General features: G+C 38.2%; 1 protein-coding gene across 1 annotated transcript; it reads left to right on the top strand.

Annotated features, from left to right (window-relative positions):
- The first annotated feature begins 4,249 nt into the window (after positions 1-4,249).
- galnt12 (UDP-N-acetyl-alpha-D-galactosamine:polypeptide N-acetylgalactosaminyltransferase 12) lies at positions 4,250-45,776 on the top strand. Its single transcript, XM_079830009.1, has 10 exons — positions 4,250-4,860; positions 6,673-6,842; positions 12,103-12,292; positions 12,545-12,730; positions 13,516-13,633; positions 29,379-29,555; positions 31,628-31,759; positions 32,148-32,261; positions 39,320-39,475; positions 43,226-45,776. The coding sequence occupies exons 1-10, from the start codon at positions 4,502-4,504 to the stop codon at positions 43,361-43,363; spliced, it is 1,740 nt and encodes a 579-aa protein (XP_079686135.1). The 5' UTR covers positions 4,250-4,501; the 3' UTR covers positions 43,364-45,776.
- Positions 45,777-52,290: the final 6,514 nt, after the last annotated feature.

Below are 52,290 nucleotides of genomic sequence, written 5' to 3'. Positions count from 1 at the left end.
AATCAATAATTAAACACATTCATTTGGGTAAACATATTTTGCTTGCTGCATGGATCATCTTACATGTTTATTGTAAAATATTGCTTGTACGAAGTGAATGGATGTTGAAATTCATGTTAGGGGGAGGAAAATCTTACAACCCAAATCAGAAAAAGTTGGGACAGTATGGAAAACGCAAAAAAAAAGAAAAAAGAAGGGATTTCTAAATTTAATTTGACTTGTATTTCATTGCAGACAATATGAACACAAAATATTTCATGTTTTGTCTGGTCAACTTCATGTCATTTGTAAATATGCATCCTTTCCTGTCATTCAGACCTGCAACACATTTCAAAAAAAGTTGGGACAGTAAAGCATTTACCACTTTGTAATGTTGCCATTCCTTTTCACAACACTTAAAAGACGTTTAGGGACTGAAGACACCAAGTGATGAAGTGTTTCAGGAGTAATTTTGTCCTATTCTTCCTGCAAACAAGTCTTAAGGTGGGCAACAGTACGGGGTCTTCGTTGTCGCATTTTGCGCTTCAAAATGCGCCACACATTCTCTATTGGAGACAGGTCGGGACTGCAGGCAGGCCAGTCAAGTACCCGTACCCTCTTCCTCCGCAGCCAGGACTTTGTAATGTGTGCAAAATGTGGTTTTGCATTGTCTTGTTGAAATATGTATGGACGTCCCTGGAAAAGATGTCTTCTTGAAGGCAGCATATTATGCTCCAAAATCTCTATGTACTTTTCAGCATTAATGGTGCCTTCACAGAAGTGCAAGTTACCTTTGCCAAGGGCACTGACACAACCCCATACCATGACAGACACTGGCTTTTGGACCTGTTGCTGGTAACAGTCTGGATGATCCTTTTCTTCTTTGGTCCGGAGCACACGGCGCCCATTCCTCCCAAAAAATACCTGAAATACTGATTCATCTGACCACAGTACACGTTTCCACTGTGTGATGGTCCATCCCAGATGCCTCCGAGCCCAGAGAAGTCGACGGCGCTTCTGGACACTGTTAAAATAGGGCTTCCTTTTAGCACAGTACAGTTTTAACTGGCATTTGTGGATGTAACTATGTATTGTGGTACTTGACAAAGGTTTGCCAAAGTAGTCCTGAGCCCATGTGGTGATATCGCTTATAGATGAATGACGATTCTTGATGCAGTGCCACCTGAGGGATCAGAGATCACGGTTGTTCAGCTTAGGCTTGCGCCCTTGTCCTTTACGCACTGAAATTCCTCCAGATTCCTTAAATCTTTTAATTATGTTATGCACTGTTGAATGTGAAATATCCAAATCTCTTCCTATCTTTCTTTGAGGAACATTGTTTTTAAACATTTCAATAATTTTCTCACGTATTTGTTGGCAAACTGGCGATCCTCGGCCCATCTTTGCTCCTAAAGGATTAGACCTTTCTTGGATGCTGCTTTTGTACCAAATCATAATTACAATCACCTGTTGACATCACCTGTTTCAAATCACATCATTATTTAACCATTTTACCTCATTACTAGCCCTAAATTGCTCCTGTCCCAACTTTTTTTGAACTGTGTTGCAGGTCTGAATGACAGGAAAGGATGCATATTTACAAATGACATGAAGTTGACCAGACAAAACATGAAATATTTTGTGTTCATATTGTCTGCAATGAAATACAAGTCAAAGTAAATTTAGAAATCACTTCTTCTTTTTTTTTTGCGTTTTCCATACTGTTCCAACTTTTTCTGATTTGGGGTTGTACAATCTAAAAACAATATTTGTTGGGTGTATATTAGAAAGTTAAAGAAAAAAAAAACTGACTAATTAATACCAATTTTTCTTGCAATTGTAATGAATGAATATACAGTAAAGTAGAGTCAATTGAATGGAGTGGATTCTGAAATCCACTGCTGCTTCAATATACATACAGTTGCAAGAAAAAGTATGTGAACTGCTTGCAGTTTTTTTTAACAAAGTAAGAGGGATCATACAAAATGCGTTATTTTTTATTTAGTGCTGTCCTGAATAAGATATTGTACATAAAAAAATGATTACATAGTCCACAAGATATAAAAATAGCTGAATTTATTAAAATGACCCGTTCAAAAGTTTATGAACCATTGATTCTCAATACTGTGTGTCGTTCCCTGGATGATCCACGGCTGTTTTTATGTTTTGTGATGGTTGTTCACGAGTCCCTTGTTTGTCCTGAGCAGTTCAACTGGCCAAATGTTCTTCAGAAAAGTCCTTAAGGTCCTGCAAATTCTTCAGGTTTCCAGCATCTTTTGCATATTTGAACCCTCTCTAGCAATGACTGTAATATCATTTTTATTTTATTTTAGTACTGCCTTTCGGAAGCAAAAGAATATACTTTCATGTTTCCTGGAAGACTAATTTTGTACAATTTACCTTGATCTTCAAATTTACAAAGTCCTCCCCACCTCGCATTTACTTTCATTATTTATTTATTTTTTTTGCTGCTATAGCCTACAGTGACAACCCTTAAATATGCAGAGTAACAGGAAAACTTTAGTTCATGGAAATCTTTTCTACATTTTTTTCAACATCCACAGGTTTACTTGAAACCAGTCTCTTTGGTTTAGCAGAATGTGCCCTCGGGGTAAATATTAATGATAAGCATCTTAATACAGAGCTCCATTTTCATATCTGTATAGGCTCTTATTTATTAGATAAGACTTTCATTTAGTCATTATAGAAAGTTTATACTTTTATCATAATATTAACCCAAATTATGTTCCTGAGACTCAAAAAATGTAACATGCTGAATTTCATGCAAGTAAAAAAAACATATGAACATTTAACTCATTTAATGTCCAGTACAATGAACGCTGGTTCTGACACTAGCGAAATGCAGATGATTATATTATGTTAATTCAATAAAACTTTCAATAAATATGTTAATGCAAAAACATTATAAAAGCAACCATACAAATGGCAGAAACTGTGAGGAAAAAGTATGTCTACAGGAATGCACAAATAAATATTTTCATATGACTGAATCGCATGACAATCATAAGCCATTATTATTTAAATCATAATTTTTTCCATGTATTGAGTAATGATGTGTTTGCACTTTCACAGGCTTGTGTGCATATCTTGGAATAACAGTGTTTATAGAGAGGACGTGCACTAACTGGATTTGGATTAGCGCTCTGTCACAGTGTGTGCCCCCTAAGACTCTCTGTGATTTGACCTGGATTTCTTTCTTTATGCCTCTTCCAGTTCTGCTGGCCTTATCTGACAAACAAGCCTGCTAATGTGATCACGCAAATCCCTCTTGCAGTGCTCAGACCTGTGGGACGTGCCACTATATGGCTGTGGCTCAAAACCAGTAATATTGAGATAAATGTACAATATCTAAAAAATACATTTTCAAAAGTCTTCATTGTATTTCCCCAAAACTACTATTAAAAAGATGTATCCTGTAATTGGTTTTCTGGTCCTAAAATGGGGTCATTGATACCCCTTTGTTTGCCCCCCAAGAAATTGTTCTTTATCAATAAATATGTAATTCCAAACAAAGTATGAAACTCTGTTAAAAAATAATAATACATCAATAATATTATCCCTTCAACGACTTTAGTAAGTTCAAGGAAGGGTTTTCTGTATGCTCTTTCTGTAAAGAGAATCGGAATCAGAAACAACTTTAAAGTCATGAAATCAAAATCAGCCAACTTATTTTCTATTGCAGTAGCTCTATTTATTATAAATGACTTGTTCTCTTGCTCTTGTAAAAATTCCCTAATTTACTAATTCCCTAACTTCCTAATTTAGAGGAATATTAGAAGTTTAATTAATTTATGATGTGATGTGCAGGCAGTGGGATAAATCATTATAATAATAAGTACAGCAATATACAAATTTAAATGGTCAATTTTGATTTCACAGTGACTTTAATAATGACATAAAAAGTCGATATTATGGCATAGGCTACTAAGTCCTAATCGTATGTCATATGAGCAAAATCGAAATGATGATATGAAAAGTCAAAATTATGACAAGTCATGAATAGGCCTATGAGATAAGATGATAAATCAAGATTAAAGTCGAAATTATGATATAAAAAGTCGAAATTATGACTTTCTGGTAAAATTTCAACATTTCATGTAATAATAACTAATTTTTTATGTCATAATTTCAAATTTTAACTTCATAATTGGTCTTTTTATATGATAATTTCAACATTTTATCTCATGTGGCGGAAATGGGCTTCCACAGAACGTAACAATTCCTGTTTTCAACTCCTCCCCCTGCAACCGGCTCTGCTCGCCCATGTCGATTACACACACACACTTCAACAACAGTTGGTTTGCCACAGATAAAATGACCAAATGATCGCCTTGCTTGGATAACCTAGCTTCCCCTTCACTGCAGTGGACTTTAAAATGAAATCTGGCACTTTGAAAACGATATCCTTTAACATGGGCGAACTTTTTCCCAACTTTTCGTGAGATTGAACTTTGGATGACAAACAGTTTGAGGGAACCAGGGCGGACTAGAAGGACACATTATGGCAATATGTGGCAGACGAAATCGGTCCAAGTTCATTCTGTACACTCTCTGTGCTTTTATAGTGGGATATTTAGTGTTTCATAGAAACACGCAAAGTGATGTCGAGCTAACGGTTAGAAGAGAAGTGCCAGTCGAGCAGCGCGAAAATGTGGACGAAGATTTGCTGAAGAAACCTGTTTACGAGAAGCCTCCTTTAGATGTAAATGCTTTGGGAGAGATGGGTAGAGCTGTTAAACTAGACCTGACTGGAGAAGAGAAGCGAGAGGAGGAGGAGAGCATCAAAAAGCATCAGATAAACACTTATGTGAGCGATAAAATATCACTACACCGCAGACTGCCTGAAAGATGGAACCCTCTGTAAGTCTCTATATGCTGTAACGTTTCATGAATGTTTGAAGTTTGTTTGATATTTGTCAGCCTCGATAGACCATTAACTCTTTGGTATAAGTGTATTAAATTGGTTTATTTGAATAGCACCAGAATGTAGAAAAGGATACAACTCAGTTTATTGTTTAAATCCGCATCGATCGATTAAATTAAATAGGGAAGTTGTAAATGCTTTTGTACACAGTCCCTATCTTTGCCCCCAGTGTTTAATATGCGATTACAGATAGAGAACGTCTACAAAGTACCAGAGGAGGAGAAAAACGTTCAATGTGGCTCCGTCACATCTAGAGGTGCAGTTTGCAGTTGGCCTTTACTCTCATATAAATTATGCTACAACAACAACAAAAACATATATATAAAATCCAAAGGGCATGTGTTGTTTTTAGTTGGTTTTACTGAAAAAATGCCATTGAAATGTTAAAATAATAAATAAAATCCACAGCAGTCATCCATTCAGAACAAGGACCCATTTGTGGACCCCTAATTACAAAATGAATTAAAAAAAAATAGTTTGAAGTCAAACATTTAATCAAATCCAAAGGGTGTGCGTTATTATAACCAGCTGGAGTAGTGGTTCTCAACCTTTTTGACTCCAAGGCCAATATTCAAAGGCCCTCATAACTAAGCTGATAGGCTACCTCTTGCACTTCTGTTGTAATAAAACAAATGAACTAAAATATGTCAGTGAGTGTTCGATACATTTTCAGGCAGACATTCTGCAGCCTTGACGCTATCAGTCATTAGTTGGAGACAGACGCCTCAACCACCTGTGATGTGTGGCAGCAGCAGCCCGAGATCTCGGGAGAATGATTAAGCAAGTTTATTAAGGAAGAAGGGTCATATTTATACACAAGATAAAGCTAAGTCTTCCATGATGTCCAGGCCATCCTTAAAGATCACCCCCTACCATATTAAGCATAAGAAATATAATAACAAGATAGGTCAGATGTTCAAATGTATGTGCATGTCGTGAGTTCCCGTTTGCGTGCGAGTGTATTAGGTGTGTTTGGGGCCTAGAATTCTTTTCTTTTTTTGTCTAGGTGTGTCCGTGATGTGCACATAACTAAACAAAAGTTACACAAGGGCAGTCTCTTACACAAGACTAGTCAAAGGTGCAGCCTGAGAAATAAGACAATATTAACAGTCGGTTTAATGTTGTACATATAGCATTTTAATTAAAATATTATGTTAATATAACTCAATTTAAAGAATGAGGCCCCCTAGTGGGCCCCTGGTTGAGAACCACTGACCTAGAGGAACAGTCTGCAATTGGTTTGACCTAAATACGTTATACATGAATGTAAAATATTAAAATAACAAGCCATTTTATTTCCAAACAGTTGTTTTATTTACTCTTTGTGGTCGTGTTTTTAATGTGTTTATTGTTTGCATCATATTTGTTTAATGGAGCCATTTTTTAAAGACCATTAGGCTTGAACAGATGCATCTGTGGTGGTTATTTTATTTATGTATTTTTACTTTTTAATTAATATTTTATTTCTATCTTTTATATACAATACAGTTATATTTTTATACCTGTACCTGTGCAGCACTTTTTGGTTTTATAATATAAAAATACATTTTTGTACCATGTTTTGTGATGTGCTGTTGCTGTACTGTATGTGCTAATCGTATTGCCGATTTTTGTAATTTCCCCTTGGGTATTAAGATCAAATAATCCTGCATAGTTACTGTGAATATGTATTTATTATACTACTGGAATGCAGTGTGACGATGTACAGTAGCAAGCAAGACATTAACTAACAAGTTCTCTCTATTCAGATGTAAAAACCTGAAATATGACTACCTGAGCCTGCCTACGACATCGGTAGTGATAGCCTTCTACAATGAAGCCTGGTCCACACTACTGCGGACAGTGCACAGTGTCCTGGAAACCTCGCCTGACCGTCTGCTGACTGAAGTCATACTGGTGGATGACTACAGTGACCGAGGTATCAGTCTGAATGGAAACTTCTCATGCAATCTTTTAGCATGTTATTGTCATAAGATCATATTCAATAAAAGTTAATCATCAGGAAGTAGAACAACACACAAACAACATCCTAGTAGCAACTGCATAGCAAACTGCGAAAATAACTGCCATAGCTAACACTGCTACCATAACGTTTTGCATGTGCAAACACTACTCACATTTTCTTCAGGATATTGTAATAGTTAGTGAAATCTGTTTGCTAAATTTGAACTGCATCCGCATCCTTGACTGTCACCTCGCGTAGACGCCCATGCACACACAGTCACTTATCTCTCTTTTGACAGTGACATTTCTCAAATTAATAAAAAGAACTACACACAGTATACTACATTAGGCCTATACTACACTACACAGTACTGAACTATCTTTCTGATGAGATCTGCTAGCTTGTTGACACAGAGCGCTGCTGGTCTGACTGGGATGGCTGGACCAATCGCGTGCCGGTCAATCGAAACGGGGCTTCCCATTGACAAATTATCAGCGTTTATGTCACTGTTTGTGTACATTTCTAAGCTTTTTCATTGGTTTTAGACAACATTTAACACCATATTTGGAGATGGTGACGTTTCATGGGATCCCTGGAATGTAGGGATCAAGTGAGAAAAGTGTGAGAAGTGACAAGAGTTGAGAAAAGAAATTTCCTGCGAATTTTTGTCAACTTTAATAGTCATTTAAATACCTTTACTCAATTATCTGGACTACTAACTTTGGGAGATTCTTTTTGAATGCCTGTTCTTTGAAATTACATTATCGGCCCGTATCTTAAAATAGAACGTTGCGACTTCCGACTCATTTCGCCAGAACGGGTCATATTGTGACAGAAGATTAGAGCTAGAGGACCTCAAACTACAATTTGGAACGTATCTTGACAAACAGTCTGAAATGTATATAGGTGCCAGATTATGCAGTGTTTTATAAACCAATAAAATAACCTTAAAATCAATCCTTTGATGAACTGGTAACCAGTGTAATTTCATTAAATCCGGTGTAATATGCTCTCTCCTTTTTAATTTCATTAGTACTCTGGCAGCTGCATTTTGTATCAGTTGTAACTTCGCTATAGAGCCCTTAGGTAAGCCAGTGTATATAGCATTACAATGATCAAGATGAGAGAAGATAAAAGCATGAATGAGTTTTTTAGCATCATCCAGGGTTTAAAAAAAAAACTAATCTTGGCAATATTTCTCAGATGATATAAGCAAGTTTTTGTCACTTGGTTAAATATGTAGGGATGCACCGAATGTTCGGCAACCGAAAATAGCATACACAGTGAGGTTTGAGGTTTTTGATGACGCGATCAAATATAGCAACCAGCACGTGTGGAAGAGGTGCGCACGCTTCTAAATGCAGCACATGTCGAAAGTGTGGAAGCATAAAAAAGGCTTTAAAGTGTCCGAGAAAGATGCAGAAATGGCCGTTTGCAGACACTGTTCTGCTGAATTGTCTAAGCACCCTCAAATGCAAGCAAGAGCACCCTCAGTTGATACTGTAATAATATATTGACAAAAGCTCCAGTGCATATTTGTGTCTGTAGAACGTCAAATGTATCAATTTACAACGTGTTTCTACAGCGGTGACATAGTTGTTGACCTCTTGTATGCAATGGCCAATATGTTTTAAGTGAGTCTGACTCCACTCACTGCTCAAACCGCCATTCAGTGCCGAGTTATACAGGCTTGCAAAACCTCTCATGAACAAACAAACAACATTTGATTATGGTTTGATTATGATACTTGTAGGCATAATAGGCCAAAGATAAGATAAGATGGCCAAATCAATTTTTTTTTTTTTTTTTTAAAGTTATATTGTGCTTTGTTTGTATAATGTCTGCTGGAATGCTAAACATTTTCAGTTTTAAATAAATATTTTTAAATTGTAATTTTGTAAAAAAAAGAAAAAGAAAATAGTGTAATTTATTCTAAAATATTAAAAAAGCTAATTTATGCAATGGTGAACAAATTGGCAAAATAAATTAAGGGAAAAAAAGTAAAACCACTTCGGTATTCAGCTTCAGGCTTCGGCCAAGTGTTTTATTATTATTCAGCATCGGCCAAGAATTTTCATTTCGGTGCATCCTTATTAATATGAGACTTAAAAGTCAGGTCACAGTCCAAAATGACACCTAGGTTCCTTACTTCCTTCTTAGAGTGTAGGGCTAAGCTACCCAATCCAGCTTATATCATCTCCCGCTCATGTTTTGGGCCCACAATGACAATTTCGGTATTTTCTTCGTTCAGTTTAAAAAAAATTGTGTTCATCCACTTTACAACGCTGGTCAGACAGTCAGACAACCTCTCTAATACAACAGTGTCTCTGAACTCAACTGAAATGTATAGCTGTATATCATCAGCATAAAAATGATAGTTAATTTCCTATTTCTGAATTATGCTGCCCAAAGGGACTTCAACTAAAATTGACATAAAAACAAAAACAAAAATTACATTAATAAAACTAAAATAACACTGCAATGGACAAATGTATTTATTTAATATTGACGTTATTATTATTATTGTATGTTTATTTTTATACATTTGCAAATTTTGTGTGTGTGTGTGTGTGTGTGTGTGTGTGTGTGTATATATATTATACATACATACACACAGTGAGGAAAATAGTATTTGAACACCCTGCTATTTTGTAAGTTCTCCCACTTAGAAATCATGGAGGGGTCTGAAATTGAAGGTGCATGTCCACTGTGAGAGACATGATCTAAAAAAAATAAATCCAGAAATCACAATGTATGATTTTTTTAACTATTTATTTGTATGATACAGCTGCAAATAAGTATTTGAACACCTGAGAAAATCAATGTTAATATTTGGTACAGTAGCCTTTGTTTGCAATTACAGAGGTCAAACGTTTCCTGTAGTTTTTCACCAGGTTTGCACACACTGCAGGAGGGATTTTGGCCCACTCCTCCACACTGATCTTCTCTAGATCAGTCAGGTTTGAGAAACACAGAGTTTGAGCTCCCTCCAAAGATTCTCTATTGGGTTTAGGTCTGGAGACTGGCTAGGCCACGCCAGAACCTTGATATGCTTCTTACAGAGCCACTCCTTGGTTATCCTGGCTGTGTGCTTTGGGTCATTGTCATGTTGGAAGACCCAGCCTCGACCCATCTTCAATGCTCTAACTGAGGGAAGGAGGTTGTTCCCCAAAATCTCGCAATACATGGCCCCGGTCATCCTCTCCTTAATACAGTGCAGTCGCCCTGCCCATGTGCAGAAAAACACCCCCAAAGCATGATGCTACCACCCCCATGCTTCACAGTAGGGATGGTGTTCTTGGGATGGTACTCATCATTCTTCTTCCTCCAAACACGTTTAGTGGAATTATGACCAAAAAGTTCTATTTTGGTCTCATCTGACCACATGAATTTCTCCCATGACTCCTTTGGATCATCCAAATGGTCATTGGCAAACTTAAAACGGGCCTGGACATGTGCTGGTTTAAGCAGGGGAACCTTCCGTGCCATGCATGATTTCAAACCATGACGTCTTAGTGTATTACCAACAGTAACCTTGGAAACGGTGGTCCCAGCTCTTTTCAGGTCATTGACCAGCTCCTCCCGTGTAGTTCTGGGCTGATTTCTCACCTTTCTTAGGATCATTGAGACCCCACGAGGTGAGATCTTGCATGGAGCCCCAGTCCGAGGGAGATTGACAGTCATGTTTAGCTTCTTCCATTTTCTAATGATTGCTCCAACAGTGGACCTTTTTTCACCAAGCTGCTTGGCAATTTCCCCGTAGCCCTTTTCAGCCTTGTGGAGGTGTACAATTTTGTCTCTAGTGTCTTTGGACAGCTCTTTGGTCTTGGCCATGTTAGTAGTTGGATTCTTACTGATTGTATGGGGTGGACAGGTGTCTTTATGCAGCTAACGACCTCAAACAGGTGCATCTAATTTAGGATAATAAATGGAGTGGAGGTGGACATTTTAAAGGCAGACTAACAGGTCTTTGAGGGTCAGAATTCTAGCTGATAGACAGGTGTTCAAATACTTATTTGCAGCTGTATCATACAAATAAATAGTTAAAATCATACATTGTGATTTCTGGATTTTTTTTTTTGATTTTGTCTCTCACAGTGGACATGCACCTACGATGACAATTTCAGACCCCTCCATGATTTCTAAGTGGGAGAACTTGCAAAATAGCAGGGAGTTCAAATACTTATTTGGGACGTCCATGCATATTTCAACAAGACAATGCAAAACCACATTCTGCACACATTACAAAGTCCTGGCTGCGGAGGAAGAGGGTACGGGTACTTGACTGGCCTGCCTGCAGTCCCGACCTGTCTCCAATAGAGAATGTGTGGCACATTTTGAAGCGCAAAATGCGACAACGGAGACCCCGTACTGTTGCCCACCTTAAGACTTGTTTGCAGGAAGAATGGGACAAAATTACACCTGAAACACTTCATCACTTTTGTGTCTTCAGTCCCTAAACGTCTTTTAAGTGTTGTGAAAAGGAATGGCAACATTACAAAGTGGTAAATGCTTTACTGTCCCAACTTTTTTTGAAATGTGTTGCAGGTCTGAATGACAGGAAAGGATGCATATTTACAAATGACATGAAGTTGACCAGACAAAACATGAAATATTTTTTGTTCATATTGTCTGCAATGAAATACAAGTCAAAGTAAATTTAGAAAGCACTTCTTTTTTTTTTTTTGCGTTTTCCATACTGTCCCAACTTTTTCTGATTTGGGGTTGTACATACACACACACACACACATAAAATTTGCAAATGTATAAATAAACATACAATAATAATAATTTGATCATTATTAAATAAATGAATAAAAAAATTATTGATGGCTTACTCAACGTATACTGTCTCCTAGGCTAATATTCAGGTTTCATGCATTTAACATTAACAAAGAACAAAACCAATAAAAATATCCTGAAAAAAAACAAAAAAAACGCCGGATGATAAAATAATAGTGTACAGTTTTTTTTCTCTATTTTTTTAAGTTCGCTCTAGTCAAAGAACACAGAGGACACACTTCCCTGATCACCAAAAACTTTTATAGAATTATAAATCAAGGTTTTGCATTCTTATCAATGAAATACCAAAGCAACAACATCATCTCAGCTCCACCCTGTGGTGAAACAGCAAGTTGTTCCTTAATGCAAAGCAATTAGCATATTTCCTAAGTTCTTGTTCCCTTTTGGCCTGCAGCTGTCACTGAGCACTTCTCATGAATTTGACCCACAGATCATTTAAAGGAGCCTCTAGAGAACTACATCGCCACTATCAAAAAGGTGCGTCTGATCCGAGCAAGGAAGAGAGAGGGTTTGGTGCGCGCACGGCTCCTGGGAGCTTCCATTGCCACAGGAGACGTGCTGACCTTCCTCGATTGCCACTGTGAGTGCCATGAAGGCTGGTTGGAGCCTTTACTCCAGAGGTGAGACAGATAAACCCCTCTCTACAAACCCATAACATGCAGTATTTTCAAAATTTGTGTATAAATTTGCTCTTTAGCAATTCTATGCAAATAACTATGTGCATTCGGCACAGTTTATGTTTACATAGCATTTTAATTTGCATAACAAAATTTGCATACTTTTTCAAGTCAAAGCTAAGCAAAATATCACATCACAGTTTGTTTTATGAGAACTAATATTTATCTCCCCTTTTTTATCTCTAAATCCTGTAGAATTAAGGATGAGCCTTCGGCTGTGGTGTGTCCAGTAATTGACGTCATTGACTGGAACACCTTCCAGTATCTGGGCAACCCTGGAGAACCTCAGATCGGGGGATTTGATTGGCGATTGGTGTTCACGTGGCACAGTATCCCAGAACATGAGCAGAAACACAGAAGTTCTGCCACTGATGTTGTCAGGTCTGTGCTTCTTGGTTGCACCTAAGCGGTACAAAATTTGTAATACTAAAGGAAACGATTTTAATTTTTGGTCCTACTCCAATATAAAATACACTGCAACATGCCATTGATATGTCATTAGGATTTGAGCTTTATTATGCATTGACTGATTCATGAGGGTTCAAATACGCTCAGCAGAGCAGTTCATTTTTCAAGTTTTTTGTGATTTTTTTATGGCTATATTTCAGGCACCAGAACTGTTTAGGTCAACAGATGTGACCTTGGACCACAAAACCATCATAAGTCGCACGGGTATATTTGTGGCAATAGCCAACAATACATTGTATGGGTCAAAATGATTGATTTTCTTTTATGCCAAAATCATTAGTATATTAAGTAAAGATCATGTTCCATGAAGATATTTTGTAAATGTCCTACCGTAAATATATCAAAAATTTATCATTAGTAGTAATTTGCATCGCTAAGGACTTCATTTGGACAACTTTAAAGGCGATTTTCTCAATGTCTCGATTTTTTGCACCCCCAGATTATAGATTTTCAAATAGTTGTATCTCGGCCAAATATTGTCCTATCCTAACAAACCATACATCAATTAAAAGCTTATTTATACATTAAAAAATGACCCTTATTATGACTGGTTTTGTGGTCCAGGGTTACATGTTTGAACGTGCTCTCTCTACTAATTAAATATCATACAACATTAAACCCTGCCTTTATGCTTTTCCTGGAAGGTAATGTAATTTTACTAGTAGACAGAAATATTTCTGCATGTTGCTTTGATCCAGGTCTCCTACAATGGCTGGGGGTTTGTTTGCAGTCAGTAAGAAGTACTTCCTTTACCTGGGCACATATGACACAGGAATGGAGGTGTGGGGTGGAGAGAACCTGGAGTTCTCATTCAGAGTAAGTGCATTTTGTTGCTTTTTCTGTAACATTTTCCTCTTGGTTTCCTGAGGGAAGAAAGCCTTTGGGCAGATGGTCACAATCCTAGTTTGAAAACTGTGTGATGAGTCACACAAGGTTAGGAGGTCGGTCAGCGCCTTCATTATGTGTATGCCAGCTAGTATGATGACTAAAGCGACCTTCACTGTTTATGCAGCATTTACTTTCTCATAATTCCTCTGATTACTCAGCTCATCCCCTGAAGGATTCCAACACTGTTACATAGACAGTAATGGTTCATTTGTGTTTTGAGAGCCTTGAATGCCAGGGGCTGCATTTTAACCAGATTCTAGCAGGGAACGTCAATGACAGACCAGACTATCTATTCTCTGGATCAGTAGAACTCTGTTTTTTGGGGTTCAAGAATGTGGATTGGTTTTTGCGGTGTTCATCGCCACGGTAACTTATGCTACATGGGTAACATGCTCCGGAGCAGGTTTTATTTCTGGGTTCGAGATCGCAAACCCAAACTGGTCCAATGCTGTGAGTAAAGTGACATGTATCTGATGCAATAAAGCCACTGCCCCTGTATCTCTCGCTCCAAATTAAAGCAGTTTATAGTGAAAAAGACAAAATTGCTCATCTTTTGCTGCTAATGATTTATTATAGGTCTATTTATATTATATTAATTGTAATTATTTTTAATATAATATATTCATTTAATTCTTATATTCATTGACAAGTAATATTAAACTATGCTTTTGTTAGGGTATTTCAGTTTAGGACCCAAGATCAGTTATTAGGGCCCAAGCCCTGAAAGGGCGCAGAGCCCTATTGTTCTTCCTCTGTTTCTTATTAGGGCCCAAGCCCTGAAAGGGCGCAGAGCCCTATTGTTCTTCCTCAGATTATTCTTTGTTTTTTTTTTTTTTTTTTTTTTTTTTTTTTTTTTCGACTTCTCGGGTACTTTTGGGGCACTTAACATGCTCGAAAACTCTTGAAACTTCGCACAGGCGTCGGAATGCGCGGCCATCAGAGCCGGGCTGAAGCTGGTACCCGGGCGTGGCAGGGGGGCTCGACAGCGCCCCCTTAAGTGGGGTCTGAAAACTTGGTCCATATATCAAACACACTTGCACGTACATGTATGAAACTCGGTACACATATAGACCTCATCGGGCCAAACAACTTTCGTGCTCATAGTTATGCGTCAGCCCAACAGGAAGTGAGCTATAATCGGTTGTTCGGAAAACCCATGCTCTGGAATTTAATATACTCCTCCGAGGCCATTGTTTCGATCATCGCCAAACTCGGTCAGCATGAAGAGAACATATCCAGGATGCTAAATTGCGAGCGGATTTTTGATATCTCAAATGGTGTGGCCGTGGCGAAGCAACGAATTTATGGCGAGAAAAGGGAAACAGGAAGTGTGTTATAACTTGTGCAAACATTGACTGATTTGGATGAAACTTCAGCTGTGTGTTTGTTGTAAGAGGCCGATCACATGGATATGACTTTTGTGAGTCAAAGTTATAGCGCCACCAACTGGCAGCAGGAAGTGTGTCACTTTCAAAAATGCTTTGAATCACCATCTTATTTTCACCCCATTTACTTCAAACTTCATCAGTATAATGTGAAAACATGAGAGATAGAGACGTATGAAATGGATTCCTGAAATTTCAAATACTGTTGCCATGGCAACGTGTCAAAGTTTAATAATCTTTTGGCTGTTCTGAGGCTCTTAGCATGCTTGAAATTGCTTGAAACTGCTTGAAACTCAACACACACATCAGAGATGTCAGTCAGTACACATGGACAAAGCCTCAGAAACGGGCGGGGATGAGGGGCTCTCTAGCGCCACCTTTTGACAAAAGTGAAGGGCTTCGTTTCATCTACAATCACCAAACTCAGTATATATATTGACCTCATCGAGCCGGACAACTTTCTAATTTACAGTCATTAGCTCCGACCAACAGGAAGTCAGATATTTTGGTTTGAAGGTAAATTTTTGGTTAAATCGGGGTCTGAGTTTTTACGTTCTCCTCGTAGGCGTTTTATTCAATCTCCACCAAACTCGGTCAACATGAAACAAAGATACTGAAGATGCTAAAATGTGAACGGATATTGGATATCTCAAACGGTGTTTCCATGGCGAGGGATTAAATAAGGACAAAAAAGGGGAACAGAAATTCTCTGTCTGCTGCTCTCCCCTCAATGAACACAAGATGGCAGCATTGTATTAGTTTTGAAGCAGGATAAAAAAAAAACTTGTTTCTCTCTCTCTCTCTCTCTCTCTCTCTCTCTTGTTTGTGATTTATGAGGACACAAATTTGTATAATGACATGGGTATTACACTGGTATTACAACGTGTATGTGTGTGTGTTTAAAAACATACTAAAACAATGTTTTATTAAAATGTAACCAAATAGCTTTAAAATAATCATACTATTTTTCAGATCAATATATTTATTTTATTTAATATATTTCTTCTGAATATTTATTCTCTGTCTGCCCTCCCCTCACTAAAGGGTGGCAGTGTTGTGTTATTTTTTAAACTCTCTTTCTGTGTGTGTGTGTGTGTGTGTGTGTGTGTGTGTGTGTGTGTGTGTGTGTGTGTGTGTGTGTGTGTGTGTGTGTGTGTGTGTGTGTGTGTGTGTGTGTGTGTGTGTGTGTGTGTGTGTGTGTGTGTAGGCCCGTCGCGACAAGGCAGGCAAACCAAGCAATTGCTTGGGGCCTCGAGCTGGCCTGGGGCCCCAAGACAGCGACAGGTTAAGAATAAAATGAAACGACAAACTGTGTGAGCGCCCCATTGATAGTCAATGCAGTAAAGTGCAATGACACTGCTATCGGGATCCCCCTTAAGGGGCCCCTCTCAGAAGTCGCTGACAGCAGCCAGCCAACCACGCGATCTCTGCTGCGGCAAAATACAAAATCTTCGGATTTTAAGCGGAATTTTATGCTTCAGGAAGCCAGAAAAGAAAATAGAGAAAGGAAGAGGAGGATAAGAAAAAACAAGATAGTGGTATGTGATAAATTACACTGGATAAAATAGCTCTACTTGTCTTGTACAAAAAAAGTGTAAGTTTGCAGCAGGTAGGCTAGCAAAAATATGTTTATGTTAGCTATCGTTACCTGCCTGACGGCAAATGCTGCTTGTAACGAACAGTTAGTGCAACTTTTTTTTCGAAAAGACGGAATGACATGAGATTGCTATAGCTTTGTAATAGGTTTTGATGAAAGTGGCATAGCATGCTCTACTAACTATTATTTATGCTATGCATAAATAACCTGGAATAGTTAATATAGCATGCTATATTAACAATTATTATAAACATTATTTAACCAGAAAGAGGCAGAGGAACATGATTTTTTTCATAGCTTATCTTAATGTGCTAGTGTCGGGATATATACGGTAGTAGACAGTTTATGCAAATATGACATTATTTTTATGAGTTACCAATAGATCTTGAACAATTACTTTATTCTGTGGCAATTTTTACACTGTTACATTTTGAAGTACAGTATCAGGACAACCCACATGTTTGACTGGTACTGTTTACATGTTTTACTGGTACTGCCCACGTTTTACTGGTACTGTTTATTAACTATTTAACAAGGTATTATAGTCATCGGTTGCAACTTTATAATAACCATCCAGATAATGTTTATAGACAGTTTACAAAACAACTAGTAACCCTTAAGTATTCCCAAAGTGTTAGGAATATCTGGTCCGTCTATCTATGTAAAAGTAATGTTTATAGATGTTTAAAAAATGGTTACTTAAAGGTTTAAAAAAAAATTAATGATACAGTGGTGTTTTTTGCAAATGTTTTCAAATTTTATGCACAGTATATGCAACAACAGTATTTGCACTGTAAACCTTTTTATTAATATAAAGTGTAGGTGAACTTAAACTGTATGGCTATGCTGGTATGCTGTGTGTGTGTGTGTGTGTGTGTGTGTGTGTGTGTGTGTGTGTGTGTGTGTGTGTGTGTGTGTGTGTGTGTGTGTGTGTGTGTGTGTGTGTGTGTGTGTGTGTGTGTGTCCTATCTGTGTGGATGCGTCTCATGTCAGCTAATCAAGGGACACTGACACACACACACACACACACACACACACACACACACACTCGACGCATAGATAGACTCGCGTCAGTTTCCTGCTCACATCGAGTTCTCTTTTGCTCTTGAACAAACAATAACACAGAGGATTGTGAGTATTCTCATATTCGAGTCTTAAATTAGTTAAATAACGTCTTAAATGAACTTAAAGAGTTGTGAGGAAATGAGATGCGCGGGACAGCGCGTGAGATCCACGGCTGTTCTTAAAGTGACAGGAGCACTGATGATGCCTGTCATTAATGTTCATCAAAGAACAACGGGAACAGAGAAAATTGTAGCTTTAATGATGATTCATCTATATTTAATTTATTATTTATGCAGTTAAGGAAGGTTTGATAACTATTACATTTCTGTATAACAGGGAAGGCCATGGGTAAATATAACATTTATTATTTTGGTGATTTAGGTAAAATGGTTTAAAAAAAACACAGCAGAACCACAGCGCATCTGATATGACTGGCATAACGCTGGCGAAGTTAGGGACCGTCTGCAAAGTTACATACAACATTGAAACGTGTATAACGTTACCAAACTTCACTAGCATTTAAAGAGAATGACAGTCATAAAACTGACTGTAAAGTGTTCATCTAGGTGTCAGGTATGATGCACACATTTTGATATTTAATAAAATAAACTGTCAAATCATATGGAAATATGGATATGCATTATTTCACTTGGATACTGTTTGGGCTCTAACACAAAATATGCTTGATTTAAATGCATCGTAGCTGAACACTGATGAGAATATTTATTGAGAATATATTTACAGAGATAATATTAGGTATTATATTTACGACAAATTATTATTATTTATGCGTTATGCGTTGCTATTGACGACGGCCATTAAGTAAAGAAATCCCACAGAATCTAGCTTAAAAAAGTGCTTAGAGCTGCTTTAGTTATTTGTTGTTTGTTTAATTTCAAATATAAAACTTGTTGAAATGTTTTAAGTGTGTGCATCTGTTCTTTTTGAACACTTTCATCTTGTTTGAACAAAACCGTGATAATATTGATAACCGTGATAATTTGGGTCACTATAATCGTGATGTTAAATTTCCATACCGTTTCATCCCTACTTTAGTGTGAATAAGTAAAAAAGAACTACAAACACCTTGAATTAAATACTGGCCTTCTGGACTTACAAAATTTTGAGCAGGAAAATATAACTTTTATTTATTTTATCCTATGATATTAAAATTAATCTAGATTTAAATTACATCATGGGTGTGGCTTGTGGTGATAGTGGCACCAGTTGCTGCGGTAAATGTGGCATATTCGAGCGATTCTAAAATATTCTCCTGTTTAAATGCATATTGCCTGCCGTGCACAGTTAAGCTGATGCCACCGGCGTGGCGGTGCCACCGGCTTGGGCCCGTCATCGCTGCTCGCAGCTTTAATTATTATTATTATTTTATCGACTTCTCGGGCACTTTTGGGGCCCTTACCATGCTCAAAAACTCTTGAAACTTTGCACACACATCGGAATGCGCGGCCATCAGAGCCGGGCTGAAGCTGGTACCCGGGCGTGGCAGGGGGGCTCGACAGCGCCCCCTAAAGTGGTGTCTGAAAACTTGGTCTATATATCAAACACACTTGCACGTACATGTATGAAACTCGGTACACATATAGACCTCATCGGGCCAAACAACTTTCGTGCTCTAAGTTACGTGTCAGCCCAACAGGAAGTGAGCTAATATGGGTTGTTCTGAAAACACATGCTCTGGAATTTAATATACTCCTCCGAGGCCATTGTTTCAATCAGTGCCAAACTCGGTCAGCATGAAGTCAAGACACAGAGGATGCTAAATTGCGAACGGATTTTTGATATCTTAAACGGTTTGGCCGTGGCGAAGCAACGAATTTATGGCGAGAAAAGGTAAACAGGAAGTGTGTAATAACTTGTGCAAACATTGACTGATTTGGATGAAACTTCAGCTGTGTGTTCGTTGTAAGAGGCCGATCACATGGATATGACTTTTGTGAGTCAAAGTTATAGCGCCACCAACTGGCAGCAGGAAGTGTGTCACTTTCAAAAATGCTTTGAATCACCATCTTATTTTCACACGATTGACTTCAAACTTCATCAGTATAATGTGAAAACATGACAGATAGAGACATATGAATGAATTCCTGATATTTCAAATAATGCTGCCATGGCAACATGTCAAAGTTTAATAATGTTTTTGACTGTTTGTGTGCCCTCCCCTCTATCACCAAAAGGGGGCAGTGTTGTATTATTTTTGAAACTCCCTTTCTCTCTCTCTCTCTCTCTCTCTCTCTGTGCTTGCTTATGTGATTTATGAGGACACAAATGTGTATGATGACATGGGTATTGTATTACAACGTAGTGGTTAATGTGGACATGAACTATGACACTATATCAGTACAGGACTCATTTTCTAAATGACATTTGAGTTACAATTCTTTTCACCTGACAGCCGTGATTTCATGTACTCATTCAGACAGAACTCTTTTTTTAAAACAGGAGTGTGAGTGTGTTTTCTATACATGTGCTTTACAGAAGGTCATGTGCTGTGTTTGCAAAGATCACTTTTGACACATTTGTCTTTAAATTCATACTGACATAGTTCAAATTTATTTAAAAAAAAAATTCACATTATTTTCTACAAGTGTCTGTTTATAAGTGTCTTTTTTCACAGAAAGTTTTTGTTTAAACGTGAATATTTGTATAATTCAGGGTCTAAGTTTTTACGTTCTCCTCGTAGGTGATTTATTCAATCTCCACCAAACTCGGTCAACGTGAAACGGAAGCTTAACGCATTAAAAATATTTAACGCAAATAACACAGCGTCCGTTTTTATATCCATTTTTGCTTAGCGTTACATGATCACGCTCCTATTCATGTAAATGCTTCCAAGCGCGACAAGACACAAGAGCGCGCGCTGTATGCCAGTGTCCTGTCTGTGTGTGTGTGTGTGTGTGTGTGTGTGTGTGTCCTGTCTGTGTGTGTGTGTGTGTGTGTGTGTGTGTGTGTCCTGTCTGTGTGTGTGTGTGTGTGTGTGTCAGTGTCCTGTCTGTGTGGATGCGTCTCATGTCAGCTAATCAAGGGACACTGACACACACACACACACACACAAACACACACACACTCGACGCATAGATAGACTCGCGTCAGTTTCCTGCTCACATCGAGTTCTCTTTTGCTGTTGAACAAACAATAACACAGAGGATTTTGAGTATTCTCATACTGTCTTAAATTAGTTAAATAACGTCTTAAATGAACTTTAAAGAGTTGTGAGGAAATGAGATGCGCGGGACCGCGCGTGAGATCCGCGGTTGTTCTTAAAGTGACAGGAGCACTGATGATGCCTGTCATTAATGTTCATCAAAGAACAACGGGAACAGAGAAAATTGTAGCTTTAATGATGATTCATCTATATTTCATTTATTATTTATGCAGTTAAGGAAGGTTTGATAACTATTACATTTCTGTATAACAGGGAAGGCCATGGGTAAATATAACATTTATTATTTTGGGTTTATGTAAAGATTTTTTTAAGTTCACTTAAATTAAAAGTTGTTTTTTAAAGCCTAATAAATGTTGAAATTGGGAGCTTTCAGTTATACTGTAATGTAACGTCATTAATGTTTCATAGAGAATTTAGTATCAGTGATACTGGCCTTCATTCATAAAAAATGTACAATATGCTGTCTTTAAATTGTTTCTAAATTAATTTGGAGAGTAATTGAAATTATTACAATATCAAAATATTACAAACTTAAAATATTAAAAACTTGCGATTAATCGTGATTAATTACAGAAAAAAATGTGATTAATTAGTTAATTTTTTACTTTACAGTCATTAGCTCTGACCAACAGGAAGTCAGATATTTTGGTTTGAACGTGAATATTTGTATAATTTCTCTTAGCATGCTTGAAATTGCTTGAAACTCAACACACACATCAGAGATGTCAGTCAGTGGAAATGGGCAAAGCCTCAGAAATGCGTGTGTTGGAGGGGTGTTTATTACAACATAATCATGGTTTATGAAGACATTTCATGTGTCCCCGTAAATAAAAATAGCTTTAACACAGAGGTGTCAAAAGTATTCACATTCATTACTCAGGTAGAAGTATAGATACTGGGGTTTAAAAATACTTCTGTAGAAGTTGAAGTATCAACTCAAGCTTTTTACTCAAGTAAAAGTGTAAAAGTACTGGTTTCAAAACTACTTAAAGTATAAAAGTAAAAGTAATGTAAGGGGAAAAAATGCCTTTAAAGGGGTAGTTGCCCCAAAAAGGAAAATTCTGCCATCATTTACTCTCAAGTTGCCATCATTTACAAGTTCAAGTAACCCTCAAGTTGTTGCAACCGGTATGAGTTTCTTTGTTCTGAAGATTGAAAAATGTTTGTAACCAAGCAGATTATATGCAATCATTGACTGCCATAGTATTTTCCCCTACTATGGCAGTCAATGGTTGCTCTATCTGCTTGGTTACAAACATTCTTCAGAATATCTTCAGAACAAAGAAACTCATACCGGTTGCAACAACTTGAGGGTGAGTAAATGATGGCAGAATTTTCATTGTTGGGTGAATTATCCCTTTAAGGACAAAAGATTAGGCCGCACCACAGTGCATACCCCACCTCCTCAAAAAAACATTTTTCTAAAGGCCATAATGACTATAATGTTATATTAAAAAGTTAATGTTGAACATTTTTACATGCACTTGCGTTTCAGCCGCATATATTCCCATTGAAAATGAACGCATTTTAGGACAATGCAAATACATTAAAGAACCATATGTGTACTACTGAGCATTAACATGTTTCATGGAGCGGAAGATTTGATGACTAATTGTCTATAAATATTTTAAAGGTGCAAAAAGTCAAAATTCAGAGGCATGTTATCAATAAACATTTTTTGAATGTATGATCAGTGTGGCCAGATTGGGTAGACAATTTCCAGCCCAAAATCCTCACCAAATGTACATTTATATTTAAAAAAATGGTTATTGATAACATGCCTGGTTATTGATAACAATTTTGCACCTCTTACAATACTTATAGGCAACTAGTCACTCCAAGAAAAAAAAAAAAAAAAAACCTTTAACTGCCAAAATAATGTGATATTATTTTATTGCCATACCAGTCAATGTTGATAAGCAAGTTACCATTTTATCTCCTTAAAACATAACATTGATGATAAAAAAATGTATTAAAACAAATCCCAATAAAACGGATCAAATATGACTATGTCCAGGTAGAAACTGTCAAAACGGCTATCCCTCAGAAAAACACATACATCATTTTCAATGTCAACAGTAAGAAGCCAATTTACGTGCAAAAAGTGCCCAAAATAGGGATTGGAAAAAGCAATGTAATAAACAGGCATTTAACACGTTAATGCACACACCACTGCCAAAATGCGTAATTCATTGATACTGTACAATAATCCGTCAACAAATAAATAACAACAATGCGCTTACCTTTGTGTTGAACTTTGCTTTGACAAAACTACAGTATGTCTTTCGTGAAGTACATGGCACATGCACTTAGCACAGTCAAAATGGATTAATGGTTGATTTTTACATCTTTCAGCAGCTGTCGGTGTTGCTAGTTGCAGATAAGTCCTAAGTGTGTATATGATGATGGACAGGAGTCACGGTTATATTTATAAAGAGTCTTCGTGTCACAGGTGTAAGTCACGTTTGAGAGTTGAGTCACTCTCCCACTCTTTACTGTAGATACAACTTTTACAAAGATACAACTGTATACAGTATTTATTCCACTGGTATAGCGATCACTGGAATATACAGCTACGAGTTATCGCGCTAAAACCCCGGCTAAAGTCATGAATGAGCTCGTGTGCCTGCTGATCGCTGATTGGCTGAAAGTGCGTGCTGCTCTTCGACGAGAACCCGCCCTATCTGGCAACATGGTGTGTGATTTGTGCAGGTGCAGGCGTGATTGATCGCGTACAACCCAATAGGGTGTCAGAATGGTTTGTGTTTATCCTTCTCATCCAACCACAATCAAATCTGGATATTTTTTTTTTTTTTTAATGACAAGCCGGAATTAAAACATGCCGAAATGGAATAGGAGTAACGAGGCTATTTTTAAAATGTAAGGAGTAGAAAGTACAGATAATTGCTTGAAAATGTAAGGAGTAGAAGTAAAAAGTAGGCTGAAAAATAATTACTCCAGTAAAGTATAGATACTCAAAATTTCTACTTAAGTAAGGTAACGAAGTATTTGTACTTCGTTACTTGACACCTCTGCTTTAACAGCATACTAAACAATTTTTTAATAAAAATGTAAAAATGCAGAATGTTTTCTGTGATGGTAGGTTTAGGGGTAGTGTGTGTGTGTGTGTGTGTGTGTGTGTGTGTGTGTGTGTGTGTGTGATATGTAGGCTTAGGGGTAGTGTAGGGGGATAGAATGTACAGTTTTTACAGTATACAAACCATTAAGTCTATGGAATGCCATCTGCCTGTCTTTCCCCTTCCCCCTCTCTATCTGTGTGTGTGTGTGTGGGGGGGGTCTCTCTCTCACCCTGTGAGTTTGTGTGTGTGCCTTTCTCTCAGTCCTTCCCCTCCCCCTCACTCTCACTCTATCATTGTGTGTGTGTGTGCCTTTCTCTTTTGATCATAATTTAACCCTTTCATATAGGCTATCACAAATAACTATCACTTAAAATAAAAACGTCATGTGATGTGTTTGCCAAGATCACGTATGATGCACATGTCTTTAAATTAATTATTTACTGATATAATATAAATGTATTAAAACATAAATTTCACATGATTTTATAAAAGTGGCTATTTATAATAAACTTCCATAAAATGTAGACACGCATCTTACTCTTACCTGACACTGATATTAAAATCATCTTTGCAGTTTCTGTGATTTGGCTCCATTTATACATTTTTTATTAAAAAGAATTTATTGGACCACCCATATTGAAATGAAAGCATGTTTTATGGTGCATAAGATTGGTGCACAAACGGTAGCTAAGGTAGCTCAAAAACACATGAAGAGAAGTGTTAGAATAAAACAACATCAGCATTCGAATGGTATTCTGAACTCATTCCAATTTGACCTTTGACATAATCTGACATGAAATTCATATAAATTTAATTGATCTCATAGATGTGGCTGTTGTGGTCATAGCAGCACCAACTGCTGCAGTTAATGTGGTGAATTCAGATGACTTTGACATAGTCCTTTTATGTTTTCCCATTTTAAATGCCTATTGCCTGCCGTGCACAGTTAAGCTGATGCCACCGGCGTGGCGGTGCCACCGGCTTGGGCCCGTCATCGCTGCTCGCAGCTTTAATTAAAAATTAAGACCAGTAGTCAGGAGTGGAATTAATTAAAGAAAAATGTACTGAAGAATAGTTTGCAGTTTCTTCAGCAGAAGCAGCTTCAAGTCTCACAAGGAGTTCATAGCCCGCGCTCCCTCTCTACCAGCCTTTTGTACATACAATTTCTCAACAGTTCTACTGTTTTCAAGGTCTAGCCACATCATTACTGCGGGTTGAATGATTCTGATTGGCTAAGAGAAAATAGATAGTCATAGTACATTTCCACACATTGTCAGTTAATCAGATGCTCGTCTCCATAGATCACTTGTTGACACTTTCACCCTGGAATTAGGCACATAGTGACCTTCCAGGTCTGGAGCGGGCACCAGCTTGTCCAGAAAAACAAGTACCCCCATCTCCTAGGAGGCCCGTAATCCACATCCAATACTGATCTGTAACACAGAATACTGCGCGCATACACAGATACACAGTCTCTCCAAGGTTGGAGTTGATCGAGCTCCAGTTCTAACCAGAATGTTTCCCAAAACATACTGATAACATGTGCTTTCTCTCAGGGAGAGGTACAGACAGGTACAGGCAATATTCATCTTGATTCTTTAGTGTTTCAGTAAAATTAAATATAAAATGAATAAAATATAATATAAAATGAAAGGCAAATCCATATTTCATATCTGGAAGCCGGGCTAAGTGAGTAAGCACTGTTACTGCACTCCTGGCTAGAGGTCTTCACGGAGCCCCCGAGACCCGTGGACCCGGGACCCGACCCGGGACCCGTACGGGTTCGGGTCTATATTTTAAATGATCAGCCGGGTCCGGGTCGGGTCCCAATCTATTACTACGGGTCCCGGGTCTGTTTAACATTGTGTGCAATACCCGAGTCGATCCGGACTCGGAGAACACCTGCCCGTGATCAGAGTCAGTCAGCACTTGTGTGTTTTTTGTAACTTGCAACTGTAAAATTAGGATAAGAAAAGTGTGAGCCGGGAAATAAGGTTTAAAAAAAAGAAAGAAGAAAAACACGAGCGATCTCTCTCTCTCTCTTTCTCGCTCGCCTCACGCGCTCGCTCTCTCTCTCTCTCTCTCGCTCTCTCTGCAAGCGCACGGTAATAATAATGGTTACCTTCATGAGTGATGTGTGAAAAAAGCTAAAAAACAACGAATACAAAGAAGTTAAACCCACGGCACCTCTTCTGTCCGGGCATCCTTCATGCATATTGTGGACAAACATGAGAAAAAAGTAAGTGCTGTCTACGTGTGACGCACTGTTGAAGTTTGATTTGAAATTATATTTAAATAATATATTTAAAATCAGCAACAAAATCTCAGTTGAACGGTCACAAATGTTTTCTATGATGCTCAAATTGCGTAAAAAAAGCTCATATTTCAGGTTGCTCCAGCCACCGCGCATGTGCGCAGTATCAAGCGCGTGTCATTTCTATGGCAACCCGAGCTTCCGCTGTGATTGACTTTAATAATAATATGAATGAACCGTCTTATTTCTTAAAGTTTTGGTGGTCAGGCTCGCTCACAGAGATTATAGCAAATAAATAATGCGGACGTCAGCGGCCACCGAACGAGCAATCGCTATTATAGTTCAAAAAGGCAAACAGTCAAAGTTATTATGCGAGTTAACTCGAGTCGAAATGCAAATCTGCAAAGACGCATTTGTCATCCGTCACCGTGACATAAAGTGGACTTTTAAAGCTGAAATGATGAGTGAATTAAGCATGCTTGGAATAACAAGAGAGGAATAACATGGATTTAACTTTTTGGCAAGGATGTAATGCATCACAAGTAACGTTACAAGGAAGGGAGACGACGGCTAGGTAAGACAAAAAGTTATATTTTTCATAACTTGTTTATTGACTTGTTAATATCAGTTATTGTGGAATATGTGACAAACGGGTCCAGTTGGGTCTGTGTCTTCACGCCGGGTTCGGTTCCAGCTTTTAAATAATAGACGGGTCCAGGTCGGTTCCGGGTACTACGTTTTTGGCATTTCTCGGATCTTCACGGGTCCGGGTCCAGCTTTTGAAATAATAGACGGGTCCGGGTCGGTTCCGTTAAGCACATTACGGGTCTCTTCGGGTTCGGGTATGAATTTTTGGACCCGTGAAGACCTCTACTCCTGGCATGTTAGGGGTGTGTGATACCTCCAAAATCCAAACACACGACACATGTTCTGCTATCAAGTGTTTAGCGACACATCACACATCCCTAGGCCAGACCCTCAGTCACTCCTCAGAGATCAAATACAAACTTTAGAAAACACATATGAAGTAATATCATAACTGGAAAGAATCATTAAAATCATTACAGTAATATAGGAGGATAAATATTGATTAAGGCTTTGATTATACATTTAAATAGGATATATTGGCAGTGGATTTCAGAATCCGCACCTTTCACTTTTAAATTAATATAAAAATACATGCATTCATATATGCTTTTGCTTTTAAACAACGTGTATTCATTTGAGCTCTTTGTGAACCTATAATTATTAGGCATATTTCTTTGATTCACATCATGCATTGATATTTTCTTTCAGGTGCCTTCTCAAACGTTCGCTTTTAATTACGCGATTAATTGCATGATAACGGCACGCAATTAATCTTCAGAAGAGAATCTCTCTCGCGAGAAGTGAATCACACTGACACTCTCCATGTTCCTGATTGGCTGTTTGTCGCACACGCTTCAGAGTTAATCGCAAACTCTGGCTCAAACCTGTGTTGACAGAGAACGTTTATACCGAGCTTTGTGAGACAGCTGAACCTGTTCTAAACCAGGTTGGATTGATCTGGATTTGTCATCTCTAAACCTACTCTGAAACTTTTGTTTGTTCAGCTTCATGCAACAGGCCTCAGGTGTGGAAAGCTCTATAGGCAGGAATTTTGACTCAAAATTGTTGATTGCAGTGCATTATAAGATTGCCTTAAAGGAGAAGAGAACGATTTTACAAAATGTGTTTTTAAACAGTGAAGTTTAAAGTGGGAAATGTAGTAATTTAGCTTTTTCAAATTTTGTTTCAAATTGCTTTCTAAAAACAGGTTGAATTGTTCATAGTTTTTAACCGCAAGGAATCAAAATCTGCATATATTGTTTTTCTCAACCCTGACCACTGTCCTGCAATACTACAAACTTCACCCCTACAAATTACACCCCCTACTACAAGTTACGCCCCCTACAACGAAATAGCCAATTATGGTGTAGTATAGCACTTTGCTGGTGGTTGAGGAGAGAACCCTAACATGATTGTAAAGTGCTTTGGGTGTACAGCAGTACATAGGAAATGCGCTATATAAATACCTCATTCATTCATTCATTCATTCATTAGGGGATGTCATCAGAGGGGTGTTCCAAGTGTCGTTTTTGCACCCTTGAAGGGCACTTCGGGAAGGGGATGCTATTTGTAGGGGTGTTCCAAATGAAAGTGAACAACTGAATCCCTTCATGAAGGGCCCTTCCACAAGTCCATTAGAGAAGGGTGCATGCGATGGACACTTCAAGGAAGTAATTTTAGCGTTTAAGGCCATGTAGTCTCATGTAGCCAGACCTTCAGACTGACAGCAAAAGGTCTGGACTCCATCGCAGCTTTCATTGGTCAAGGACCGCCCTAGAGGACGTTTGACTGACATGTAACGCAACCAATCACAGTTCGTTTTGTTCCACGTCATGTTTAGTGGAAGTCGATGTCCCTGTAATAACAGACTGACGTGCATCTATAAATCATTCATTCTTAAGCGTTGTTCAAGTTTACTGCAACAATGGAGCCGCGAACTTGACATACTTTTGAAAATCCAGCGTTTAGTCAATCCTGGTAAGCGCTCATTGTCACAGTTGTAAACACGACGGCGTTCTTCTTCCACGATGGAGTTTGGAGTCCCGGCATTTGTTTCCAGGCGGACACACACGTCTCACGGACATCCTGTAGAATTCAACCAATCAGATGACGACTTCCAAACTCCTGAAGTGTTTCCAGATAAGTGTGGCGTGCCATATGCATCAGACGTTCAGCCAACGTGGTGTGACGTCTGAGGCTGATACTAATGGTCATGTGACATAGGGTGGCGAATCCTCAAGGTTCATTTTAAAGTTCAATGGCGGGAGAGTTCGAGTTAACGTATTAAACAGAATAATTCAAGTTATAATAATTCAAGCTTTGTTTTGTTTGTGATATATTACACACATTTTGTAATACATTTCATATGAAGTAAGTTTTGTTGGTAGAAATGTGTTTAACAGTAGCATTATTAAATTGCCTACAGTCTGTAATAGCCAAGTGTGTCTATGATGCCTAAAATGCTACCTATGGATCATTACGGATGGCTAATCAATTTCCTGTCTTGGTGGTGTGTTTCAGATCTGGCAGTGTGGAGGGAGTCTGGAAATCCATCCTTGCTCTCATGTGGGCCACGTGTTTCCAAAGAAAGCGCCATATTCGAGAAACAAGGCCTTGGCCAACAGCGTGCGAGCGGCAGAAGTCTGGATGGATGGATACAAAGAAGTATATTACCACCGCAGCCCTCATGCACGTCTGGTACGCCTACTTGTGCGGTCTGTTGCATAACTCTGCTTTTGTTTGCTTGTCTGCTCTTTTTCAAAGAGTATGCTTATCACACCATCTATCTTTGAGATTAGTGGAAAATAGACTCATGTAGCCTTTGTGAACGATGCACGTATTCCTTGGCACAAACCTAGATATATCAACACAATCTGTTGATGTGCTCTGAATGAATGACATTTAGCAGATGGGCTGAAACTCCTCAGATGATATTCTCTGTGCTCAGTGTGATATTACTACAGTGAGAAGTGCCACCTCTTTCAGTCTCTGTTTGTCATTCACGGTCCCCACTGAGCCCTGTAGTTAAAGAGAGAGGTGCTCTCGGTGACCGATCAGGTGACTATTTTCTCTCTGAACCTTGGAGATGCTGCCAGCTTGGCACCGCCAACTCGAAATCTATCTGATGTGATGCCAGGCAGATAAAGCTCTCTCTCTCTTCAGGTATAAACCACAGGCAAACACTGGCCTTGCCAGTGTGGATCAGGTTTGACAACCTTCATACTCCGCTTCCACGCAAATTCGTAAGGGGATCGCTCTCTGTTTCAACCTCCGAGTCTCACGGCATATTTTATTCATGGCCAAAATCTCTGTCGAATGAGCCACAGAGTCATACAGATCAACAAAACGAGGCTCTGTGATGGATCTCGAAGATCAAGAAAGCTTAATTTGACAGCCGTTTGATTGACCGTGTAGCTGGATGGTACGTGCCTGCCTCGGGACTTTGTTGAGACTGAAGCCTGATCACAGACAGATCATCAATGTGTGTGATGTTGTGCCACCCGGCTGGCACTCACAGCAGGGCCGTACGTTATTGATGAATCACTATCAAGTTGGTTAATTAGAAGTGCGTTTCCTTTCATTCGTCTTTCCGCAGAGCTGCTGAACCTCTTCGACAGAGCTCTACTTCCAACAGATGTTCCTCATAAGGGATCATATCTCTGGCACCACTCTGTGGACCATCACTCACCAGTAATTCATGCCTGACAGGCGGTTATGAGGGGATACCACAGCCACAAACATACAGGGGAACTTGGCCTTTATCAGTCTTGTTTGCTGAGGTGGGGTTGCAGCATTATTTTGCAAGAGCATGTAGCATTTTGGGGTATACCGCAGTGGGATGATTGCATCAGAATGCTTAAAAAACAAGATGACAAACTGTGATGTAGATGTTTTTGAGTGATAACTTTGAGAAAACAGTTGATGTACTATAAAGAGAGAGCGTTGTAAACAGGCTGTTCATGTGGCATTTACTAAAGCCCCGATATACTTCAAGCAAAATCGAAGCACAAACTGGTGTAATGTCATTTTGAACAAAATCAGGCCAAATTAAATTTGTTTCCGGAGTTTGAAATTGCTTGCCAAAAGTGAATTTACTGGAAAAGTTTGTTCTGTCTGGTAAAGTCAAATGCGTATGGAAGTCAATGCGGACCAGAAACTGGTTAAATTCCAAAGGTTGGTCCTCCTTCCTTCCTGGTGTTTTTACTTAAAGGAACTGTATGTAGGATTGTGGCCAAAACTGGTACTGCAATCACTTTCAAATTACTGTAGAGCGGTGTATCCCCCCTCCCTCTCCCCCCTGACTCGAGGTTGCCAGATAGGCGAGAAGATAGGCTGCAGGATACAGCAGGAACGTAGGCTGCTAAAAGTTTGTAGCTGCAGCTGTAACTAGAGCAGAGCTGGCAACCCGGAATGCCGAAACACTACTGACTTCGTGATTGGTAGACAGGTGGAGGGTGGCGCTTCAGGCCAAAACACAACATGTCAACATCAGTTGAGGGCTGCAACTTCACTTTTAAATGACAATATCCTGGCCGGACAAGTGTTGTCAGTGATATAAGTATTTTAAATTAACATGATTTCTTAATGTCTAGTGACATATCAGGGCCATTTTATGATTAATTGAAATACATTTCTTACATACAGTTCCTTTAATGAAGATAATTTAATCTGTATTTATATAATAATATATGTTTAATGTATATTATGTATCACTGTACCTTATGCTATATTAGAGCAATTACTAACTTGTTTTCTTTGCTTGTTTTCAGGAAGCATATGGTGATGTGACGGACAGACGGAAACTCCGAATGCGCCTTAGGTGTAAAGATTTTAAGTGGTTCTTGGAGAACATCTACCCTGACATTCAAGTCCCAGAGGACAGGCCTGGAATGTTTGGCATGGTGAGAAGAGGCAAACGTCATATATTTACATGCACGGCTTTGTAAACAGCAGACTTCCAGAAGTAAAAATGCCATTATCCGCAGCTGTTAGCTGGTTGTTTTGGTTTTAAAGTTTACAATGCAAGCATAGTGTGACATGATGGAATGAGTTCACTTCCTTTACAATCAACAAAGCGAGTGATGTAGACTACATTCCAAATATGGGACTATTTCATTTAAAAAGTTGAACTAAACAGAGCTTTTATTTAAAATGAAATATTCATTTCTATATAACTTTTCACTCATATTATGCTGATAATATAACTTGTTAAAAAATGTTTTATTAAATATGAAAAATTAGATTTTTGGACCCTATTGTTGGAATATTTATTTTTCTTCTCAATTGTAGCTGAAGAATAAAGGAAAGGTCAACTACTGCTTTGACTACAACCCACCTGATGATCATAATATGGCCGGTCACCGAGTCATTCTTTACCCGTGTCACGGCATGGGACAAAACCAGGTGACTTTCATTCTCTCAACTGTAATGCCAGACATCCATTCTGCTCCAGTTAGCATTCACCCAGAGGTGTAAAGAGTACCTGAAAACCATACAGTGCAGATACCTTACAGCAAAAATGACTCCATTACAAGTCACCAATTCCAATACGACTTGAGTAAACGTCTTAGGTTCACACTGCGAGCCTTAGTGCTCAGATCTGATTTTTTTGTATAGCTGTTCATATTGTTGTTTTAAATGAGGCCAATATCAGATTCCAGTTTGAAAAGATCATGGTCCTGGACTGACCCACATGCGCAAAAAATCGATAAAAAGATGTCATAGAAGATATTATAAAGTAAGCGATTACGCATTTATTTATATTTTGATCTTCTGCCGAAGCCAGTGAATTTAAGAACTGACAATATAAAAACAAAGAGGAGGATGTGAAAAAAAGAGAGCAGAGTTTTTAAACATTTATGATGCTTTGCTTGTATATAGAGCTGTCACTGTGATACTTATGAGTTCTGACACATCACTGTCCTTCCACCGACTACCTTTCGTAACTCTTGATAACGTCTGGCATGTAAAATCTTTGAAGTGACTCCCATGAGCACATAATTGTGATGAATGTTGCTCTAGAGTGAAATAAAAGTTGCATGAATTCCAATATGACCGATATGACCAAGGTTGACCTGACATCTGACCTGATCTGGCACAAATCGTAATTGAAAAGATCAGATTCCATGTGGTTTGTGCCGTTCACACTGTCATGAGAAAAACAGAGTCACATGTGAGCAAAAAAACATCATATTTGGGCCACATTTGCCTGTAGTCTGAATGTAACCTTAGAGTATCTGATTTAGTATTTTACTCGTTCTGAATGTAGGCTCAAAGATGCACTAGTCCTTAACACCTAAAAGACATGCCAGTGAAAAATAAGAAATGGCTGAGTAATATCATTGTGACGCTGCACCCATGGTATTACGCAGGAATGAGAGAATAGTTCCTAATCATATCGGCCTAGAAAATCGCAACTTTTCATTTTCCGTCAGTCTTAGTACACAATGTAACTACAGAAGAGTCCAGTTTTAAATTGAAAAAATATCGAAACTCTTTGGTCATTTTTGAGCGAGATGCTAACAGTCTAATCAGATTCAATTATCTATGCTAAGCTATGCTAAAAGTGCTACTGCCAGACCCGGAGAGATCGACTGAATGGATTCGAAAATGGTAAAACTCGACTGTTTAACTCTAGGCGAGTTGGAAAATGAGCCTATTTTCAAAAATAGTGGCGTGTTCCTTTAACATACAACAGATAATAAAATACTGTTACTTGCCTACTTGCACTAGATGTGCTGGTTTCAGCCTAATCACTGGCTGCAGCCATGTCCTCATCTCATATATAAACACCTGCTAATGACATCATATTCGCCTAAGTAGCCCTGTTGACAAGTTTGGGTGAGTAAGGGCAAAACACACAAGCTATAGTACCTTCAATGCCCTGGCGATGGCAAAATTGTTTCTTTTGTAGCAGGAATTAACTGCTGCAAAAAAAGTTAGGTGACATGCAAAATGTAACAAGTAATTGCATTACTCATCCCAAATGTATTCGAGTAAAGAGCACATACACCACATTGTTTCAAAATATACGATGACCCTGATTATAAGCCTACCCCCCCCCCCCCCCTTCAGGATTTACCTTTTTGATAAAGAAATTGCTTTTATTAGAAAATTTTCATACTGCATATTTTTCAAATTACATTTTTTGTATTGAAAGTATGGTACATACTGGTAAAATGTACCAAAGATCACATTTCAAAATAAATACTTTTTGGTATACCATAAAAATAACCTATAACCTAAATTTTATAACAATTGGGATATCCATGTCATGACGAAAACCATGTAGTCTACCAAAATCTCATTAAAGGAACACTACACCGTTTTTAGAAATAGGGCTTATTCAACTTCTTTCCTACATTTAGATATGTGGGCAAATGCATTTTTGTCTCAGTGCATGCACTGTTTTAGTTTGGGAGGGTCGCCACTAGCTTAGCTTAGCATAATGAATGGAATCCTATGTAGCCAGGTAGCATGTCCAGATTAAAAGTGATACCCCCCCCCCCCCCCCCCCTAAAAAAAAAAAACGCCTAATGACTTCTTGTGGCCTGCGTATTCAAAACGAGTACAAATAGCGATGCAGATTAAGACTAGGCGATTTCCTAGGCAGATATTGACTTGGGACTATATTATGGGGAAGCACAGGCGAAGCACTGCTACTTGGGCGCAGAGATACACGCAACACATGAATCCCACAACTTCCGTCAGAAAACATTTAGAAGCCCTATTTCTAAAAACGGTGGAGTGTTCCTTTAAGAGTAGAAGTGAAATCTTATTGTAGTTTTGAAATCTTTGTACTCTCTTACATTTTAAAATCATGTACGGGGAAAGTTTGGTCCCATCAGCGAGGCACGCAAACATGAGTCACCCAGCTCTTAGACGGTAAGCTTTTCTTTGACTGTTTGCATTTTTAAGACTCTCAATCTTCTAAAATTACACTCTGACAAACCGGCTGCGTTCAGAGGACACATTCCAGGGTAGGAAGGCATCAAGGCACGTCCGAATCTAATGTTAGCTTCACTTCCTGCCTCCTGAGAGCCCTTTATCTGATGGATTTTTGAAGGCAGCATACATATATCCTTCGCTGCCTTTGATATCCCACAATCCTGTGCGTTCCATTCCGTGACAATTGAGCTGGAGAAAAAAGATGCCGTCCGAAAGTTGCGTTTGCTGGTTAGTTTGTGTGTAAATGTACGTTTTTGACCAACATTTTTTAGTTCTCACCAAAGCTCTCTCTATTTTGCTGTACATCATTAAACTGTCACACTCCCTCAGAAGTCTGTCTGAAATTAGTTTCGTGAGGTGCCTTCATGCACAAATGCTGCCTTACAAGTCATTGTCTGATAAGGCAACGAGTCAGAAAATTTGGACACAGCCACCGTATTTCTGGCACACTCGTTTTACGTATATGTGGCACCACCTATTGTTGCGGGTGTATTATTGACATGTGAAAGTCTAGACCATGAATATAAAACAAACCTGTTTTTGTTTTTTTAAAGGTCCTGTTCTTCGTTATCCCATTTTTCAAACTTTAGTTAGTGTGTAATGTTGCTGTTAGAGCATAAATAATACCTGTAAAATTATAAAGCTCAAAGTTCAATTCCAAGCGAGATATTTTATTTAACAGAAGTTCCCTTTCAAAGCCTACAGCGAACGGCCGGTCTGGACTACATCTCTGTACTTCCTGCTTTAATGATGTCAATAGAACAGTTTGTTGACTAACCTCCGCCCACAAGAATACGCAAAAAAGGGGGCGTGGTCTTGTTGCTCTCCCACGTGGAGAAGAGGAAGTGTTGCGTTTGTAGCGTGTTTGTCGCCATGTCGTCCAGACGCTGTTATTTTCATCCCGGAGTCAAATTACTTTTGTTTGGCCTTCAGGGACGCTGTACTTTGAGCACATGCATCTCCCCGTCATGGTAAGAGGCGTGACCTTTCCGGGCAACGTGCGCTAAGCTGCTGTCGAATCACAACACGGGAACCGCTGGCACAATCAGAACTCGTTACGTATTTCTGAAGGAGGGACTTCATAGAACAGGGAAATCCTCAAGCCGTTTTTAGGACAGTGAAAACAGCGGTATACAGATAAGTAAATTGTGTGAATACTGTGTTTTTTTACACGCGAAACACGAACACATGTTATATTGCACACTGTAAACACAATCAAAGCTTCAAAAAATCAGGAAAAACGGGACCTTTAAGGGTGTATTTCTAAGGAAAAAAATATTGTCTTGTACTCGGAACAATATGGTACTTTAGGGCTGCACGATTCTTGCTAAAATGTGAATCACGATTTTTCTCCATGGGAATTGAGATCACGATTCTCTTACACGATTCTCATTTTTTCTTATACTTTAAAAAAAATGAATCAATTTTAAATAAAAGTAATTAGTTACAATTAAATGAAAATGTAGAAACAACAAATGTAGACAGACTAGATGTAAATATATGCTTATTACTGTTTATTTCTATTTTTATGATTATTTAATATCTTGCCTAGTGGAGAGAGGGTTTTTGTTGTCTTATTTCGTTGTTTCATTTTGTTTTAGCTTTTTTGTAAAAAATGAAAACTATAAATAAAAAAAATGTTATAAGAAAACGCTTAACGTGGCTTAATGTACTAAGACAGTGTTACAGACATCCCAACCTGAAAAAAGTCATTTCAGGGAGGTACGTAATATGTAAAATTATGTAGATCACTTTTACTATTTACATAAGCTGCTTATACTATTTATGTAAACTGCTTTTATTTATATTTCATTGCAACTTTAAACAGGTCTAAGGAGTTTGTTGTTTTCATGTAGCCTTGGCAACTAACCGACCGGAAAAATATGCACATGAAATGAAACTTGTTTAACTCAAACATAACATGTCAGTAACAAACTGTACAGCGTGCAAGATTGTCATTATGTTTATACTTTATACTTTCGTTTTCTGGGGCACTCTCCCTCTGCCATGGCGCTCCAGTTTCTAGATACACTGAACTGATTAATTCGGTTCGGGAGAAGAGATAAAAGCCCGCCCACATGTGCTTCATTAGGTGCACTCCAGCACACACACGCAAGGTCTCTCGCTCTCTCTCCCTCTCTGCCGTGCGCGCGTGCACAGTTTGCGGTTAATTTTTACCTCTTACCGCTACAAATCTGACTCCGTTTAGGTCTGCTCTGCCGTCTTGTTACACGTCAGTAACAGCGAAACATGGCTAATGATGAGGGAGAGGAGAGAAGTGGAGATTTATGATTGATTGGTTATTGTTTTGTTATTGTGTGAGTGTGACAAGCTCTGGTGTGACCAATAACGTGTGAACGCAGCATGATCTGAGGGAAATACACGGAAGTGAATCGCCAACATTAAGAAATGAGATCGCATTTATGTTTGAATCGAGATCGTGATTTTTTTTCGATTAATCATGCAGCCCTACGGTACTTGTTAAAAAATGTAGTCAAGTAGAGAGTAAAAGTTGCTAATATCTTTGACACTCACTCAGTAAAAACACAAAGTAGCCAATTAAGCTGCTAATTACATTTACTCAAATACTTTACACCTCTGTGTTTACCGACACATAGCCTATGCACAATACACAGAGATTGTAATGCATCCTCAGTAATACACATGAAAGTGTCTCACAGCTGTAAGGTATTATTAAATGGCATACTAATACACCGCAGTATATAGTGTGTTGTGTACTTCACAGCACGCTTGTTTTTAAAGCGACTTTAGCCGCCTGGCACAGCAGCGTGACTTCATTCGTCTCCTCCCTCTCTGCGGGTAGGAAGATGAGCCCTAGAGACTTATCAGTGCACAATATCAGCTATGTACAGCACAACAACACTCTTCTAATGGATTCTCTCTGTGAATACAAGATACATTTTCTTATGTCTGGTTTTGTACATGTGGGTCAATCCTGTTAAGCAGGACTTTTTGAGACCTAAAGGGGACCTATAACGCCCTTTTTCATAGTTTTGAATTTGTTCTTTTAATTTGTAATATTTCGCAATATTACTGTTTTTACTGTATTTTTCAAAATCATAAATATAATAAGATGAGAAGAAACCTACCTGCAAAGCTACAGTACTGTGAAACGCTTTAGGCACTTGTGAAAAAATGCTGTAAAGTGAGGATGCTTTCAAAAATAATGTCATAAATATATTGTATTTATCAATTAACTTGTATTATCTAAATCAAATCAGTATTTGATGTGACCACCCTTTGCATTTTAAACAGCTTTTGTCCTAGGTACACTTGCACATCGCTTTGTACACTTTGCAGGTTGGTTTCTTTAAGCGTCCTTTAGACGTTGCCGCAGTTCTTCCGGATTTGAGTCTGTCTCAGTTTTTTCTGTTTCTTCATGTAATCACAGACAGACTCGATGATGGTGAGATCAGATCTCCGTGCGGAGCATACCAGCTGTTGTCAGACTCTTTGTGCATACAAAAATCTCAATGGATTATTACAATGAATGGCGAAAGGAATGCTTCAAAATGTAAACTGATATTTCCTACTGACACACTACAGCAAATTATATATATTAAATAACTGGTTTAAAACCATTTTTGGGGTGAAAATATTAACGTGCCCAAGACTTTTGCTTAGTAATTTTCTATATTACTAAGCCCACATCAAGATGTTGGGTCTGGGAACTCACCATTGGCAGGGCTCAATCCGAGGGGCGGGATAAACAGTTGTCTTTCAAATTCTCTCTGCACGCAATAGGATGGCGGCCAATTCCGATTCGAAAGACCGCTGTTCGCCAGCTTCTTTGTTTATGAGTAGCAGGCGGAACTGCCGCAACTCTGCCGTCATTAGGTTAAGCCCGCCCACGACTATACGTAATGTGATTGGCCTGACTAGAGTTTGGTTTTTCCAGCTCGCAAGCCAACGGAGAGTTGCTAGACTACACTGCAAAGTAGATATGCTGCCGTTAGGGTGTGTCTAGATTTCTAGGCTACGGTTTTTGGATATTACCAGGACCTGAATTTCGTTTTGGAAAATGGGGGGAATTCCCCCCTTAGGTGATTCTTAAATGTTTTAAAATGACTGCTGTGATTTTATAGTCTGTGTGGATTAATTTCCTCGTAAAACCTACATGCTAAAGTGAATGAATATTTGCGGGAATTTCTGCATTATAAGCATGAGACCTGCACAATACCCATGCCAAAATTTGATTTCTTGAAGAAACTCCTGAAATATTTCTTAATACATTTGCCAGTTTTTCATGTCTTTTAAAGTAATTAAATTATTTGTAGTTCACATAATTGTGATATTACGATAAAAGAAAACTAATATGTTTTCCATTTTTAAAAAATTGTGATTAAATATTTGATCTAATAGATTAAGATAATATATGATATATGATTGACCTGTATATGCCTCTCTCTATCAGATATTTAAGTTTTTGGGTTTGTCTTTGATCAAGATTTAAATTGTTGATGTGTTGAGCTTTCTTTCTCGTTTTGTGACAGTTCTTCGAGTACTCCACGCTCCAAGAGATCCGTTATAACACGAGGGATCCTGCAGGCTGTATCATAGTTGATCCCGTATCCACATTCCTTACCATGCATCACTGCAGTAAACCCAGGGAACCTGTGCCTGAAGACCAGAAGTTTATATTCAGAGAGGTGAGATCTTTGAACACATCAGTACAAACAGCATACAAATGTAATTTTATTACAATTAATAAAATGAATCCCAAATAATTGCCTATACATTTCTGTTCAGACTTTTGGGGTCAGTAAGGCTATGTTCACACTAGACAAGAAAAAGTTGACGAGTGCTCTTTTAGTAAAAAAAAAAAGCTGGAAGCGTTTGGTTCCAAATAGCAGCCAAGGGCGTCTTTTGTTGCTATTAGTTAAAAAAAAAAGCTGGCAACGTTTGGTTCAAAATAGCAGCCGAGGGCGTCTTTTGTTGCTATAACAACAGCCGCAACAAGAGTGCTGTGTGGTGCAGAGATACAAAATGTCTTGATGAGAAACCCTGCGAAATGTAAAAATACTACTGTTATTAATGTGTGACGACTTTTCAGGCGATAATATACTTGTTTAAAACTCAAATCTGTGGTTTATTTATAAAGAGAGCACCTATTTGAATATTTTATCTGCCGTTTTCGGAGTTGTGAGATCCAGTCGATCAGCAGCCGTTCCTCAGCCAGTCCTTCTGACGTTTGCTGCTGGCTCTGATGTCTCTGTAGTGCTTAAACATGAGATATAATTCATCTTGTGTAGATCTAACGGGCGATCTTTGGTCTCATGGATCTATAATTTTTTCCCTGGCAAATCGTTTTGGCTGAGGGCAAAGTGAAGTTGCATTACTTTATATTTTTTAGGCAACGTTACCGTTGTAGCCTACTATCGCTGACTTTGCATTTGACTGAATTGTTTGATTTATTTCTTGTATAGCTTCTTATACCTTTTACTTATACTTTTATAATGGCTATTATTGATCATACATAAACTTGCATTTAACAAAAAGAGACTGGGTTGGGTTTTATGTCATATTTAATTGTATTACAGTGATAATCATATATGCACACTTGTCTGAACCACATATTAATATGTTTAATATTGTTTTAAATGTAAACGAAAAGAGGCAGGGTTTTGTTTTATGACATATTTCGTTTTATTGTAGACTAAAATATACATACAGAGATAACCGGCACCTTCTCCACTTTCAGGTCTTGTTACTCGCCTGTCATTGGTCAGCGGTCAAAAAGGCGCTTGACGTAGGCCGTTTTTATCAGAAAAGTGTAACTTTTTTCAACTTTAAAAGATGCACTGAGCTGCAGAAAAAGACGTTGGCGTTTAAATAATTGCTAATGACTTTTTTGAAAACACGGTTAACTCCATAGGATTATAATCTAAAACAGACGCTGGCAGCTTCAAAAAAGACGTCAAGTCATTTTACATAAGACAGTTATTTTAAATTGTAATCATAATTCACAATATTACAATATTTGATCAAATAAATGCAGCATAAGGGACTTCTTTCAAAAACATTTAGAAATCTTACCAACCTCAAGCTTTTAAACAGTATTGTATTTGCTGATAAATGCCGGCACATAAAGATAATTTTAAGACATTTTTGTTGCATTTGATTGAACATTTCATATTCAACATTAGAATATTATTTATATTCATATAAATACGCGACACTATCAGTCGTAGTGATCAGCAATTAAATGGACTGCATTTATATAGCGCTTTTAACAGACCTACGGCCATCCAAAGCGCTTTACATTTTGCCTCACATTCACCCATTCATACACTCATTCATACACCGACGGCGGTGTCAGCCATGCAAGGCGCCATCCAGCTCGTCTGGAGCAGCTTGGGTTAGGTGTCTTGCTCATGGACACCTCGACACTTGGTCAGGTGGAACCGGGGATCGAACCACCAACCTTCCGGTTTGTAGACAACCTACATGAACCACTGAGCCACTGCCGCCCCAATTCACACTCAACGCATAATGGATGCTTTATTATTTTTTGATTTTTACAATTTTATTATGTATAAAACAATTTTTCACATACATTTATTAATTTTAAATAGACGTGTCATCTAGTGGTTTGGCAGTAAGTCAGGACAAGAATTGTACACTAACGTGCATGCTTTGCGGCACCTCAAGCGTTCTTCAAAGCAAATAACGGGCCAAGTAAATGTCACATTAAAGCGTTACTTGAGAAAGTCATGGACAGGAAGAGGTTTCATTGTGGCTTGCGGTGTCATTTCAGAAGCAAGCCTCAGTGTGAACTCTTTGCCAGTACAGCGAGCACCTGAAGAGCAGCGTGACGACAGCAGGTTTCTCGCTAGACTGTGGGGAATTAGAGCAGGGAACAAATGAAATGCTAGGGTTGGCTGAGCTTCCTGTTCTAGTGGGCCAAAGGCCTTTATAGTATTTGAACAAACCCTTGACTGGAAGGGACAGTTCACCCTGAAATGAAAATTAAGACATCTTTTACTCACCCTGCTGTTGCTCCAATGCCCTATGTACTTCTATATTTTTCAGACCTCGAAAGGAGACATTTTGAAAAATGTCCTGCACGCGTTTCTCCATATAATGGCAGTGAATGGCGACCAGGCTAAAACTTTACAAAAAGGATACAAAGGTATCACGCAGGGATACAGTGAGATGCGCACCATATATGGAAAGTGTTCGGGAGGCATACTATAAGGTTTTGCGAGAGAGAAACCTTATTATTCAGTCAAAATACTGAGAATGGGTGTTACTCTGCGCGCGTTCCTGTGAGTGCGTGCGAGCCTTCAGCAGGCGCCAGCACTCATGCTTACTATAACTTGCAATGTTGTCATGGCACCCAGGATAAGCACACACATGCACCATTTTGAGAAATCAGGCTCAATAGAAACAAACACGACTCGCCTCTTATATAAGGTAAATAATAAGAAATAATACAATAATACTTATGATAAAATAAACCTCCTGAAGTGAATGTTGTGTACTGGTTGTCATGACAACAGTGCTTGAGCGGCTGCTGACGGCTCGCACTCATCACAGGAACGTGCGCACAGAGTAACAGCCGTGCTCAGTATTTTGACTGAATAATAAGGTTTCTTTCTCGCAAAACCTTATAGTATACCTCCTGAACACTTTGCATATATGGTGCGTGTCTCACTGTATCATTGCGTAATACTTTTGTATCCTTTTTGTAAAGTTTTAGCTATGCAACACAATATATTGAAATTATCAGAATATCGCAAATGTACGCAATATTTGAATGATTGTAATAGGCTACTTCAACATTGTGAAAAGTGTAAGTTTTAGGTTGACGCAAATAGCAGAGAATAGATTGGGCACATGCCTGTTACTTATGTGACTTGCTTGACGTTAAAAAGAGTTGTTAAACGCAATAACTTGCGAAAAACAACAAATTGCAGTCTCGTGCGGTCTGCTGTCTGACACACACACCGAAATGTGCGCACAAGCCGTTTTATTCCCCCGGTGTATTGTTACACACTCAAACTGTCAAATACACACACTGTTATGTCAAAATGGCTGTCTTGATGAGTATTCATGTAAACACAGTCGGTTATGCTTTAAGTGAAGGATATCAGTTGGGGAAAGAAATAGATTTTACACACTTAAAACAGTATCGTATCGAATATCGCATTATTTAACAAGGATAACGCATATATCAGCCCTAGTTTTAGCCTGGGCGCTATTCACTAGCATTATATGGAGGAGTGCGTGCAGGACGTTTATTTAAATTTCTGCTTTTGAGGTCCGAAAAAGATAGAAGGACATAGGATATTAATATAACAGCAGGGTGAGTAAAATATGACTTTATTTTCATTTCAGGGTGAACTATCCCTTTAAACTCAGGCATCTAACTCTTCTCATAATCTTTGCATTTGCAGGATGGCTCTCTATATCACGTTCAGACGCAGAAATGCATTGAGGCAGTGGACCGGACTGATAACGGGAACCCTGGCCCCGCTCTCCGCTCCTGCTCGGACTCGGCCTTCCAGAAGTGGTTCTTTGAAGAGAGAACATAGCAAAGGTTCTCTCAACACCTTTCACCTGCACTACAGTTAAAATGGCGTTTCACATCAGCTGCTCCAACTCCACAGCAGTTTATTGAGCATTCCAGTTCCTCCACTTAGGATTGATAGTGCCTTCCTGACACAAGAGGTGCAACAGTACAGACTGTGATTAATGCATTAGATTTTAACAGTTTTGCAGTGGATTAAAATGCATCGCTTATAATAGAGTCGTTCAGTTTGTAATCCTGAAACCTGAAGCGAGTGATCATATTCGTGCCAATGAGTGTTCTCTGAAATTTCAAATGAGTTTTGGATTTATGAGTAAAATATATGTGTAAACGTATGTTGAGGAAAACAATATAACTACCATTCAAAAGTTTGGGTCAGTAAGATTTCATTCAAAGAAATTAATGCTTTTTGTCAGCAAGGATGCATTGAATTGATCAAAATTGATAGACTTTTTTAATTTTAATTTATTTCAAATAAATGCTGTTCTTTCTATTCATCAAAGAATCCAGAAAAAAAATATATATATCACGGTTTCTACAACAATATAGCCTGACGTCGTCATACTCAGAGCCTTGTCAGAATATGAGTCTGATACTGCTTCATTGGGCTGTGATTATGAGGCGTGTTTCAAGCGAACCAGGAAAGAAAATGCCTCTGCACTCAATTGGATAGATCTACAACCAATCAGAGCAAAGGAGCAACGCATAGTTGTCAACAGAACTCAACTGCACGCACGCTGGAAGAAGTAGAAGAACAAAATAAGTGTAAACGATCTTTGCCGGTGTTGTAAAAAAGAATTTAAGGATACACGGAGTACTTACCAACACGATCATCATTTTTTGAGAGAACTAGTAAAGGTGAATGCATATACGAACAAGTTCTCCGTTTAGGATTAGAACGAATTCAACCCAAGCGCGGTGACGTGGGTGATTTACGTTATGGTTGATCATCTGTCCATCATCGTATATAGCCCTCCCTGACAATTTGATTGGTCCGAACAGCTCTGGTTTGAGTAAAGTTGCTCCACAACGGATCAAGTCCAGACCGAACTTGTGGGCGGGGCTAAGTTCGGCTGGCATCCAGGCTAACAACAATATTAAGCAGCACGACTGTTTTCAAGATTGATAATAAGAAACGTTTCTTGTGCATCAAATCAGCATATTAGAATGATTTCTGAAGGATCATGTGACACGAAAGACTGGAGTAAGGATTCTGAAAACGTAGCTTTTATATCACAGGAATACATTAATACATTTTAAAATATACAAATAGAGAAGTTATTTTAAATTGTAATACTGTTTCAAAATATTACTTTTTTTTACTGTAGTTTAGATTAACTAAATGCAGCCTTTGTGAGCATGAGCATGACTTCAAAAACATTTTTAAAAATCTCTCAACTTTTGAACGCTAGTGTATGTTGTATAATAAAATGTAAAGGTCTTAAAACCACAGACTTAATTTTAATCATAAATCCAAAACTGCCTTTCTTAAAGCCCGCAGGAAGTTCCTGAGTGAACCCACGGTGAATTAGTCTTCCAGACTGGCCCGCAAATAGACATCATCACTGAACACATCCATTTCTCTGCAAGATGTAAACACTGTATTTATCATATCATTATACAGAAGGTAATTTGAGTTATTTTAATCAGTCAGAGCTGCCAGCTCCATCTGCTGGTGTCTTAACCTCCCCTGCTATTCTGCAAAGTAGCTTCTATTAGAATCTTTCGACGTGACATTTTCGAGTGACTAGCATTTTATCTCCTCCTCTGTGATCTGGTACCTGATGTTACTCAGATCTCGCTCGCACTTAGAGCCTCTTGGCAGCTTCGTCATGGTTTTATTTTTGGCTGAGTATTGAGGTTAGGCTCAGATAAGCAGCAGTGCTGGCACTGGCAGTGCCACTGATGCCATTCTCTTTCCAACCACTAGATGGTGCCAAACCCCCCGTTTTACGCCATGTTGTAACATCAGCTCATATTTACAGTACATGTCTGTCATTTCAGTAGCCCACTATGCAGTGAGTGAGATACTAGGTTGCACTCTTTATACACCATTACGGTGATTGTTAACTGCATCTGAAAGCGTATGGCAGTCTACCTCTAGTCATTTACCTGCTGTATGTGATTGTTGGGCATTTGAAGGGGACAAAGCAGAGCTGGACGTCACGGCAAATACTAGATTGTAGTGGCCAAAGTGCTGTGATTTTTGCTTCATTTTTCTTTAAGGTTGCAGAGAGTTTAGATTATGTGCTCAGTTTAGTTTAAAGTACACTGTAAAAAATAAATCCGTAAAATAACAGAAAAAGTGCTGGCAACTTGTTACCCGGACATTATCCAGTAATTTTACTGACGTTTCCGTTAACCCTAAATCAAAATACAGGAAAAACACCTGTGAAAAATAAATATGGTCAAATTAATACTGTACATTGTGCCCTATTTTTATGGATTTTTTTTAGTGATGTGGATATAAATGTCTTTAAATTATGGCCATCTGTGGGTCAGTTTCCCATGCTGAATGAGCGTTTCTGTCAGGCTAATGTCATTCGTCATGAATTTGTTTGATAAAACTTTCTCTATTATATATTACTTAAGTACAAGTGTGGTGCAGGGATGACGTATTTTTGTAGGCCAACCCGGACGTTAGCATCACCCTGGTTCCCTCGACAAAAACCCAATAGGATTTTTCCATTTGCTTTTGGATTATTGTAGAAAATAAGGTTTGTGACTAAAAAAACCCCTATGATTCTTATACGTTTAAATGCTTATTTCAATCATTTAAACAAAAGCCCTTTGACTTCAGGACGATGGAACCAGAAATGCTAAAATGCGAATCAGTCCTGCACCACTTGAGATTGCTGGTATGTTTCAAAACAGGATTTTTTTTGTCAGATATTAACTTTCTGTCATCATTTACTCACCCTTATGTCGTTCCAAACCTGCATGAGTTTCTTCTTTGGATCACAAAAGAAGATATTTTGAAGAATGTACATGCTGCTATTTTCCCAAAAAAGGCACTTTAAAAATATCATGAAAGTGGTCCATACAAGTCGTGTACTATATTCTTCTGAAGTCATATGAAAGTTGTGTGTGAAGAATGGGCACAATTTAAAGTAGTTATTGAATGAAAATCACCATTCACTTTCATTTTATAAAAAAAAAAGCAGCTGTGGCATTCTAAATATCTCTTTTTGTGCTCCTCAAAGGAAAATGTTTTTGAAAGACTTAAAGGTGAGTAAATAAAGACAAATGTTTTATTTGTAAGATATTTAACATGTTTTAAGTGACTTACAAAGTGTTCAAAAGAGGGACATTTTTCTAAAATACGGGTGAGAGGAAAGTTTTCTTTGGTGAGGTTTAGGGAACTTTTTTTTTTTTTTTTTGCATTAATCTATAAGGTTATGGGCTAACTTATCATTGTCATGGGGAGAATTGGTTTACTGATGTGATTCTCTGACATGAGCTCAATACTGGACAGATGTTTCCAGGGCCTCAGTAGATAAGAAGGTGATTGGTTATAGAGATTGATTATATGATGATTATAAAATGAGATGCCATTATGTTTGAAGCAGTAGGGTTTTTCCTGACTATCAAAGCCTCAGAATTGACAATGGGTTTGTTTGATGAGGCCAAAAAGATGTATGGATGGCCCTATTGAGATAATTTTGTCTACATGGTCATTTTATTGTATCCTCCATACAATGGAAGTACAAAACACACAAACAATGATGCATTCCCTAGATAAATGTGGTTTAAACCCCCTGGTATTGTTCATTTGGGACTCACACTTGTGTTGTTCGTGGTCAAAAGTTTTTTTTTTTTTCCTTCAATAAAATCAATGTAATATATTTTTGTTCAATAATATTTTTTTCTTTTGTATTTTGAGAGAATTTCATGGTACTAATTAATATTTATGCAATAATTATTTAAAAAAAATTAAAAATTAAAAATTAAATTTTAAAAATTAAAAAAGAATTTTTTTTTTAATTAATTTTCAACTAAAGCAGTATTTCATGTTAAAATAGAGACAATGCCTTTAAAATCCAAATTTTGAAGGCAGATTAGTGGCATCTGGTGCTAGTAAAAAAAAGAAAAACATATATAATGCTGTGGTGTAATCACTAGCTTTATATAAAAAGGCTTATACATTCTCTAATTGTTTTTAGACATAAATACTTTCTCAAAGACTACTTTTGGTCAAGGTTTAGGTTTATTTAGTTTGAAATGTTGATTTGAAGTGTCAGTTTTTGCATTTATTTTACTAGTCACACCTGAACACAGAGAATGGCATTTTGATAAGTATAAACATTAAAATTCAACAAAAATATAACAAAACTTAAAAGGGATGCTGATTATTATTCAGAGCTCAATCTACCTGATTTCAACCTCTTATGAGTTTTCTGGAACTTGCCATATTGTTACAGCCATACCAGTTAATTTGTGTGTGTGTATAGTAGTGTCGTGTGTGTGTGTTTGTATGGTACTCTTGATGTTTTAGAGTGTAACCTCTTTGGTGTCCAATTTTTTACTACATTGTGGCTGAATTATTGAATTTATTTCACGCATTTGCAAAAACTTGCTTTGTGTTACAATCACACCAGTTCATATACTGTATGTGTGTGTCTATTTTTCTTCATCATGACTGATTTGTAGATTGTACACAAAAACATTATCTCCATTTTCGCATTTTTGCCCATTTCCCATTGATTTCCTATTGCCGTCATTTTTGACCACGAACAACACGAGTGCCTTTTTTTTTACGACCATTTAGCTTTTTCAAATTTAGTCCATGCTTTTTGTGGTCACATATCGACTGCCACAAGTCACATTCAAGAGTTTCATTCCATTCCGATGAAGTAGTGTTTTTTTTTTTTTTTACATTTCAAAACATTCTGTCAAAATGACTGAACATCACCAGAGGGTTAAAGTTCATATGCAGTTTGATCTTCAAACATGCCCAACACTGACAAATAGTACCAACCCAAAAAAATGAATGGCCAAAAAAGTGCTGTTGGTTACAGCGGCAGTGAGTATGCACTTTTCTTGAAATAATGAATGATTTCTAATTTCATTTTGCTTTCCATTTAATTTAGCTAAAGGCAGAATGTTTTGAAACCGTATCTATGCTGGAAGGAAAATTCAGGTAATTTTATGCTGTTATGTAAGTGACCTTAACATCAGAAATGAAGGTATTCTTGAAAATGCATTAATTATGGTTACTAAAATGTCTTATTTCTACCTAAAGGTGAACTCAGTTTTGTTTGTTATGCTAGGATATTTATGCTATTTGCAGTCAGCAATGATTAATTTATTCCGCAAACTTTCTGAAACAAGATGAGTAGTATTTAATGGTCATGTGATCTCAACATGAGCTTACCCACTCCATGTAAAATAACATGGCAACTGATATGATTTCAGTTTTCATCTCATGTGATGTACTTTATTTATACAAAAGTACTGTTCATATTTTGTGCGAAACGTTTTAGTGAGGAAGAAAATGATCGAGTGCACCTTTTTAATTGTAATGAAAAACTTTTTTGCTCTAACTTAAAATTGATTTCATGTTTGAATTTTTACACATTAAAGCCATTGAATAACATCCCAACGTGTGCTTATCTTTCTTCACCAACAACCGGCAACCTCTGGCAATCTTTTTTCCCGCTGTATTACACACTCCCATCTCTCCAGCAAGCGTTTGATTTCGTATTCTGGCACGTCACTCGCGTTGCTGCGGAGAATAATAAATGGCAAACTTTTTCCTTCATAAAGCACTAATCTCGTTCTCCCTGTGAATGCGTGTTTGTTCTTTCCGTTTATGATGGAGTCACAGTTGCAGAAAGACGATGGAGGTGTCATTGGCAGCCCGGCTGACTGGCTTGAAGATGTGCAGCTGAGTATGAGGAAGCGCTCATGCCAAGATGCTCCTCACTATGCGCTCTGCCCCGCAGTCATTCTCAATTACTCATTCATGATGTGCGTCTGTTTGATATTTCATACTGTTTGTGGGCTTCTTTTGTATGGTGTCATCTGCCTCGCTCTCCGGGTGCAGGATGGGATTAGTTTGGAACACTCCGTCAGGCTTTAGGAAAAACAGGGTCATGGAATGAAGCTTTGGAAGCCGTCAGATCACACCAGCACCGCTGCCAGAGAGGCGCTCGATGTGCCTTCCCTGTGAATCGGTGTGGAGAACCTTATTTTCGTCTCGCTGAAGCTGCACAACTTCTTTTTCTTTGGCAACGGCATCCGTGTTGGTGCACTGTAGTCATCTGCAAATGGGATTACGACCACGTCGCTTTTTCGCTTTATAAAAGGCCATTAAATATTGAAATGATCTCCATGTTGAAAACGGCTCTCACCTCCTTGTGATGCGTTTGGGATCTTAGATATGAAGGCAGCTTGCTCGCCCACTTCCCATGTGTTGCTTGACAAGGTCTCTCTGTACACCCGAGCATCTCTTTTCAGAGATGGAAATAAGCTTGATTTGGCAAAGTGAGATGAGAGAGACTCTGACAGATACACACTGTCGTTCTCTCTACACTGTCTGTTCAACTGGCTTGTGTTGTCGAACAAATGACTGGAAAAGCCTGTGAACGACTGATTTCACCACATTTGCATTACTTCAGGTTTTCAGTGGGGTTGCATTGCAAAGTCACGTTTAGCATTAATGTTCAACACTCTTTCAGGTGGTGAAGCTGAGCGTACTGTAGCATGTGAACCTCTTTTAACTCTTTCCCTGCCATTGATAGAAATGTCCCTCCTTAAAGGGTTAGTTCACCCAAAAAGCTTTCGGATTTCATCAAAAAATCCTAACTTGTGTTCCGAAGATGAATGAAGTTCTCACGGGTTTGGAACAACATGAGGGTGAATAATTAATGACAATTTTCATTTAAAGGGTAAACTAACCCTTTACTGAGACAACACTTCCGGAATTGACGGAAAAGTTTCAGCTTTCCGTGTTTTCACTGTTATACGGTTGGGGGCACTATTACGCATCTTCTGAAAGATTAGAGAATCTCTGGATCAAAACACAGACGAAAAGGCAGAAGCGATAGCATATGTAAAATATCACAATCATTGATCAACATTAAACAGCATATAAATCAAAACTGCTTAATATTACTGAATGAAATGTTGACCCAAAAAACATAGATGGAGTAGATTGAGTCCATCAACACCCCCAAAGCTTCAGTCCTATAGCTCATCCAGCTATAGGACTGAAGCTTTGGGGGTGTTGATGGACTCAATCTACTCCATCTATGTGTTTTGATCATCGTTCTGAATCCGAACTGTACATAGTCTTTGACAAAAACATGGTTTTCTCAGCTTTTTGCTCAATGTTGCTTTTTGCAACTTATTGATAAAAAAAAGAATGCATTTTTGTTTTGTTTAAAAGCAATGATCAAATGAAAATTATTAAAAATGCTGGCGGTAGCTGGCAAAAAAAAACAACAACGCTGGTGAAAGAGTTCAAATTTATGGTGTGAAACATGCTCATTCAAGGGTTAACCAGTCCTTCCAGAAAAATGCGGCTTTGTTTGTGATTGTTGCGGGCAAAAATCCTTGATTATGCGGCACGTTTTCTTAAAAAATGTGATGGAAAATGCGGGATATTTATGCAATTTTATGCGATGAAATTGCGGGAACTTGCAAAAACTGCGGTTTGATGAAAAAGAGAAAAAAAGCACTAAATCACAGAAAGTGCTGGGAATATTTAAGTTCTCATCTTGTTTTATTGAAGACCTTAATAAACACATGGCTCAAATTTACAAAACATTGAGTCAAACAAGTTCTGTAGCTTTACAAAAGGAATATGCTACAACTTCTGAAAAAATTAATAAATAACTTCCTGTTTTACAGAGGTAGCTTTACAAAACAGACATTTGAGTGCTTCCAATGCACAAAGTGCAATCTCTTAAAGGGTTAGTTCACCCAAAAATGTAAATTCTGTCATTAATGACTTCCCCCTCATGTCATTGGACACCCGTCAGACCTCCGTTCATCTTCGGAACAATGAAGATATTTGAGTGTAAATCCGATCGCTCAGAAAGGCCTCCATTGGCACAATGCACTGTACACTCCCAAGACCCATAAAGGGTTCTAAAGACATCGCAACAAAGTCCATCTCACTACAGTGATTCTACGATAAGCGACAACAACCTAAATAACGACTTATAAAAAAACCTAAATAACGACTTATACAGTGATGACCGATTTCAAAAAACGGCATCATGAAGCTTCGAAGTGTTATGAATCAGCAAGTCGATTCATGATTCGGATCGCGTGTCAAACCACTGAAATACGTGAGTTTGGCGCTCCAAACCGCTGAATCGACTCACTGATACATAACGCTCCGAACCACTGAATCGACTCGCTGATTCATAACGCTCCGAACCACTGAATCGACTCGCTGATTCATAACGCTCCAAACCGCTGAATCGAATCGCTGATTCATAACGTTCCGAACCACTGAATCGACTCGCTGATTCATAACGCTCCAAACCGCTGAATCGAATCGCTGATTCATAACGTTCCGAACTGCTGAATCGACTCGCTGATTCATAACGCTTCGAAGCTTCATGATGCTGTGTTTTGAAATCGGTCAACACACCGGGAAACTGCTTTGCGCTGTCTTTTGCTGTTATTTTTGTTGGTTAACAGTGGCCTTAAAGTTACCATGAAATCAAAATTGACAAATCTTGTTTTTATACATTTATCTGTGCACATAATTTCTAAAATTCATGTGCCCTTGTAATCTTTATTGGAAATAACTTGCAGTGACTTCTCTTCTCTGATGATGTGTTTACTGGCGTGAGGGCGGGACAACCTGTCAATCACGAGATCAACTAATAGTAAACCATAACCCTCCAATCACTTCCTGATTAACAAAATAAAGTGCTGCCCTACATTTTTCCTTGTTCGAGAAGATGTTTCACT

Source organism: Gobio gobio (genome assembly GCF_949357685.1).
Source record: "Gobio gobio genome assembly, chromosome: 11".
Lineage (NCBI taxonomy): Eukaryota > Metazoa > Chordata > Actinopteri > Cypriniformes > Gobionidae > Gobio > Gobio gobio.
Note: the sequence above shows the minus strand (reverse complement) of the source record. Positions and strands in the feature narration are given on the sequence as shown.

What these genes read in the sequence shown, in the direction of transcription:
- galnt12 (XM_079830009.1), top strand. Translation starts at nt 4,502, where the DNA reads ATGGCAATATGTGGCAGACGAAATCGGTCCAAGTTCATTCTGTACACT. An exon ending in CCTGAAAGATGGAACCCTCT is followed by an intron (nt 4,861 to 6,672) that starts GTAAGTCTCTAT and finishes CTCTCTATTCAG; the next exon opens with ATGTAAAAACCTGAAATATG. An exon ending in GCAGCCCTCATGCACGTCTG is followed by an intron (nt 29,556 to 31,627) that starts GTACGCCTACTT and finishes GCTTGTTTTCAG; the next exon opens with GAAGCATATGGTGATGTGAC.